General features: G+C 36.5%; 2 protein-coding genes across 2 annotated transcripts; one reads left to right on the forward strand and one right to left on the reverse strand.

The window, feature by feature from the left end:
• Window positions 1-4560: 4560 nt before the first annotated feature.
• LOC306874095 (protein Dok-7-like) lies at window positions 4561-26515 on the forward strand. The gene is made up of 11 exons (XM_079423852.1): window positions 4561-4640; window positions 4756-4801; window positions 6348-6578; window positions 8941-9141; window positions 12451-12570; window positions 15753-15860; window positions 18488-19305; window positions 21163-21220; window positions 24410-24478; window positions 24590-24736; window positions 25255-26515. Exons 1-11 carry the CDS (start codon window positions 4587-4589, stop codon window positions 25392-25394), a joined length of 1992 nt encoding a protein of 663 aa, XP_079279978.1. The 5' UTR covers window positions 4561-4586; the 3' UTR covers window positions 25395-26515.
• On the reverse strand, window positions 26371-30639 carry LOC306874098 (alpha-2-macroglobulin receptor-associated protein-like). Its single transcript, XM_079423858.1, has 8 exons — window positions 30343-30639; window positions 30083-30227; window positions 29740-29870; window positions 29298-29418; window positions 28492-28647; window positions 28326-28408; window positions 27965-28141; window positions 26371-27797 (listed from the first exon to the last, which is right to left on the reverse strand). The coding sequence occupies exons 1-8, from the start codon at window positions 30496-30498 to the stop codon at window positions 27729-27731; spliced, it is 1038 nt and encodes a 345-aa protein (XP_079279984.1). The 5' UTR covers window positions 30499-30639; the 3' UTR covers window positions 26371-27728.
• Between the last annotated feature and the right edge of the window lie 41450 nt (window positions 30640-72089).

Here is a 72089-nt window from a genome sequence, read left to right on the forward strand (position 1 = left end):
GAAACCCAAGTTGCCCGAGGGATGCTAACCATTGCACTTCTGTCATCAATTCCCACCCCGTCCTTCTAGGGCTTTTTTAGGAATTAGAATAACTTCTAAGTATTCGTTTCTCTTTTTGTGACATTGCTTTTATACAACAGTTCAATATAGAATAAGGTAATTGCAACATATTTTAATAGTAATTTGTAACTATTTTCATTTTGGCAAATTTGCGGCTAATTTGTATTAATTAGTACAATCTCATTTATACATTTTTGTTCAATCTGCTTGCACCCCACTGATGGTTAAGTTTCAGGGTGGACCTTCATGCTAACGCTTTCTTCTAAAAAAATAATTTCCGTATGAATCACATTGTACATATATGAAGTCACCACCTTGTTAAATAGTTACACTTTCTCATGAGTGTTGCTTGGTAATTGAGTAACCTATTGTATTAACCAATGATGTTTTTGTTTATTGAACTGTTGCTGCCTCTCTCAGAGCAATAGACGGTATAGTGACGGTATACTCTCATCCTGGCATATATATAGCTGGGGACTATTTTCAGGCGCTGAGTAATATCATTGCGCCTGCTGCACCCATGGTATGGCAGCAAAGTTCCTTGATTATTACGCCAGATTGAGAGTTTAGTTCCTAGCCATATCGGCATAGAAAATCGCAACTTTTCATTTTCCGTCAGTCTTAGTACACGATGTAACTTCAGAAGAGTCAAGCTTTAAATATGAAAATTATCTAAACTCTTTGGTCATTTTAGAGTGAGATGCTAATGGTCTAATCCGATTCAATGATCTATGCTAAACTAAGCTAAAAGTGCTACCGCCAGACCCAGAGATCGGCTGAATGGATTCAAAAACGGTAAAACTCAACTGTTTAACTCAAGGGGAGTTGTAAAATGAGCCTATTTTCAAAAAAGTGGAGTGTTCCTTTTAAGTATGTATCCAACAAGTATAGAAAGTATTCAGAAAACAGTAGGTGAAGATTACCAGGATGATCTGCTACTTTCTGAAAATTTGCAATCCCATGAGGCCATTGGAGAGAAGTTGTATGGAATGCATTCAAAATGCTTCAGCTTGACTTGTCTTTAACCTCTGGAATTCTCTCAAGTTACGCCTCTGTTGCCTGCCAATACGACGCCATTTCTGACTTTTATACTACTGCCAATGGCCTGACGCCCACTACCTTCAATCCTTCATCTAAACTTCACCTCAGCCTAGCCATTACTGTCAGGCAGTTGTGCTCGCTTAGCTCCCTCATCTCTCCATATGAAAGGTTACTGCTTGTCTAGGTGCAGACATTTCTCCATTTGTTGATCTCTCCATTGGTGGAACTACAACAAGCTGTCAAAACAGCTAATTTTTCAATACAAGGCCACAAAGGAACATAGCTTTTAGAGTTATCTTCTCCATCCACATTCACCTTTCATAAATCCAAAAACATTTAAATATAGTGAGGTTTGAAACTTGCAACCCCCTGGAAATGCTTCTAATTTTGTATTTTTCTAAACTTTTGTGATCAAGTTCAAAGGCATAAAACCTCATGATCCACGTTATCCAGCATTACGAAAATGCTCCAAAGAGTATCTTGTGCTTCAAAGGAAGCAGAAACATTGGACATTTTGTAAAAATATGCACTAATAGTCGTTGTCACAAATTTGCTTATTTGATTAAGATAAATAATCACTGACTGTTTCGGTAATTTATATGATACAAGCACTTTGTGATCATGAAAGAAAGCTCTTATGGACATACATAATCTCATCTCATGAACACTCAACAATAAATGTGGAACACACAATTATAATACACTATCCATTCACCACACTCACTAATTTTATCTTTATTTTCTAATTTGCACATACTTGACCTGTACATATATAGTTGTCTATATTATATATTGTGTTTGTTTTTGCTGCTTTGTACATTGCCTTTTGGTTAATTGTTGTTATTCTTTTATTATCTGTGTCCTGTCCTGTTACTGTCTTTCTGTTGCACTGTGGAGCTTCTGTCACTACAACAAATTCCTTGTATGTGTAAACATACTTGGCCAATAAAGCTCATTCTGATAATATAAATGTAATTTCATGAATATTGTGTTTTGCTATCAGGTTATTTCAAGTAAATGCATTTTAAATGACAGACATAAGGAAAGCCTCTACACCAGGGGTCACCAAACTTGTTCCTCGAGGGGCAGTGTTCTGCAGAGTTTAGCTTCAACCCTAATCAAACACACCTGAAGCAGCTAATCAAGGTCTTGCTTGATATAGCATACCTGAAACTTCAAGGCAGGTGTGTTGAGGCAAGTTGGAGCTAAACTCTGCAGGACACCGGCCCTCCAGGACCGAGTGTGGTGACCCCTGCTCTACACTCTTAGAAGAAAAGGTTCTATATGGAATCTTAAAAAGGTTCTATCAGGCGCTACATATTTGAAACCCCTAAAAGGTTCTATATAGAACACTTTAGGCGTTCCCATCATGGGATCATTCTTTGGATTACATTTTTGTTTTGTTTTAATTAAATGTTAAGGCTTAAGGAGCTCATATAACTAATCTATCACTAGAAAAACTGAAATATCCATAAGCATAACACATCAAGGTTTTGTGTGATCATTTAAGACATTTTTATTAGCATTTACTGTGACAAGCAACATATAACACAGCAATTCATAGTGCAACAGTTACAGAGATTAACATAAATCCATGCTTCTTTATTTATTCATACTTTTTAAAATAATTTTTACCTGTCTAAATAGCACTCTCCGTTTTAGAAATATTGTTTTTTCAACCCCCTCCACCTTGCTCACCCATCCAACATGTCAATCACAAATATATGTTGATCGCTAAGAGACCACAAAAAAACAACAACAACTGAATGGAATGTTAACTTGCACAAATAAATAAACTTAAAGTTAACTTACAAAAAAATTATTATTATTATTTTTAAATACATACACTTAAAAAAAAGTATAGTTAGAATGTGAAAAGTTTTTCATCAAATAGTACCAGTCTATTAATGACACTCTTATTTTGCATCTCACCACCAGGTCATTACCCTTTACCTTTTTTAAATTTTTAAATAAATTTCAAGTATTTACTCCACATTCTCCTATAAACCAAGCAGTCTGACTTTTTTTCTCTTTTTTTTGTATGCTGCAACTTTCCCCAATTCTGTAACCCATGAAAGATGCATGTTTCTGAAAAGGGAGCTAAAAAACTAACTATAGTATTGTTTTTATATTTATAAGCATTACATATTAATTTTACATTCCGATAAGCATTTAGACAATAAGAACAAAGGACCCATGACAATTTCAGCACTGGGAAGGGCTAAATAGTTCTGATTGAAATGAACTGAGTGATGGCTTTTGGATGCTCCATACTGAACAAAAAGTAGACAGCAAACAGATACTTCTGGCATCTCTGTGTTATTGGTCAGTGACGCATCCATACACTGCTAGAGCACATGTATTTGTACCAGATCAGTTTGTTGGAATAATAGGTTGATTCAGTGCAGATGTAAATTTTAAGTTTATTTTCTTTGGAATAAAGTAAAGGTGTGTCACAGTAAAATTGAAATAAAAGCACAAATATAATGTAATATAATAATTTTAAATAGCCTAATGTGTAAATATACATAAAGCATAGTTTAGCCCAAAGAACCCTTTTGTGTCAAAAAAGGGTTTTCTCCTTATATAGAAACTTTTTTGGCAGAAAGGGTTCTTTGGAGTTGTGTATAGAACCCTAGGGTTCTATATAGAACCCCAAAGAACCTTTTTTTTCTAAGAGTGACAGTCACGTCATTTGCAGAAATATTATATTGCTGTAGACAAAAGTGCTCTTTGCGGGAACTCGAATGGAATCAGACATCAGGGACATGAACTGATTCCTCCAGTAAGGAAAACTGGTGTTGTGCCTTCAGGCTAGACACTTCACAATTGAGATTCAAAATGCTTCACGGTGCTGTCCCATTTCACTTGTGTTAAGGGTTAACTGTAGTTACTCCCCCACTGTGAAACCAGTTGACATACAATATGAGGCCCTTTCGAGTGCTACATCCTGTAGAAGGGTTCCCATCCAACGGCCATTTGTAAATTCTATGAGTCTGGCTTCCGGTCTCACCTGCGTCCAGCTATTTTTAGCTGTACAAAACTATTAGTTTTACTGCTTGATGTTGAAAATGGGTGTGTCTTAGCCTACCATATTATTTTATGTAGTATATTAATTAACACATTGGTTTGCAGTGCAAACAGTATTACCATTTACTGCACATTGTAATTCTTCTCATCATAGCGCTTCTCATCATAGTCTTGCCCATATGCTTAGGCTACCTTGACCCTATGAACCTTGCATCACTTGTCCAGGTTTTGTAAATTAAATTGGCACCATTTAACTTGCCACCTTGACCCACTGAACAACTGTAGAAACCTTTGCATTGTAGTGTAGGTCTGTGTCAGAAGGATGTGTGAGTTATGGGGGTGAGAGAGAGTTTGTGCGTGTTGCAGCAGTGCAGACAGTTCTGGAGGTTATTTTGAAAGTGAACCCCTCACTGCCGCCGCGGACCGCTCACAGCTGTCGGAAACCATGACACAAGATGACGGATACGGTTGTCGTAGAGGGACAAGTCAGACTTCGAGAGGGGAAAAAGGTGGTTAAAAGCAACGCAAACTACGTTTACTGTATCTTTCCATATTATTCAAAAACTTATATTTTTGTTTGTTTGCATATACGAACGGTATTTTTGTTTGTTGTTTTGTTTCCAGTGGAAAAACAGATGGGTGATTCTTCGGAAACCTTCGCCAGTTGCAGGTAAATACGCGGAAAACGTTTTTTACACTGCTGTTTAACAATGTTGAGATGAATAAATTAATCTAAATAGGCTAGCTGTTTTGTTCCACAAACGTACTTTCAGCTTAGCAAAGACCTGACATAGCGCTGTCACGGTTGTTTTTCCCCGTGACGGTATGTGAGGTATTGGCATGACACTCTCGATGCACGTGTCACGATGTCGCAATTCACTCTGGCTCGAGCGGTTTTTACGACTAACAGGTAGGCTACAATGTAAACTTCAAAAGTATAGTACAAAAAGTTTTGTAAGTATATATCCGAGACCGTGGCTAGTCACAAGAGCTATCACTGACGTTTTCCAGTTCAAGACAAATCTGTTGTGTATGCTGGTTTCAAACTTTTAGTGAATTCTGTCCTTTAAGTTAAAATCCAACAAACCAATTCCATTATATTTTTGGTGCCATCATATCGTATGTTGAACCATGCATTTTAACATTTATTAATGCCATTTGTATAGGGAAAGCAATAATTCTATTTAAGCTCCCCAATAAAAAAACAACTTACTGTTTTGTTCTTTCATTCATTATTTAGTTTTTATAATTGTTTTGATTTTTATACTTGCGTTCAATTTAGTGTATTGTAGTGACAGGTTTTGATGTTAGAATGGAACCAACATGTTGGCCAGTTACATTTTTCCAGAATAATAGTAGAAATGTTCAAAAGCATTTTGGTAAATAGAACATTAAAGGTATGCATCTATACATTTTAAAAATAAACTTCCCTTGAGAAATATTCACAGTCTGGAGTTAAACATAACAACTATATTTGGCCTCCTCTTTGATGTTCATTAGCTTTCACGGTGCAAGTCATACACTTACATAACTTCTTTAGGTGAACTTGGCTAGCGGATAGGTCATTTTTGGATCCCTGTCGCCTGAAGCTGTCATTGTTTAACAGATTAGTCTCCAGTTGCTTTCATGGATCACTGTCTTTTGATGTGTGTTATGACAGCTGCTTGACTCCTCGCATACAGTTTTAGAAGTCTGGTGATGTAGAGGTTTGTTCTCTTGTATAGAAGTGTAAAAACAAAACATCACCACATTTTCAAAACAACCAAAAAGTGGAGACGTTTTAGAGACTATAGCTTGATGCTGTCACACATGCAACACTAGTTTATGGAAAGAGACAGTTTATATTTCATGGCTTGGTAATTGCGTCCCATGCATCTGTTATTTTGTCAATTGTAATTCCTGATGATTATGCAAATGATCACAATTGTAGTGCAACATAGTAGTGAAACTTTTTATTGCCTTAAAGAAATGGCATCTGAATGATTTTATTTGAATTGTACCATGGTACATTAATGGTATTAGATGGTACTTACACCATGGCAGTGAATAATGTACAGTAATATTTTTATGGAACTCTAAAGTGCTTTGATGATGCTGTCACAGTAAACATCGTAAAACCATGTTATTGGTATTACTACTGTAATTCTTGGCAGTTTTTGTTACTCTGAGATGCATTTCTGATGCTTTATGAATCTGTAATCTTGACTTTGTCTCAGACTGCCTGACCTTGCTGGTGTATAAGGAGCGTGGAGAGAAGAGTAAAGGACAGCGGGAGAGGAATCAGGCCACGCTGAGGGATATCTGTGGACTGGAGGCTCTTCAGGGGTTTGATGGAGTGAATTACTCTCTCTGTCTGCTCTGCCTGAGCCAGTCTGTCATGCTGGGCTTCGACAACAAAGTGTCTCTTCTGGCCTGGGATGCTCGTATCCGCTACAGCCTTGGAGAGGGTGAGAGAAGAGCGTGTGCGTGTGTTTGTGAACACTGATCAGATGAAAATGGCCATTAGTTAAAATTCTGTCATTATTTATTCATCCTTATGACGTTCCAAACCTGCATGCTGTTACTTTTATGTGGATTACAAAATTAGATTTTTTTGGGGGGAAAAATCACATCATAGCCATCCAATGACAATTCAAAGTGACTGAGGGCTGTCCCAAGAGGACAAAAATAGCACCAAAACACACACACACACACACTTATTTATTTATTTATTAGACAATTTCTACAGCACTTTTTTGAAGGAATTCCCCCTCAGTCTCACATTGTGATTTAGCTAGAAACTTGATCCCTCTTCAATAATTCTCAACCTACTTAACACTTTTCACCAGTTCAGGTGAAATTAATAATATGAAAATGTTAAAAATAATAAATAAAAAAAATTATATGAATTTGTATTTATCATCATTTTTATTATACGAGTTTTATAATTTAAATCCTCTCTTTAATCTTTACTCTTTAGTTTGTAATTTTGGTTTATTGTGTTTTCTAGCAAACATATCTAATCAGTGCATAAATAATTGTGGGTAGGTGGTGGACCATGGGAGCTAGCGTTTGATCTTGGCTAGGGCACTATGAGTCAAGATCGCTGTTGGCTCTGTTAATCCCAGACACCCTTGAAAAACACGTACAGACATACTCCTACAGCCAGACGGCTGTCTCTTTTGCTCTCACAAGTACACAAACACTCTCAAGTCGTGCCCTTTGAGAAAGCAGCTAAGTTATAATTGGGACTCTGTGATGTGTGATACTCTACAAGATCGCTTGGGTTTTTCTTGAACATGCGCTTGATAGAACACATACTAAAACAACATAAAATATGGTTTTCTAAACTCGTTTCAGATGACTTTAGGTAATTTCATATGAAAGTTTTAATTTCCATTTACGCGTCTAAAATGTTGAATGACAATGAAATAGTCTTGTTTATGACTGACGTTTCTCTCCTGTTTTCAGCTCTTGTTTAGCAGCTGTTATGCTGACAATTCTGAATGCATGTTGTGTTCGCTCTGATGCCTCCTTGATTTTCAGGTCCCATGTTTGTTTATTTGTTTTGCTTTAAGGCAATCAGAACAATGATAGATGGCGCTGATGTTTCATTCTGCTCTGTTGCTCTTATTAGTTTCCTTCTAAACTACTTGAACATACTGTTCTGTAGCAAGTTGCTCATGACTGATGCATCAGTGCCTAGCTTTGGTTGACTGTCAATAAAAATGTGAGAGCGTTTGCTGAGTTGATAAATCCTATAATTTAGGCCTAAAATATATCATATGATGATTGTGTGTATAAGGTACGCAATGGAATAGGATTTATGAGGTAAAAATTACATTAATCCCATTGCTGATGCAAGACACGCACATATGCATAATTATGCTTGCTAGGATTTTATTGATTGCTTGTCTCTATTATGATAAATTGTGGTATTTTTCCTAATGATTTTGGAGTCTGTATTCACACCTCTGTTGGTTAATCAGGCCCATAAATTATGTATTGAACTTGAAGTAAATTTACCAATAAAGTTGTGGGTGCCAAAAAAGACAAATAAATATCCAGCCTATAATAATGCACTGATGATCTATTTAGGACTTCCACAGACTGTCTGGAAATATCAGCGAAATTGTGTTTTTGATTGATTCAAATTCATCTCACGGTCTTTCAAATGTATTATCAACAAGATAATAAAGTAAAAAAAAAACGTTTTACTTTTACAAAAAGTAAAACTTGCTCGCAATTCATAATGTAGTTCGATTTGATTATGACTTGACCTCTTGAGTCAGTTATTTAAAATAATTTTATTTTAATGATTCATTGGCAGATTAAACCTGAATCAAACTTATTTTAATAACATTTTCTACTAGTGTTCATAAAAAAAAATAGAAAAGCATTAACTGGTCGAATGATCTGGGAACCTGTTCATTACTCATGCTGTAGTTTAAATGTATTTTTAATATTTTCCAATTTGATATGATGCTGTTACATCTTGGTATAAAGAAAATGTGATGAGAAGAATATCGGATTATAATTACCACATTGTAAAATATGCTTGTTTAAAAAATTCATTCATCAACTACATTTATTTAAATCATGAATTAAGAAATTTACTAAAACTGTAGAAATATATAGATTAAAAAAAACAACAACTTATGTACAATAAGTTTTTGGATTTTTAAATACAATGAACTGTGTCCTTATAGCTGACGAGATAAAATGAGGCCTTTCCAGAATGTCTCGAGAACAACTGCTTTGCTTTAATTGCAGTCAACATTCTCTAATTTTAAAGATAATAAGCTCCTCTTAAACTTGTCTCTCTTTCAGTCCACAGGTTCAACGTCAACTTCCAGCCTGGCACCAAACTAGAAAGTGGCCCTGCCTCACTGCATTTGTGCAACAACTTGCTTGTCATCGCCAGAGACCTCCCTCCAACTGTTATTGGCCAATGGAAACTGTCAGACTTAAGACGTTATGGTGCCGTTCCTAATGGATTTGTCTTTGAGGGAGGGACACGATGTGGCTATTGTAAGTTCATGTTATTGTTCCTTTGTTCATTCAGTGCTGTTCTTTTTTGTTCTTTGTTGAATTTATCATTTGTCACTTGATCTTTCTGTGATGCGAAGAGATTCTTGGACATCTCTCTTATTTTTTTTTTGGCAGAGTACTGCTTTTTATTCATTGAGAAGAATCCCTTGATGATTGAGTTGAATGTGTAGCTTGTTCTTGTACAAAGTTGTCTCTGCCTCTTTTTCACTTAGTCTTAGTGATATTCCCTGTGGTGGAAGTAGCACAGAGGTGTTTGCCAGTAGTAAATGTGAAAATCAGATAACCTCACACTCAGTCCCCTCCCCTCTCTCATTTTCTCGCTCCCCCATACTTACAGAATCAGTACACATTACTTTTGTGCACCCACACACAGATTGTGGTAATGTGTGATCTGCTTCAGTATAAGATGTTGCGTTAGCACCAGTGAAACCCACCAGCTGCCTCTCTGGCAAATCCATCTGCAGCTGTTCTGTAGCTTCAGCAGCTTTAATGCTCCATCTTATATGAAACTTCCTTACAATGACAGCCATGTCACAACAGAAAAAAGTGTGTTTTATCGCTGTTATAATCAGGGTAATTAATCTGCCACTTCTAATGGTATTCAGGGTGTTTGTTAGATGCTGTTTGAATGTGCTATGCAGGGAACTCTGGGCAGTTTTATGTGTTTAGATGGTAAGGCGGAATGTGAAAGGTCTCCTGCCAAGTGGAGGAACTTGAGGGGGCAGGGGTGCTCAAATCGGACACCAGACTCCAAACGTATTTCTCATTTCTGTAGTAGTACATTAGTGCAACATAAGTGACATCTAGTTCTGCACAAAAACTACACCTGCAGAACTTCACAAAAAGCTGTAAATTACAAAAATAATTACATGCATGTTCTTACTAATATTTCTATTATTTAAATATTAATATTGAAATTAAATAAAAAAATATTTAATTGTTTGTATATTATGCCTGAATATTTTGATTTATATATATATATATATATATGTGTGTATATATATGTGTATATGTGTATATGTATATATATATATGTGTGTATATATAATTTATATATATAAAATTTGTTTTTACTTTTTCAAATAATGTTACATATAGATAATCTAACAATATTTAAATATATTAAGAATAAACATGTAAATAAAAAAACAATAAATATTTATTTAATATTAATAATTAATTCCCATAAATCAAGATGTAAATTTTTTTTTTTTTATGTTTTAAATTAATGATGTTTGCAGATACCATACCAATTAGCCTCTGTGTAATTTACAATTTAAAAATGTTCCTTCAAAATGAGTGCAGAAAATACAAAGCAAAAGATCTGCAGATTAAAACCACTACTAACACCTTATACATTCTGAAAATGTATGGAAATCCATAAAAACAGATATGGAAAAGCATACTAAGACAGCCAAGTTCGCATTTAGATACACACAGTGAAATAATTACGTTGTCTGGAGCATGTATCTGTTAGCCAGTGCTTCACCTCATTACAGTTTGACAACCACACATAGCCACACAGAGGTCATGTCCCTCCCACTGCCATTAGTGTAATTCAGCAGTTGGTTGTTCTGGGACAGAGTGAATTAAATTGAAAATATGGCCTTGTTGCTGTTTCTAGCGTGATTCAATGTCACAGGCCACATGCGGTGACAAAACACATACTGGCAGTGCAATTAATGAGCGTGTCAGCTGTCTCGTTTGATTTCAGTGAGTGAACGTGTGTGAGTATGTTCACTGGCTTAGTTTGTCAGCAGACTCGGACAGATTGTAGATCACTGTTTTCCCTGCTGTCAGGTAGGGCATTCGTGTAATGATTTGGCTGGCATCAACAATGAAAAAAACATGTCAGTTACAGATCTAGATCTCATGACAATGCAATTCTAATTACAAGATTCTGAAAGTGTTTGAACTTAACCTGATTAGAGTTGTTGTACGTGAGCCATACATTTTGTTACACAACTTTATATATTGCATTAAAAATTCTTAAAGTGTATTAGAAAATACATGTTTAGACTATAATACTGGCTGCTTTTATGGAATACTGTGTAATATATGGCATACTATTAAAAAAATTATTTGTGAAACAATGCATTATGCAATGATAAATGTTTCAAACAGAAGTTGCATAATGTCTGTGTAAAACATTAAAACATTAAAACATTAAAAAGTCAAGAAAAGATAAAAAAAAAAAAAAAAAAAGCTGATACTTAGAATTAATTTGTAATGATGGAAATGAAAGGTTTGCATTGCGGGACAGGATTTTGCAAGATCTTTTTCCAATTTTTCATGAATGGTGTTGGTGAAAAACACTGTAGCTTAAAGCAGATTTAGGCCTTTTTATTCTCTTAAAATTTGGGTATGGAAAATAGCCACAGACATGGCCACATGCCTCACGTTTTAATAGCCTGCCAGTGTTTATGAATTATGAAACCAAGAGCTAAGGGTGTTATGGTTATTTTTATAAAGGCCTGTCACTCCTATACTGCCCACCGTCTCCACAGTGACGCTGAGGGATTTGACAGGACTATATTTACCTCCATGAAAGACTGCCTAAGTCTCTTTCCTCATCATGTCCTACAAAGAAAAACAGTCATAATCTGACTGTGGATGAATCATTAATGCATCTTGCAGCAAGTAAGGCCTTTGTTACCCCACATTGTACTTGAAGCTTCAAGGCTTTTTAATAGCTTATGTTTTTCAGAAGCATTCAGCCATGCTTTTGCCAGCACTTATTTTAGTTTGAAAGGTGTTGCAGGCTTTGTAGATGCTATTGACGCTTGAATGGAGGAGGTGTTGGCACAAAAGCAGATTTTCTTGGTACACAATCCTCCTCTTATTTCATAAATAATAAATTATGCTCAGTTAAAAGTGCAAAAATAGTTTAATTTCCTAACTTGTACTTCCATTAGTTCCACAGCACATATAAACAAAAATGATCAGTCTTCTTTAGTGATAAAACATCGCTTTAATTACCCTTTACAATAAACTTTGAATGTCTGATTTATGATGCATGAACTCAGAGTTTTTCTTGGTTCCATTGTCTTGAATTAGTCTATATAATTCATTTATTCGGAATCAGTGAAATGTGAATGTTCTCATCTGCTCAGAGGAATAGCTTGATGTTCCCCATTTGTTATAATCTTGTGGTCATTACTGAATGAACTAATCTTCGATTCAGTGCTATGGACAATTAATATCAATCTGAATTCGGTGCATTATGTCTTTTGAATAAAACAGGCTCAAGACATTAAGGAGCTATTTCTCTTCTCTCTGTCTCTATAGGGGCTGGTGTTTTCTTCCTTGCATGTGCAGAAGGAGAACAGATCAGTTTTTTGTTCGATTGCATCGTTCGTGGGATATCTCCAAGCAGGGGGCCGTTTGGACTGCGTCCAGTCCTGCCAGGTGAGTTCATATTTGTGGAGGTGTGTGATGTAAGATTTCAAAGTTGCCATGTCCTCACTGCTGGCCTCATTAGCTTGATGTGCGTGAGGTTTCAGCTGTGTGCGCATATCTGTGTCTAAGCTCTATGTATGATTGATATGTGGTGTCAAGTTTCTCTCTCTCACGTTATCTCTCCCAGAACACTCATGTTCTGCTCAGATTGACTGGACTGGTTTTATGCTCAGATTGACTACTTGCTCAGTGTTTGGAGTCCCAGAGACTCCAATTATGTATATGCAATAAAAATAATAATTTTTAAATTACCCTTTTACTAGCCAGTATATTATATATTGTATTATTGAATATCTGCCAAGCAGTAGGCATGCACTTCTCAGAAATGTGAAATTAAAATGAACTGAAGTATACTGATTCAAAACTTTATTATGTAAAAAGCATTGCATTATTTTTAAATTGGATTCCCTGACATCTCCAACACACTGTAAGTAATGTAACATTTTTAATGTGACAAGGCATTTGAAACATGTTATCAAATTGAAATTTTATTCCTAGTCAGTTCTCATATTTAAAAGTTAATTTTATGTTAAATATGTTTTTGAGTTGTTAAAATATTCCTGAGTCTCTGAGACCCCAAACAGAACCTAAGAGGTAATAAATTATTCCGAAACTGTATAATGAATTTGTGTCCCTAGTTTCAGATTTCATAATGAATTATGAAGTGTAGTACACTTACTCACTCAAATTAGTAAAATGTACTTGTATATCACTTTAAACAAACTTACATAGCAATTGCACATTTGTCCTATTATTTTATTAGGCAAATTCTGTGACTGTGTCACAGTTATCAGTAGTTATAAAGTAATATTTTTATTACTGAAAAGACAATGGAAGATTTTTACATGTAGCTGTAGCAGGATGTCATAGTAAATCATGTTCATCAAGTTTAATGAACTTCAATGAGTCTTACTTTGTAATACCAGTCGCTTTTTGAATCTAGGCACTCAATGGCTCCATCTTGACGGAGGATAATAATATCTATGTGGTGCATATCGTTTTAATGGAACCTAACATGACTTCCCGAATACGGAATTATTGTCCTGAAAATCAATGTAAGATTTACATTTAGTTTATTGATCGATTCTAGATAGATTTACCATGTAAGCATAATAGTATATTAAACCTTAATGAGTTTGACATATCATTTTATAGATCAACCCGCCACACTGGAACACAGAGAATCATTTAATTGTGCTGCTGAGCCAGTGATATTGAGCTAAAATGATACAGTCTAGCAGAAAGGTTGTGTGCTGCCATGATGTGTGTGAACAGAAACCTGTGGAGAGCTGGCACACGGTCAGCATCCTGGCCAGGATTTCTATATTGCTTTGATTCAGATTACCTCGAGAGCATTTTGAAAACATAAGGAACCGATGTCATACACCGATCGGTCTGCACATGCAAACAAAGCCAAATCCTAGATATTTTAGGCAATATAGAAATCCTGGCCAGGATACGTCCGGGAAACATGGCACGTATGGTCACCCTACTTAAAGCTTTTCTGTGGTTCATAGCTAAAATTAGCACAGCCGTAGTTAAAATGTCTTTCTGCATAGTCAGAGAGCATGTAGGATAGTTCAAACCCTACAAAGATTGATCCACGAAGCTCCAATATTATGCCCAGGGTGCTCCAGGGCTGTTCCTTGTAAAAAATGTACTGTTGCTCTGGAAAAAAGTGTGTGCTAAATGACTCCTCATTTACATAGACCCATTTACAGAGGTGATCTATGCTGTGTGGACTTATGTTTTGACAGGTGTTATTTTTTCTCCCTTCATTACATTGATGTTGTGTACCACTACCTTAAAAATATGATTATTCAAAATTGGTAGACAACACAATCATTTTCAGCACAGTTTTGATGATGATGATGAAAATAGCTTGCTTTGTAATCATGTTGAAATTTTTCCAGTATTTCTTTTCCTCAATGATTGCTGTAGGAAAGTATGTATATATAAATCAAAAGCCTTAAAGTTTGTTTACTTCGATGTTTATGACAACACATTCTTTGAATTCTCAGATTAATGTAATGCCACATTACATTAAGTTCTCATCTGTCATCCATCATACTGAGATGCCAGAGCAGTTGTTCTTGCTGTCATTAAGTGTCATTAATTAAGTGCACTTGATGGATTTTAACCTTTGACATTCAATGAAGGTTATGCAAGAGTTTGCCAATGATAAATAAGGTGTACTGGTTATTGATCGCCAAGTCACTTTTCTGTTTCAGCTTCTCACTTTATTCTGTATTCTGCAGAGGAATTTCACAGAGCAGATAAATTGTACAATGACAACCCTCTTTAAAAATGCAAAAAGAAAATGCTCTTTTAGCTTTTTATCTTCACATTCTCAGTACTGTTTTTCAGCTGCACATGCACAAAAATGAGCAGCTTATTCAAACTGTATAAGTATTTTAACACAAATATATTCTGCAGTTGCTGCTGTATAAAAGCAACTTGCAATTTTGTTTTTGCTTGTGAAATATAGATTTTTCAGTCTATTTGTTGACCATAGCATTGCTTGAATGCTTGTTGCACTGTTAGACCTTGAAATTGACTTTTCATGCTAATATGATTTCCAAAAATATCTACCACTAAACTGTGCAAAGTCTTTATGCCTCCATATCACCTTTTCTATGCTATATTCAGCAGTTCCTTTCCTCTTGTTCTGTTCCAGTTGTGTCTTTTTCGAAACCCTTTATTTATTTGTTCTCCCCTGACTGATTTATTGTCTCATTTGAGCACTTTGTGTTCAGTGTCCTGATTTATTTTATTGTGAGGGAGAATGATTACCAACCTTCTGCCATATTCAAAAGGAGGTCTCAACGCATCCCGTGTGTGAGTGTGGATACACGTGTGAGTGCTTGTGCGAGAGATTATTGCTGTGAGGCTTTGTCTGTGATGTACCAGTAGAAATTGATAAATGCGGCCAGTGGCTCCAGTAATTCTGCCAGCAGAGACAGTGATACAACAGTGATGGATTATATATGACTTAATGCTCTGAGACAAATCAGTACTGTCTGGTGCATGTTTGTGTGATCATAAGGATATATGTTGGTGCATGTGCGTATGAATGATGAATGTTCACTGTATTAGTTTAATTAAAATTTAATGAGATTCTGTTTCCATAGACCCCAGTGCTAACCCATCATCTATAGAAGACAGGATTAGCCAGGAGGCCAGTGAGCTAGAGAAACGACTCAGTATGCTGTCCATTTGTAGTCACCACAGCAGTGCAGGTAATACAAAAAAGCCATACATGAAATATACAGACATAGGAGGCTGTATTATTTTTTTTAATTTTTGAAGAATCTTTACATATTCCATACAGCAACAGTACATAATGTCGGTCAAGCTCCAAAGGGTCATAAATAGCCTTCACATAAAAGCCACTCATATGCTTTGTGTGGAAAAAAGACAGAAATTGAAGTCGTTATTCACTTCATCCTGAAGAGATTTATTTGATGATCGACTGACTTTATACTACAGTTTATTTTGAATCTGTTTAGAAATATTATTTTTGGTCACACTTTATTTTAAGGTCCAATTCTCGCATTAATTTGCTGCTTATTAATAGTTGGTAAGATAGTTGTTAAGTGTAGGTATTGGGCAGGATTAGTAAGTAAGTAAAATTTAATTTATATAGCACTTTTCAAGCTTCAAAGCACAAAGTGCTTTACACAATATAAAAACACAATCATAAAAGAAACATTTATGAAGAGCTATAAACAATGTGATAAATATATTAAGAGAGAGAAAAAAAAAAGTCACAAAATGTTATAGGCACATCTATACAAATATGTTTTCAATCGACCTTTAAAAACAGACAGACAATCAGATGATCTAATATCTGCTGGCAAACTATTCCATAGTTTTGGAGCCCTCACTGCAAATGCCCAATCTCCTTTAGTTTTCAATTTAGTTTTAAATTAAAGTTCTTGGAACTGCCAGCAATTCATTAAAAGAGGATCTAAGACATCTCCCTGTTACGTACGGTTTCAGAAGCTCAGTTAAATACAAAGGTGCCAAGCCGTTTAAGGCTTTATATGTCAATAAAATAATCTTGAAATCAATCCTAAAATAAACAGGTAAGCAATGTAAAGAAGCTAAAACAGGTGTAATATGATGATATAACTTTGTTCGTGTCAGTAGTCTAGCTGCAGCATTCTGCACTAATTGTAACCGCGATAAATTAGAATGGTTCAAAGAAGAAAACAAGGCATTGCAATAGTCAAGACGGGAAGAAATAAAAGCATGAATAAGCTTCTCTGTATCAATAAAATTTAAAAACTGTCTCACCTTAGATATATTTCTTAACTGATAAAAACAAGATTGAATCAACTTCTTGACATGAAATTCAAAGTTTAAATTAGTATCAAAATAAATACCCAAATTTCTTACCACCTGCTTATTATTAGGAAAAACCCTATTTATAGCAAGCTCAATCAGATTTTTAAATGAGCTCTGACCAATTATCACAACTTCGGTCTTTTCACTATTTAACTGCAGAAAGTTTAAAGCCATCCAATTTTTTTTTTTATCTATTAAACATGCTTGTGGAACATCAAGACCATTTAGATCCATAGAACTCAATGATAAGTATAACTGTAAATCATCTGCATAACATTAGTAATATTAATATTATGTCGTCGAATTACCGCACCTAACGGAAGCATATAAATTGAAAACAAAATTGGTCCTAACAGGGATCCCTGCGGAACTCCACATACAACTTCAGGACGTTGGGATACTTCACCCTCAACTAACACTTAAAATGTCCTATTTGACAAATAAGACACAAACCAATCCAACGCCGTCCCTGAAACCCCAGCCCATGTTTTCAACGTTTTAATTAAAATAGAATGGTCAACTGTATCAAAAGCTGCAGTCAAATCTAATAAAACTAAAACTGAACATTCCCCAGCATCCTCTGCCATCAATAAATCATTGGTCAATCGTAAAAGGGCAGTTTCAGTGCTATGGTCAGCTCTAAAACCAGACTGATATTTCTCAAAAATATTATTCTCATCAACGACCTTCAACAATTGCTTGGCCTACTGCCTTTTCTATAATTTTTTAAATAAAAGGTAGTTTAGAGATGGGTCTGTAATTATTTACAACTGCAGGATCTAGTGAGGGCTTCTTCAGGAGCGGTTGGACCGTAGCAATCTTTAACTCCTCCTGAACACATCCATAAATAAGAGAACTGTTCACTATAGACTGTAAAATAGGAACTATAGTTCCAGCCACTTCTTTAAACAGTCTTACAGGAACCACGTCATTAAAACAACTATTTTAGGGATTAAGATTATCCCTAGATTAGGGACGTAGAATATGGTCATGCATGCAGAAGATAATCATGCTATATAAGTACTAATGAACAGCTAATATGTTAATAATAGGCATGCTAATAAGCAACTAGTTAATACTGAGAATTGGTCCCTAAAGTGTTACCTTATTTTATTATATAAAAAAGATAGCGAGCACAAAGTGATACAAAAGACATGAAACTAGCCATGTTGGAACAATATGTTGGTCCAACATATTGTTCATTCAAAAATACTTGACCACAGAATGCAGCGATTGGCCAACCAGAATAAAGTTTTCCAGAAAAGTTTAGTCTGTCTCGCAGATCAAATGGCTTTAAAAGACTTTACAGACATTCTAAAATGCAGTGCAAAGATTCTTCAAAAAATTCTCCTTTGTGTTCCACCAAAAGTCACCAAACAAACATCATTGTATAAATCAAATCGTAATTGTTTGTTTTTGTCAACACCTTATTGAAATTAATGTACAATGCTAACAAGAAGCCAGTTTCCAGACAATCATTTGTTGATCCCATTCTCTCTTTGTCATAATTGGTCAGCCTCCACCTTCAGTTATGGCGCCTCCTTGGCAGGAGATGATCGGAGCATCTCCAGCTCCTCCTCTGAGGCCAGCCATTCTGATAACAGCCTGGGCAGTCGCCTGGCGATATGGCCTGAGCCGGCCAGACACCCCACCCCCATCGAACCATCGTCATCATCATCATCATCCCTTTTAGGGGTTGCGGGATCTAAGAGTACAGCCTGTTCTGTCAGCACGTCCAGTGACGAGCGTCTGTATGGAGCAATGATGGGAGGGCTCCGTCCCCCATCCAAGCCTCCTCACCCCAGAGGCCTTCAAGAAGCGGGACGCCAGAGCTCAACAGACAGCGGTATTGCCACCGGAAGCCACTCTTCATATTCTGGAAGCTTCTCCTCCTACACTGGCAGTATGGATATTGGGCATGGAGAGACTGATGAGTTTGGATCCTTAACAAGCCTCCCTCAAAACCCCAATTCAAACTCTATCTCCCTTATCAACACTCCAGTACGGACGATTCCACTAATTCCTGAGCACAAACCGTGTGTGTGTCCACTCAGAGAGGCTGCACAAATGTATCAGGTTCCCACTCCACCTCTGCAGCATTACGACATCCCCCGCAGGCTCCTACAACAACAGGAGCAGTTTTTGACTGCTGCAAGCCAGGGACAGAGGCCTGAATGTGGAGCTCTGGGACCTAAGGGTGTCCCTGCAGATGCCACCCCCAAACAAACTGTCCCACAGAGATCCAACTGGGGTGGTGAAGGAGCAGCGCCCCCTGAAGATTCCATTACACTGCAATTACAGCCTGCCATCTGTCCTGACTGTGGGGGAGGAAAGGTAACAAGATTTGTTTTCTTGTTGATTTTCTGTTTTTTTGTGAGCGGTTCCACATTTTTCAGCTGATTTCAGTGGAACACCATACTAAAATTTTCTTTTAAGAGCATCTGTATTACTTAAGGAAACCCCCACAGAATCAACTGCATGAAACAGAACAGCGTAGTCCGATTTCAGAAAGAATCACTCAAATGAACCGATTCTTTTTACTGAATCAGAAAACATACAGCGCAACCAGTGTAGGTTGATCCCAGAATGAATGACTCTAAAAAGTCAGCTTTTTTTTAGTTAAACAAGTTTAAATCAGTGTAGTTACTGACTGGTTCTTAATATGAGCACAGACACATTGTCAGGTTTTTTTTTTAAATGTTTTTGAAAGATATGCCCACCAATGCTGCAGTGCTTATTTAATCATAAGTATAATACCCGTTGTATTATAAATAACATACCATATGATATAATAACATTGTGATTTTTTTTGCAATTTAAAATAATTGTTTTCTATTTTAAAATATTTTAAAATGTCATTTATTTCTGTGTTGGAAAAGCTGACTTTTCAGCAATCATTAGTCTTTAGTGTCACATGATCCTTAAAAAATTATTACAATATGCTAATTTAGTGCTCAAGACACATTTCTTATTATCAACGTTAAAAACAGTTGTGCTGATTATTTAAGATTTTTGAGGATACCGTGATACATTTGATTTTTTCAGGATTCTTTGATGATTTGAAAGTTCAGAAGAAAAGCATTTATTTGAAATAGAAATCTTTTGTAATATTTATAAATGCAACTTTTTATCAATATAATGCCTCCTTGCTGAATAAAAATTTCTGGCATGAGACATTTGAACAACAGTATGTTACCACATTTTGTTTAATTTCATATATAAAGACAGTTATAGGATTGCATTAATGTCACTTCTTAAATGATCTTTATAAATAACCTGTTAGCCTCCATATGCCTATGGAAACCTAGTGAACGTGGAAGAGATTACACAGCAAACATTGCAAATCAGTGAAGCTTATAACTCCCAAACAAATGTGCTTTGATTAAACTGGATAACTGCTCAGCTATTTCTGAGTCTAAATGCATCTTTTGTCAAAGTTTGCGGACAAACTGTTCTCTAGATTTTAACTAAAAACTTTACCAACAAAATCAGGCTTCTGCAACAGATCAGGGCAGTGTTGATCGAGCATCAGTTTTTCTTTATGCACTCCCTAATCACAGAATTCAGCGTTCCAGCACAAATCCAAAGACTGTTCCAGCCGTCTGTGTCTCTGGATCATGATCAGCCATCATGTTGATGCATCAGTGGGGAGGCACAACCAGTTTGCAGAATTAATTTAAATGTGTTTGTCCTCTCGCCACACGTTCCAAGTTGATCTGAGAATGCAATAAAAAACCTATTAAAACAACCTGCTTTGACCAAACATCCTACAGTTTTTCTATTCAGGGCAATCAATATTTCACACTGAAAAACATTTCACTCTCAGCACTGTAGCTTAAAGCATTCAATACTTTTTTTGTACGATAGTCGTCAATTTTCAGTTGCTCATTGTGGCCAGAAGCACATCTTCACCAACACCCAGTACAAGCCTGTAGTCAGTCAATGCTAGTTGTAAAATTATATTTATAGAAGTAACAACAGCAACAGCTAAAGCGGTAAGAAATATGGTCCGATAATATATTTCCACAATTGTTTAGTTGACAATTGACAGTGATTTTTGAAATATTTTGGTGATGTACAACAGCAGAAGAAGCAGAAATAGCTGGTTTAGTCAATTAAAAAAAAAAAAACATCATTAAACAAGTCTGCTGCTGCTTTGGGATTTCTGAATCACTCCTGCGTTTCTTGTAGGTGGAGGAGAGGAGCAGGTGTGAGATGAGAAGCAGTTCTGAGGAGCAAAAGTCTGACGGTGAGCATCATACAGTTTTAAAGGGCCTCATTTATAAAGTGTGCTTACGCTCAAATTTGATCTTAGAGTGTGTGTGTGCGCTTAAATCCACGCCAATGCTCATATCCTCCTAACTACCAGCTATGGAGTTTTGTCCTCTGTAGAGACCTTACATGTCACAATTTTGTCTAGATGTCCTGTACAGAGCACATTCAGGGCTTTTCAGAGATACCAAATGATTGGATGTTTCACCATGACCACTCCCTCTCCTTGGTCTTCAAAAAAGGGGCGACATTAATTTAGTGATCAAATTTAACACTCTTATGGAAATATGATAATATTTTGTATTGATCATTTAAATCTGATTAATTTTCTATTTGTTTGTCATAAATAAACATCTCCGGAAAATGTTATGGGGTTTAAAATCAAAATATGACTTTCTGTTATGAAATAGGACATTGATTTCATACATGTCCGGACACCAAGACTGGTATGAAATCAATGTCCTGTTTCATAACAGAAAGTCATATTTTGATATATCTTTCACCAGGACTTAAAGCATGTTTATTACACATTTTGGGAAGAAATTATATAACAATATTCCTATGAAATATTAGACATTATTAGGAAAATCTTGCCAATTATTACTTCCATTATTGCACTTATTTTTTCAGTCTACATTGCCCCAAAAACACATCAATATGCAAATTAGATACATTGTGTATAATGGGAAAACCCATTTATTGGGTTTTACACACATTTTGCATAAAGAAAAATGGTTTTTAAAAATATCTTTCATAACATAGTTGAGAATCATCTTTATATAAAGTTTGGTATAAAAATAAAAATTGATTTGTGATTAAACAAAAATACCACTGTTTTTGACTTTTCATGTCCATTCATGTCTTTTTATTTTTTTAAAGCAATACTTTTTAAAGTCCTGATGTCCTCTACAGAGGACATAGCATAACATATGGATAAAATATCATTTTCGAAAACTATATTTAAATTTTGTTTTCTTATGCTCCAAACAATGTAATGACATGGAAAAAAATACTAAATTACTAAAATACTAAAACACAAATTTTTTTCCTGGTAGCCAGGAGGATATTTGTAAAAACTGCCTTTGACGTGGAAAAGTGCTTAGCATCACGTCAGGTCTGAGCAGACGTACACACTTTTTCTTGTCGGAGTACTGCAGGTTTTTGGAAATGTAAGCTGTTCTTGCTGCTCGCCGTTCTAAATGAAAGGATTTGCATGATGACTGGTGATCTTTTATATGTTAATGGAATTAATTAAGTCACATTTTTGCCAAAGTATGTTATAGACTTTTCATTAAGACCCTAAAGAATCATATCAACTTGTGGAAAATGGGCATCCGATGACCCCTTTAAAAGGGTATTCTATAGTCTTTGGTTGTGCTGCGTGCAAGTTGAAGATCATTTGCGATTCATATATGTCACATCTGAAAGAGAGGCGTATGTGTGTTTTCTGTGCGTAAATTCATTCTATGAATCACACATACGCATATTTGAGAGATGATCGAAAGATCAAATTTAGGATGGTTTCTGCGCAACGTTTTACAAATGAAGCCCCTGGTTTTGAAATGATAATGATGGTAAAGGCCTCTGAGGACACTGTCCTTCAGTCAGGTAATGATACTTGTATGTTATTTCAGAATCAGAATCAAAATTAGCTTTATTAGCCAAGTATGTTTACACATACGAGGAATTTATTATAGTGACAGAAGCTCCACAATGCAGCAGAAAGACAGCAACAGGACAGGACACAGATAATAAAATAATAATATACAATTATACAAATAGGCAATGTACAAAATAGCAAAAACACAATATATAATATGGACAATTATGTGTGTACAGGTCTGATATGTGCAAATTTGAAATGGAAAAAAAAATAAGTATGTGGTGAATTAGTAATGTATATTAGAGTTGTGTGTTCCACGTTTAGTGTGAAGTGTTCATGAGATGGATTGCCTGAGGGAAGAAACTGTTCCTATGTCTGGCCGTTCTGGTGTACAGAGCTCTGTAGCGTCGACCAGACGGTAACATTTCAAAGAGGGAGTGTGCTGGATGCGAGGGGTCCAGAGTGATTTTGCCAGCCCTTTTGCTCACTCTGGATAAGTACAGTTCTTGGAGAGTGGGGAGGGTTGTACCAATGATTCGCTCAGCAGTCCAGACTACCCTCTGTAGTCTTCTGAGGTCAGATTTGGTAGCTGAGCTGAACCAGACAGTTATTGAAGAGCAGAGGACGGATTCAATGATGACGGAGTAGAACTGTTTCAGCAGCTCCTGTGGCAGGTTGAACTTCCTCTGCTGGGCCTTTTTCACAATGGACTCAACGTGATTGTCCCACTTCAGGTCCTGAAAGATGGTGCTGCCCAGGAATCTGAACGACTCCACTGTTGTTACAGTGCTGTTCGTGATGGTGAGTGGGGGGAGAGCAGGGGGGTTTCTCCTTAAGTCCACAATCATCTCCACAGTTTTGAGCGTGTTAAGCTCCAGGTTGTTGAGACCGCACCAGACGGCCAGCTCTTTAACTTCCTGTTTGTAAGCAGACTCGTCACCGTCCTGGATGAGGCCGATCAGTGTGGTGTCTGCAAACTTCAGGAGCTTGACAGAGGGGTCTTTAGATGTGCAGTCGTTGGTGTAGAGGGAGAAGAGCAGTGGGGAGAGTACGCAGCCCTGAGGAGCTCCAGTGCTGATGGTGCGGGTGTTGAATGAGAATTTTCCCAGCCTCACTAGCTGCTGCCTATCTGTCAGGAAGCTGGTGATCCACTGACAGACGGCGGTGGGGACGGAGAGCTGAGTCAGTTTATTCTGAAGGGTGTCCGGGATGATGGTGTTAAAAGCGGAGCTGAAGTCTATTTCAACAGGAAGTGCATCATGCCTTTCTCATCCCTAAGTACATAAAGCTTTCAACCAGACCTCCACGTCTGTATTGACTGTTAAAGTGATTATAGTCTCGACTATAGTATCGACATGTTATAGCTAAACATAGTAACCAAGAGGAGAAATTGTGATGCTTTGTTATCACTGGATATCTTATGTTTGTGTGTGCAATATGCCAAGTCAGATCGGTTTCTGCTGATTAACAATTTAATGATTTCTGAAGCCCAGTGTGTTTTGATTCTAAATGAATGGCTTGTGATTCATTCTTGTTTTTTGTCCTTCTCAACTGATACAAAAGGCAATTATCAGCAGATGGCATTTATGACTGATGCATCCAGGTGGCCACAGTTTAGAGCTGGAGAATATGGTAATTGAGATGCCCCTCTTATACAGTATATCGCCATCTGATCACTGCATTTCTTTCGCTTTGTTTCATTGGTAACGCTGCATGAATTGGGTTTGTGCTCTGGTCTTGCAGGAGAGGCAGGTCTGACAGTTATTGACAAACTTCAAGGTGATTCTGTTAACTATGTGAATATCCCCATCAGTCCCACATCTAAACGCCAGCTGCACTATATGGAGTTAGATCTGCAGGACCGTCCAGAGTCAAGCCACACTGTCAGAGGTACGCTGTATTTCTCTCATATACACTACACATATTTGATCATGGCTCCAACCTTAAAAAACCGCTATACGTGTGCACCAAAACGGCCTTTATTTGATCAAAAATGCAGTAAAAACAGTGATATTGTGAAATATTACAATTAGAAGTAATTATCAAAGTTAAAAACAGTTAAAAACAATATTATTTTTTCTTTGAAAACTGATTCCTTTTTCCCCCAAAGCTTTTTAATGCATAAAAACAGCAATTATTTGAAATAGATATATTTTTTGCAACAATGTATTGCCTAAATTTTAACTAATGTATGCATCCTTGTGAATACAATAAAATGACATAAAATGAATTTCTCTCAGTTTAAAAATGAACAGTAATTTAAACTATTAGTATCTATAGTTTTGTCTACTATTGGCTTGAAAACAAATTACTATCCAGCTGAGATTATTCTAAAATATTTAAAGGGTATTGCACATAAATAAACAAAGTTTTTAATTACATGGGTTTGTGTGTGTGTTTATGAACAGCGGCCGGCTCCAGCACTAAATACGCCCACATTGACATCACTGCGACTGAGACAGCACAGAGGGTGGGAGCCCAGCATGCACAGGGCCGAGAGGAGAGACTACAGGAACTAGAACAGAAGAGGAGAGGAACACTCACCTGAAAATATAATGAAGTGGAGTCAAAACGTCTGAGACCACATTAAAAATATCGATTTTTTTTTTCCCCTTTTAAACCAGGTTTGTGCATTTTAAAAAATGTTAGATTAAAATGTTTATATATTTAATATAACATTTTAAGATAGTGTCATGTCACTTAGGTCACTTTTGTGAATTGTGAGCACATTTTTGAAAACAACTTTTAATAATTTTCTTGCATCAAACATTTGATGATGCATGTTTTGTGCTTCAGTTGGAGTTCATGCAACTCAAATGCCATTTGTCATTTTAAAGCAACAAAGAGATAGCAAATGTTAATAGATTCTTATATACCTTTTTTTTTCTTTTCAATTCAACTTTTAACTCCAATTGTTATGCTGAAAAAATGTTTGTTAGAGAAATGTATATTAGAATAATCTTAGGTAGTGGTCTTTCAGACGTTGAGACTCCACTGTATATCAGTGGTTCTCAACATAGGGTCCAAGGTCCACTATGGGGGCCTCAGTGTGACTTTTAGTTAATATAATAGAAAGATCTAACTCTAAATTAAAATAGGAAAATAATACATACAACCAAGATATAAACTGAAAAATATTGGAGGGCCTTTGAAAATTGGGTTGGACTTTGTTGGGCTTTCAGTTGAGAACTGCTGCTGCACAGTGTATGTTAAAAAGATAGTTCACACAAAAAAGCCATCAAGCCATCCTAGGTTCTTCTTTTAGATGAATACAATCAGAGTTAAATTGAATGTCTTGGCTCTTCCAAGCTTTATAATGGCAGTGAATGGGGCTTCCAGATTTTAAAGCCCAAAAAACGGCTTGAGGGTGAGTAAATCATAAGGAAATTTTTGGGTGAACTATCCCTTTGTGTATTGCTGCAATATATATATTATGTACTACTTTGTGTACGAATGTACTATTTTCCATGGTTAAAATTCATGTGGAATTAAAAGGTTGTAATTGCAACAATGCAACAACTGTTGACTGTAAATATAAACTTTAATCGGTGACCAATTTTGTTCTGTACATTTACACATTGAAATCTTTCATAAATGTTTTTTTTCTTCAAATATTTTCTGAAATTTCTATGTTGACTATAGCAGTAGTAATAAAAATGATACATCAGTGACTAGCGTTGCTCGTCTTTAAATGCTTGATGAAATTGTCTACAGCTCAGCATAGCGACCATTTGACATCATAGAAAACACAAGGCTTTGGAAATTTGTTTTATTATGAAAAGTGTAACATGAAATGAGCAGAATGTGGACTTGTGCAAAAGCGATCCTATTATTTGTGGAGATTACATTCGTGATAATTCATTTCAATGCTGGATTACAGTATTTTTTACAAATGAGGATTTTAAATCACAAACTAGTTAGTAATAACAGTAGAATTAAAAGATAATTAGTGCAGTTTATATTAGAATTTTTATGGCAAATCTCAAACGTCTAACTGATGTAACCGTTTAAACAGGATGTTGATTCAAGTCTACCTTGGGACAACACTGTCAATCATGGTGATGGGTTTTGTATCCAATGATATTTAGAGATTCAGTCAATATCATAGTTGACTCAAGGTCTGCCTTGCCAAATCCGGCTATTTAAGTGCCTGAGCTTGGCTTTATTTTTTTGGCTTTCTCCATTACACTCCAGCTTTTTTAGCCTTTTTCACTGAAGCACACCATTTTCCTGAATCTGTCAGTTTGTGCTATTATCCTAATATAAATCACGCCTGTACAGGGTACAGTTGTTCATGAATGGGTATTATTCAGTTTAAATCTTAGGATGTTCAGGACTGGGGTTTAAGGAAGAACCAGGAGAATTACTGAAATGGAAGCTTTAACGGTTTATACTGAGAACCCTAGTGCGCTTCTTTTTTAATGTGTAAAGTTATTTTCTGTGCTCATGTTGTGGAGGAATATTGAATTCTTTTGCACCCACATTTGTGGGATGCTACACATATTTGATTGTGAATGTTGATTAGCAGCTTTTATTAAACAATTGAACCACAAAAAAAAAAATTGTCAAAATTTAGTTTTTGCATGTGTGCTATGTGAACAACATGCATCAGTGTTTTGGCAAAATCAGCTTTTAGCCATTTGCTGCACAAACATAAAACAGGAAATAACCAACAAAAAGAGAACTCATCACTGCACAGTACCGTTTAAAAAAATGATCATGTAGTCTAGCTTCCCAATGGAAATGTTAAATTCATGTACAATATGCCCTACCTTTATAACCCTGGCCCATCTGTGTTGGATAACATTTCGGAATACAGCATGTGAGACCTCTGAACAATTATAGCGAACAGTAGTGCTGTCATAGTGACAAAAAATGGTATTCAGAGTTCATTGTGTTGCAATCCATTTCGGGAAATCTTATTAGTCAAGTCCTGCAAGTGTTTCTTCATCTAAAGAAAAAAAGAAAACAAAAAGTGACCGTGTTATTACAGATTCTAAAATTCGCTCCATGACACATCTTTTCTTAATGACTATGTTAAAAGAGATTATATTTGCATGATATGCCTGAAAAAAATCCACAAAGTACAAAAACCAAAAAAAAAGTTTGCAGTTCTACCTTGTATCCCATTTCTCGTGCTTTCTCAGCAAGTGTGTTGTATTTCTCTTTGTTTCTCATTATGTGATCTTTGTCTCCTAGGGCCTCCACATGCTTCAGTTTCTGATGAGACAGTTCCAGCTGCTCCTGATAGTGCTGGTGCTTCTCCACCTTTGTTTCAAAGTGTCCAAGTTCCTCCTAAATGAGAGCAGAAAAAAATAAATAAAAAAATATGAGACTTCAGAAGTTTTGAAAATAATCCCTATACCAATGTAAAGCCTATGCATATTAAAATGAAACTGAAATGCAGTATTTAGCAGTAACCTTAGCTGTGCAGTAATAATCTGAATGGTTTTCATGTTACGACATAAGCGAAGCTTACTTTAAGAGAGTCAAGTTCATCTTCACTGAGATTAGATCTTTTTGCCATCTCCCAAAGTTCTATGACTCGTGGCTCCTTAAATTCTGCCACAGACAACGAGAGCATAAGAAAGTCATGAGGCAATTAATTTATGAAACATGAATTCAACCTTAGCAAAGGTCCCCACCACTGTCAGCACTGTAACCCTCATGGGTGATCTTGCGAAGTCGTTCAAAGCCTTGGTTCAGGTCCCTCATCCTCTGCTTCAGATCTGAGTGTTTCTGATGAAGAACATGTTCCTTTGTGTCACCCTCCAGAGGACTGATTACGTTCTTATGTATCTCTGATGGAAAGAACAGTGCAAGAGACATTTATTCAGCAGGTTCTGAAATTTTAAGAAAAATATGGTGAGAATCTGCTCAGGAGATTATAATTTAAACAGCCCCATTATTAAACTTCCCAAAAGCATCGATAGCCAAGTATGGTCTAAGGTTCCATTATTACCAACATAGGTGTAAGAAGGAACCCACAATGAATTAAACTTTGAAGCAAAATGACAGGGAAGAAAAAAACACTGAATTAGTCCTTCGATGTCATGCTCGTTACAGCAACATCTCAGAAACAACAATAACTTGATATTAATTACGTTCTCAGATCAATTAATTTGCAGTTATTCCTTCACCACTTGCATTTTGACATCATTAATGTGAGTCCTTTATTGTTAAACCAATGTTATTTAAACAACAAAGGTGTGACCATGCTACTATGGGAAACAGATGTGATTAGTTAGCTCCAATAAAACATCATACTACAGTATATAATTAACCTGAAAACCTTGGAAGTTCTCATTGTGTTCATCAACACTGGCAAAAAAAACTTATTAGAAATAGTCTTGCCTCATATAGCCTTTCAGGGATCTTGTATATTCTTAGAACGTCATACTATTACAGATCGTACATGACATCTTGGCACTAAACACGATCGAACTCTAACCTTCTGTCCGGCTGACAGTGTCCATGACAATGTTGTACTCATTGATTCGGTCTTTGTGGTGCTGGAATTCTCTCTGCAAGGTCTGGAGCTCCTCGTCAGAGAACTTTCCCGAAGTCTTGGCCTGAGGATCAAAGGTCGAAGAGAACATTTAAGCAAAGTTGGTAAATGAGTGAACAAGTCTGTAAACCTGCAAATGAGTTACACATTCACACTCTAGTACAGGGGTGCCCAACCCTGTTCCTGGCGATCGACTGTCCTGCAAAGTTTAGCTCCAACTCTAATCAAACACACCTGCCTTTAATTTTCACGCGATCCTGAAGACCTTAATTAGTTGCTTCAGGTTTGTTTGATTAGAATTGGAGCTGAACTTTGCAGGACAGTCGATCGCCAGGAACAGGGTTGGGTACCCCTGCTATAGTAGTTGTTTCGTCCCATCATTTACCTTGTTCCACAGCTTGTCCAGCCTTGGGTCATCAAATGTGTCTCCCTCTTTAACATCATGATCTTTCAGTCTGTTGCTGTCCAGTGTCCGGGTGTCTTTTTTCCCATCCATTCCATACTTTGCTAAAATAACTTTACAAACAAACAAAAAGTTATTATATGAAAGATGCAATCATTTTAGTTACCAGTTTGCTTCATATAATAAATAAATAGCATTTTCTCTTTAATATGTCCTATCCCAACCAGTAGCAATAGGAAATGTCAACAAATGAAAGAAAACAGTTTGTCAAGCTTTTTCACGAGTTCTTTGAATATCATATCCTACAAAAACAGTCAAATCCTACTATTAAAATTGCGTCTGAGCTTGGCTTCTCTCTCTCCATCCTCATCCATCCCTTCTGCTTTCAGTTTTTTCCACTGAAGCTCATCTTTCTCTTGGATCTTCAAGTCACTGTGCAGTTCTGAGAGTCGCACCGGTGCAAGCTGCATCTGAAGCAGAGATTCACACAATGATAAAAGGACAAGCAGAATATCCCATAACACTGGCTATAATTATTGTATATTTATAATATATTGTATACATTTAATCTTTCACATGACTTACTCTTATCGCCTTTTCCCAAACCTGATTTAGTTTGGCAATCCTGAATTCCACCTGATTGTTGTTTTTATCAGATGCCTTTTCTTCATTGATTTCTTTTGAGTACTTCCCCGCCATTGCTCCGACAAAAAACAAAGAAACCAAAATTAGAATCTGCATTTTCCTTTTGACACACAAGAAGCGAATTAGTTGCAAAAGGTATGAAAGTGTGTAATGTTTTCTTGAGCATCAGCAGTGCTATTCAGGAAGCGCTACGAGAATCATATGGCGTTCACATGCCTGAACGTCCAGCTGTGCATTGCATCATGGGTCTTGTAGTTTTACATTTCTTAGACACTCGCGCTTTGGAGCGAGTGACTGGACGTATAAAGACTTCAAATCCCACACAGCGCTGCTTGCTCGTTAGCTAGTAACAACGCGTAAAGGGGCTTCGAGCAAATGAGATCAATCCACGCACTAGGAATGAAGGGAAGTTCACTTGCAGCCATCTGCTTATTGAAACTGCCCGCAAGATTAGATTTTAAATCTCATTAGATCATAAACACAGACATCCCAAAAGTCTAATATTCATTTTTAATTCCTGAGTGTTAGCCCATCTGTTGGATTTCAAATAAAATCAATAAATTCCAATGCCTGGGAAGCAAAATTCACCCATTATTATCAGCTCTAACTGATTATCAGAGGTGTGAACACTTTTACAAACTGTCTTGGTTAAGCCTGCTACATATAGGCTATTGTAATTTATATCTGCCAGTTTTCCCAATTAGAATGCTAGTACTACTAACTGCTTCCAATACTGGAGATAATACAATGATTGATATAGCAAACAAGATGAGACCAATTGAGATTCCTCATAAAGGCTACATCCGATAAAATGACTGAATTATCAGGACACTACATGTTTGTATGTTTGTATCAAATTGTGCCACTAACATTATAGCTATTGAAGGATTAAATACACCTCAAAAATAAATCCCAATATAGGCTACAGGATATTTAATGACACATCTTTTATCTTAATACGAAAGAACACCACATGACCCTCATATGGCTTGGTTAATCCATTTACTTTGATCATAAAATAACTGGATAAATTTATGAAACACAAATTGTTATATGTATTGAACAGCAACTTCAAGTGTTATTGAAAGAGAGAGTTTGGGAGTTTAATTTGTCAAAATGTTGTACTTCTACAACATAGGCCTACTTGTATCAGAGCTAGTTGATCGTTCTTGTTATCTCATCACATTAGAAAATAGAATCTAACCAAATTGACATGAAATCCATAATGTCTGTAATATCTATCCAAGGTGTCATCACCTTTATAACACCAGCTCTCTGAGGGACCTTTTGTACACAAATTCATATTGATCGACTCCTCTCTCTTTTACAGTCTAACCTGCTCTATGCTGACATATTACATAAGCTTGCTTGCACACACACACACACACACACATTTTTAGATTTTCAAAAAACTTCATTCTGTATGATTTATAAGCTTATTTACTCATGGGGATCTCAATAGGCGTAATGGTTTTTATAATGTACAAACTGTATTTTCTCTCACCCTAAACCTAAACCTAACCCTCACAGCAAACTTTCTGCATTTTCAGATTTTCAAAAAACACCATTTAGTATGTTTTTAATCCTTTTGAATTACGGGGACATAGGCAGCATCCTCATAAACTACTTTCACATTGTAATACCTCTGTCATACCCATGTCATACAAATTTGTGTCCTCGTTAAACCACCCAAACCAGTGCACGTGCACACAGAACATAAATGATACAGAAAACAACTGAGGTAATTATGAGATAAATACAGTACTGGAAATGTATTATATTTGACAAATTTAGACATAATAATCAAACCACATGAAAACCACTTACTAACAATTGCTAAGTGATTAAAAATGTAGCGTACTTCAAGGTATGTTAAGGACATTTACATGTTTATAAAATTGCTAAAAATATATGAAGTGGATTTTGTCATGCTTTTCAAGGTACTGTATGAAAAGGCAGTTAAGTGATCAAGGTTGCTCACTGTCACGAGTTTAGTCATTGACCTTTGATTCTACTTAAAGGACCTTTTAGAGAAGCAAAGTACTACAAAAATGTCCCTATAAAAAGTACACAAGCTGTGCCAGTGAAAGCACTTTATATGTTAACACAGTACATCTGCTTGTTGTCCATCCACTTAAAAATAACACATAAATTGCTATTGTGATTGTCCATTTAATTGTCCTCTTGATAATATGACTTTGGTTCTATTTTTGAATAAATAATAAAACAAACAATTCCAGCATGATACAGCAAGAAATCAAGATACTAACCTTTTGGTTGTATTTGGTTTCATCATGTCTTGTTGACATAAAGTCATTTATAAAGTATATTTTCCATGTTCGCCGAAGACATCCTTGGACTTTGTATTACAACAGCAAATTTCAGCTGCAGCATTGAAAAATCCTTAAACACTGGCCTTTGTTGAGAAAACCTTTATTTGACAAGCCAATTTATCCAAAACCAAAACTCTGACTTATCATGATTGTTATAATATACTGTGATGTGAAGGTAAACACTATCATCATCATCATCAGAGTTCCATTGCTGAAAACATAAAAGCATAATAAATAGAGATATATCAATATTTCTTGATATGTCTGTATTTATTATCCCTTTATGTTCATAGCCATGGAACTCTGTTTCGACATTCAGACAGTTGCGGTGGTGCTGTGGTTTGCATTTTACCATTTAGTTAATTTGTATATACAGAGTATTTTGCTGCTCAGTAATGCTGGGGAAATATAGCTGATTATGTAAGCTCATTTGGTTGAATGAAAAATAAAAATAAATCAAAGTAATCAATGGCTCGCAATTGTGCGGTTGCTCCAATAATTCTTCCTTATCTTTCATGTTGCTCTAAATTGAACACTTCTCTCCCCTAATGTTGTATTTTTTCATGTATTATTAATGAATACAAGCACAGGGTACTGAGCAAGGAAACCAGAGCTTAAAGCGATTCCATTACATAAAGTTTGATGCTGTTCTCGGTTTCTTGACCTTTAATGTAGTTCAGATTCCATTAACGTGCAACAGAGATGGTCAAAGGCCTTTGTGTTTCGCAGCCAGAAACGTCTGTGGGCACATCAAGCCTAATGAATACACTCAATCACAGACAATGGGAACAAACACCGTCATTAACCGAGCAAACATCACATTTGAGAACGTTCTGCTCCATCCATTCGTCCTCATTTAAGCAGGTCAGGGAGGATTCTTTGGACAAGTCGTCCACTTCTTTTTTGAACATTATGACATTATACAGCTGTAAGAGGTGATGGGGGATCAGCCGTTCACTCGTTCACATAGCTATCAGAATACAGCACACACTAATGACCACTGCTTTTTAACAGCTTCTCAGTTTTATTCTCCTTATTTTTTAGGCATAATATTCACACAGGGTTTCTAAGACATCAAGCCATAAATCTTCCAGTGCAACCCTGAGGATCCAAACCACAAGGCAGAGACGAGATCTTTAATGTTTTCTTCTGGAGATTTAATGAAACACTATACAATATACACTATATATATATATATATATATATATATATATATATATATATATATATATATATATATACACTATACTATACAGTGTTTTCAAAACTGGCGTCCTTACCAGGCTACCTTAACCAGCTTTATCAGAAAGTCTAGACATGTTTATGCTGTGCCACCAACTATACCAACACCAAACTGGAACAAACCAGCTTACATGCACTCTTAAAAATAAAGGTTCTTTATTGACATTGATGGTTGCATGAAGAAATTTTAACATCGATGGAAACTTTCCATTGCACAACACTCATGAAAATAAAGAATCCAAAAGTGTTCCCCCAACCCCCGCCCCCCGTAGTGATGTCATAGGAGCAGGGTTGTCAGGTCTGCGAAACAAAACCAGCCCAAATGCTAAAACTTGGCAACACTGCATAGAGGAACCATTCTGGGTTCCCCAAATTATCTTTCAGTGAACAGTTCTTATAGGGATAGTTCACACAAAAATGAAAATTCTGCCATTATTTACTCACCCTCATGTCGTTCCAAACCTGTTAGACCTTTGTTCATCTTCAGAACACAAATTAACATATTTGTGATGAAATCCGAGAGCTTTCTGACCATCTATAGACAGCAATGCAACTGACACGTTCAAGGCCCAGAAAGGTAGTAAGAACATCGTTAAAATAGTCCATGTGACATCAGTGATTCAGCCGTAATGTTATAACCGTAATGCGATCGTAATGTTACATAACGTGTTGCATTGCTTTATATGCATGGTCAGAAAGCTCTCAGATTTCATCAAAAATATCTTAATTTGTGTTCCGAAGATGAAAGAAGGTCTTTGGAACGACACGAGGGTGACTAATTAATGACAGAATTTTCATTTAGGGTGCACTATCCCTTTAAGAGAACAATTTTCTTTCCTAGTGTGAAAAGCATTGTAATAATCTAAAGAACTAAACTAAACTAAGCTAAAAGTGCTGCCGCCAGACCCGGAGATCGGCTGAATGGATTAAAAAACGGTAAAACTCAACTGTTTAACTCAAGGGCAGTTGTAAAATGAGCCTATTTAAAAAAAAAAAGTGGAGTGTTCCTTTAAGACCGTTTATTTTTAAAAGTGAACCGGTGTTGTGCCGAAATCTGCACGAGGGGATGCATAATCTGGCTGGGTGCAGAATTAGTCACGACACCGGAGAAGGTTCTTCAGATTATTAAAGTGTTCTTCACACTAAGAAAAAAAAAAAAAAAAAAAAAGAAGTGAAGTGATCATTGAAAGCTTCTTTGGAGAACCCAATATGGTTTTTCTATGGAACTGCTGTGAAACCCCCCACCTTTATTATTGGAACCTTTATTTTTAAGAGCATAACATGAAATTTATGCTGGTCTAAATTGGTAATCTCAGCAGGGTAGAACCTCCTATTACTAAAGAAAGACTGCCATGCTGTCTGATAACCCTGCCTACATGAGTTTGGAAAGATTTTATGTAGCCCTACCATTTGTGTCCTTGGTTTATAGCGAAATGAAGAGCTGTCACTGTTCTTAACATCTCTGAACTTGGTCTATTATTCATCACCTGTAGATGGTGCTGAAGTTTTCTTTCAATCAAGAGAGAGAGAGAGCGAGAAAGAAGAGGAGAGAAAGTGAAAGACAAAGCACATAAGTCATCTACAAGAAGACTCAGCACGCTTTTGTCTAGGAGTGTTAATGTTGTTTACAAGTGTTTGGGCTTGACAGTCAGATGCACGCACACCTATAGCCTAATCAGTATTTCACATCAGAGACTCCAATAAACTGCAGCTCAGAAAGTTCTACAGTAGTTCCATCAATACGAATCCTTCCAGTTTACAGTACTTGATTCCACTTACACATTATATTGGATTGCAAACTGCATATTTACACATGGATACAAATCTTTTTAAGTAAAGAAGCAAGACAAAATGCTGTCAGCATCCTAAAGGGTGTTTTAAATGTCTGTCCTTTATTCAGTAATCATTTGACAGTCTCCTTCTCCAGTGACCTTTATGCTGCACTCCTGTCCTCACCATGATATGCTGTTTGATTCAATGATAGCAGGTAATTTTCACCAAACAATGTTTTGCTCGTATGCCTCAGGCACAGTCTTGTTCAACCTTTATTGCTCTTTTCTTTCCTGTGGTGGCAGTATGTGGCGAAGGGGAACAATATATCTCCATTTGTAATAATATACCTACTTAATATACCTACAAAATATAGCCTTGTTTTGAAGAAATTAACACTGATTCATAGAACAAAATATGACCCACAAGTAGCTCTTCAATAGTTTTTAAAATAGCAACTTTTCCACTTGGAAAAAATAATTAATTAATAATAATTTATCCATTTATTCGCAGATATGTATCATACAAATAGTGAGATCATAGATTGTATATATATATATATATATATATATATATATATATATACACACTCAAACACTATTACTAGTATACCTTTAATAAGGTTACACTGTCAGCAGATAGACACAGGGCTAAGTGCAATACAATCAACTGGTTTATTGAGTAGTAGCAGAGAGGAAGGAGATGAGCAGCATGTCCAGGTAAGCAGGCGGGGAATGGGAATGTCTCTAGGGGCTTATCTGAGTGTGAATGTCCTTATTCCTTTTCCAGGGGATCCGGCGGTAACAGTGGAGCGTGGAGACGGTGGAGAACAGGGATAGGAACACTGGAGCAACTGGTGAGTAGATAAAAGATAAGAGGGTCAGATTAGTCAACATTGAATGTTTGAGACCAGGCGGTGAGTGAACGCGAGGAGTGCAGGGATATAGTGCTGCTAATTAGTGCTGACAGGTGGCGGTGATCAGAAATAAGGGGATTGGGATCTGGTGAGTGTCGTTGGTGGAGACTGCGGTGACTGTGGTGACTCTGACATACACAAATCTCGCTACGTTTTGTCAACACTGTCAGGTATTTGTGTAATATGCACAAGTACTATATGATATATTATTTGCAATATTGTTTATTTTGTCAAAACTGGAGGCTGTTAGCTTAGTACAATTTTCTGTCTTGTGGGTGGTGAAAATTCAATAGATGGAACTGAAACCTTTATCCTGTCTCAAAGTATTGAAGTGACTGCTCAATGTTCTGTGAAGTGACAAAAAAGGGAAATTGACGCAAAAGAGTAAATATAACAGAATGAGAAAGAAAGAGGGTTTAAGTACAGCAGGGAGCTGGAAGACTAAATATTCACAGGCAATAAATGTAATTTCTCCAAGCCGGCAGTAATTGAAAGACACAACTATACAATGTATTATACCTGTATTAACCATCAAACCAACACACGTTTCCTTCATGAGAGCTTGTTGCATGATCTAACAAGTAGAAAACCATTCAAAAAATGTGTATCTTATATATATATTTATTTTGCCCAGTAGAAACTAAATTATGGAATTGTCCTTGTAAGAGTATTTTTCACCATAAGAAACATTTCAAGGTGATATGTTAGAAGATTTCCACTGACAAAAACATTTAACACACCAACTGTCATGCATTCAAGGCCCTGTGTTGAATAGATAAGTACACCTGATCTCACGGTCTATACAAAGTTTTCTTTGTTTATTGAGATAAGGGAGGCAAGCAGAGGCACATTGCTGCTGCTTGCCCTGCATATTGATAGTATTGATTGGTTCACGGTGGTGGTGTTCACGGTGAATGACGAAAACAGGAGGTCTGTGGAGTTGCGCCTTGCAGAAATAAAGCATGGAATATGAACACTTGTTCAAGTAAATTCAAATCCAACACCCAGGTTGTTTGTTGGTGCTTTTAAAATGTTTTTGAAAATAAAGTACAGGCCCATGATCCTGATTCATCCTTTCTATTCAGTCTTCTTACCAAAGTACTACTTCTCAATGAACTGCATTTGTTACAGTTTTTCTCGATTGCTTAAACACATTTCTTGAAATTATGCCTCTTTTTTGCGAGACTCTAAACACAAATCCATAACTTCTAATTCAATTCCCGAAACTTCCTATATTCAGGTCAAAATGAAGCTCTCCACTCATCTTCACAACTCAATCTTACTGAAAAATCTAACTTTGCTCTCAGACATGACACACAAACAGTCAAAAGCACACACACTACAACACAGTTTTACACACTGATGAGGTAAATTCAAAACAATACTACAAAAACCAGTAATAAGTGTGGTACTCCCCAAATGTTTTATTCCTCTATTTAATGTACTGTAGAGTACAGTACAAAACAGCAACAAAAATAATTATTCTGCCCCAGTATCCCGTCTTTGGTCTGGGGCAGGCATCAGCATCACAGGCTATATTGACCCTGGCCAGGCAGCGGGGGTAAAATCCTCTCGCATGCCTGATGTCCTTGTGTCATTGTTCACAATCAAGATACTTGGTAATGTTGTCAATATAACACTGCTCTCTGTTAGTATTACCTGATGTAAACTATGGCAACAGTTTGGATGACAGTTAGTGTATTGAAATGCAGAAGGCTGCACTTCTTATGTATGCCATACAGTGGTGTGAAAAAGTGTTGGCCCCTTCCTGATTTTTTATTTTATTGCATGTTTGTCACACTTTAATGTTTCAGATCATCAAACAATTTTAAATATTTGTGATAAATGGAACCATGAATTCAGCTGTCTACCAAAAAATCCTGAAGGACAATGTCCGGCCATCTGTTCGTGACCTCAAGCTGAAGCGAACTTGGGTTCTGCAGCAGGACAATGATCCAAAACACACCAGCAAATCCACCTCTGAATGGCTGAAGAAAAACAAAATGAAGACTTTGGAGTGGCCTAGTCAAAGTCCTGACCTGAATCCTATTGAGATGCTGTGGCATGACCTTAAAAAGGCGGTTCATGCTTGAAAACCCTCCAATGTGGCTGAATTACAACAATTCTGCCAAGATGAGTGGGCCAAATCCCTCCACAGCGCTGTAACAGACTCATTGCAAGTTATCGCAAACGCTTGAGTGCAGTTGTTGCTGCTAAGGGTGGCCCAACCAGTTATTAGGTTTAGGGGCAAGCACTTTTTCACACAGGGCCATGTGGGTTTGGATTTTGTTTTGTTTTGTGAAACAGAAAATAAAAATAAATGTGCACAAAGGCGAAAATAAAAATTAGAAAGGTAAAAACTACAAGGTAAAAATTAAAATTAATAGAAAATTTATAAAAATCTAATAGAAATGTGCAGAAAATATGCTTGAAAGTTTATGACAACTAGATCAACCATTTTGCATTTACTGTACGATGAACTAATGACTTGAGGTTTTGAAGGGTAAGACTATTGCACAGAGAACTATATAATAAATCTTGAGCAACATGACAATAGTTACTGATAATGTAGGAAACCACAGACAAATGTACAAAATCAATGAATGTACCAAAACAATCGCAACTTGTTCAAAAGAATGAGAAACTTTTTATGATGTGCACAAGTGACTAGATGATGTGGAGGTGATAAATTTTGACCCCTAGTGTTTCCACTTGGGTAATTGTGTGCTAATTGAGCTCAAACTGTGCAGACTTGAGTGAATAATATTGAATGCTAGTGCTTTCTAAATGACCACATGGTGTAAGCACTGAGAAATGTAGGGATTTGTGTGTAGAGTTTTGCAGTAACAGTTCACCAAATCTGACTCGTGTTAAAGCAGGGGAATAGTGTTTATAGTTCAGCAAAATGGGTGTGCTTTTTGAAAAATGGCGTTATGGTTTTGAAATTTTAGTTCAAAAGCCTGGTTATAGTGTTTTAACAATCGAGAAAAACTGTAATGCAAAGAGCCTGTTACATCTTAGTGGGCAGTGAGTGGCTTGCAGAATCAGCTTATATAGCCTTGATAAAAGTTATTCAGTCTATTATTTAGTTTTCACTGAAGAGGAATTGGTACCCATGGTCCAAGCAAACCAAGGTAATCTTTGACCCTTGACTTACTGCCATCTTGCTTAATTCACAATTCACTATAAGCTACTTCAAAATTTTTAAAGAACAATATGTACATGAACTGGTAATAATCATGTCTATGACCAATACTAGCAGAATTAATGAACTGTAGTCCAACTTGAATGAGTGAATGCATTTCTAATGACAGAATTGTCTCAAACGGTAACTCCAAAGGCAAAAGTCATGGTATTCAATGATTAGAAAGATTTCTGCATAATTGCATATAAATCTATTGGCAATCTATTTTAATGAGCAATAATTGCAAAGACAATATGAAATCTTTCTTTCTTTCTTTCATTTATGCTGCATCCTCCTGAACTTCTTAACTACATATGTACATTATTTTATCTAATCTATTCAAGGAAAAGGAAAAATGCTACTTATGATATTTTCACCAATTAGGCTATTACAGTAAAACTGTGTAAAGCCACACAGATCACTTCAACTGTATGGATGGATTGGCAGTCTGATGGCTGTAATTATGCAAACTACCCTCTCTGAGAACAGGCAATAACACCTTAAGCAAAGAGACAGAGAAAGAGAGAAACAGTTCATCTTTTATTCATTGCATCATGCCGGCTAACAGAATGTCTCAGTCTCACACAGACGATGAGTTTAAATAAAAAAAAGACATCACACTCGGCTTAAAACAGAAATATCAGCAACAGTGCACTTCAGCACACAGACAGTGATCCCATACTTCATTCAGCACCATTTCATAATTTAAACCTATTTACTTGGAAAAGGCAGCTATGTGTTTAACAGCAGCATTATATAGAAAATTAGATAATTTCTAAACAACAACAACAAAGCCTCCATGCATACATGTAGAAAATTGAGCACGAGTCCAGAGTTAAATTTTTTAGCATAAAGCCGCTTTCTGGTCTCTATCATCTTCCTCTTCCTTTCTCTCATCCATTGTTTATGTGGAACCTGAAGCCAGTTCACCAAAGCTGAATCTCCAGGGCGCTCTCTCATAGTCCTCATTGATCTACGCAAATGAAAGGACACTTGACTACAGCTCGCTGAGCACTAAAATTCACATTGCCAACTTTTTAACAAGACAACCCTCATCCCAGAAGGTCCCCGACAATGACAGGAGAATTTTCCAGGTGTTGCAATAATCTTCATCATCATGTCCTCTTCCTTAATCACTACCGCCAGGCTTGATACTTTCTGCTTCACTAGGTGCTGATTACAAGTGCAGAGTAAAACAGGGAAGATGTATAATTGCTCAATTTCAGCCCATCGGGAACAGGAGTGTTATCGAAAGAATCAATAGCAACAGGCTAAGGGCTCTGGCCCTGGAGACGGTTTAAGTACCTCAGAAGTGAGAGAATAAAAGAGGAAAGAAAGTACAGGAGAGACGTTTAAGAACAGAACAGAGAGTTCTTAAAGAAAAGTAACCCAATAACATCTATTGACATCTATTCTTACATATATGTTGTATATACTGTATGTGTGAATACAAAAAAGTGAAAAACATCTGCCCATCTCATTCATCCTGATATTTACATATAAATGTAATCCAATAATTTTCATAGTGGAGTTTTTAGGTCTTATATGTGGATATAAATAAAGCCCATAAGATTCTTCCCAGAGCACATCATTCATCTTTACATATAAAAGATATTAGATCATACTGCCTGTCTGTAAATAGCCCGTAGGCATGATTTATGAGCTTGAACATCACACTTTCTTGAAATCCTAAGAGGTTTTATTTTTAACCAATGAATATTTAAATGACTATACATATTCAAAGGTTATTTTAAATTACTGCATTATTTTTTATGTATCAGTAAACAAGAAAAAGACTATGTACTGTATGTATGAGTTGAGTCAAAAGAGGCAGAGGATCTATTTAAATGTCTGACTGTAGTGGCCTTGATACTCAATATTGCATGTGATCTCTCTTTATTCATCACACACACACACACGCACGCACACACACGCACACACACACACCCCACCCACCCACCCACCTACCTCACCAGCCTCATCTGTAATCCACTGTCACCAAGGTGTAGGAGAGAGTGAAGTGGAGAATTGAGAAAAAACAAGAGTGAGAAAGACCGAGAGAAGGTGAAATGTTGTTTGAGCATGAATAGTTCAGTTGCTCAAAAGCAGTAGTCTATTCAAAATCTCAAGCCAAATGAATTGTTGTTTATTGCTCAAGCTCACTACAAACCAACAATCAACCCAATCAAACAGATAAAATAAAATCTGAAAAAAAGAGAACATTTTTGTGTGGCTTTCCTATTTACAAGAATAGTTCATCCAAAAATTGTAAACCGTATTTACTCATGTTTTTCAAATCCTTTATCACTGTAAAACACAAATTCTGAATCATTCTGCAACTTGTTTCCACAACATAACAACAATGACTGCTAAAACTACCATAAACGTACTTACCAAAAGTACCAAAAAAATGAAAATTCTGTCATTTATTACTCACCCTTCATGTCGTTCCTAACCCGTAAGACCATTTTTGCTAAATCGTACATATTTTACAAGTTGCACGATTCGTATGAATTTGTACATATGACCTACACTTAACCCCTCCCCTAAACCTACCTGTCACTGGGGTGCAGACAAATCATACAAAATCATACGAGTGAGGTCGTACGAATTAGCCACCTCGTAAAATATGTACGAATTGGTCATGAGATAGCATTGGACCTTCCCATAGACAGCATGGGTCCTAAAACAATTAAGGTCCAGAAACGTTGCAAAGACATCATTAAAATAGTCCATGTGACATAATCTTGTTGAGATATATAGTTGAGTATCATCAGCATAACAATGAAAACTAATCCTGTATTTTCTAATAATATTACCAAGGGGCAACATGTATACTGAAAATAGCAGAGGACCTAGGACAGATCCTTCTGGTACTCCATACTTTACTAGCGATAATTGAGATGACTCCCCATTTAAATGAACAAAGTGGTAGCGATCAGACAGGTAAAAAGCCTGCCCTTGAATACCCGTATAGTTTTGTAATCGATCTATGAGTATGTCATGGTCTATAGTGTCGAACGCAGCACAAAGATCAAGCAATACTAGCAATGAGATGCAGCCTTGGTCTGAAGCAAGAAGCAAGTCATTTGTAATTTTAACAAGTGTAGTTTCTGTACTATGGTGAGGCCTGAAACCTGACTGAAATTCTTCATAGAGATCATTTTTTGCAAGAAGGAGCACAATTGAGCAGACACAACTTTTTCTAAAATTTTAGACATAAACGGAAGATTTGAAATGGGTCTGTAATTTGCCAGTTCATTAGAATCTAGTTGTGTTTTTTTAATAAGGTTTTTTAATTAACTCATCGTTATCTTTAGGTCATGTCCCAAAACCATTCAAGCTGAATGGTTTTGGGACATGACCTAAAGATAACGATGAGTTAATAATATTGAGAAGCGGTTCTTCTGCTGCAGGTAACAACTCTTTCAGTAGTTTAGTGGGTACAGGATATAATAAACATGTTGTTGGTTTAGATTCACTGATAAGTTTATTTAACTCTTCCTGTCCTATAGTTGTAAAGCACTGCAGTTTTTCTTTGGGTGCGATGAATGAAGCTGAAATACTAGACGCAGTAGAATATACATTTGTTATTGTATTTTTGATGTTATCTATTTTATCAGTAAAGAAATTCATAAAGTCATTACTATTAAACTGTGAGGGAATATTTAGATCGGGTGGCGTGTGTTTATTTGTTAATCTAGCCACTGTGCTAAATAAGAACCTTGGATTGTTTTGGTTATTATCTATGAGTTTGCGGATATAATCTGCCCTGGCAGCTTTTAGAGCCTGTCTATAGCTGGACATACTGTTTTTCCACACAACTTCCAAGTTAGTTTTTCTCCATTTGCGCTCAAGATTACGAGTTTCTTTCTTGAGAGAATGGGTATAACTGTTGTACCATGGAGCAGTACGTTTTTCTCTAACCTTTTTCAATTTGAGGGGGGCAACAGCTTCTAATGTATTAGAGAAGATAGTGCCCATGTTGCTAGTCATTTCGTCTAGTTCATGTGTATTTATGGGTACACAGAGCAGTTGAGATAAATCAGGCAGGTTATTTGTGAATCTGTCTTTAGTGGCTGGAACAATAGTTCTGCCCGGATGATAACGTGGAGCCATATAATTAATATCAGTAATACGCAGCATGCACAATATAAGGAAATGATCAGTAACATCATCACTTTGAGGTACGATATCTATATCGGTAAGATCAATTCCATGTGATATAATTAAATCTAGCGTATGATTAAAACGATGAGTGGGCCCGGTGACGTTTTGCTCGACTCCAAAAGAGTTTATTAGGTCAGTAAACGCAAGTCCTAACGCATCATTTGTATTATCAATGTGAATGTTAAAATCTCCGACAATTAGCACTTTATCAACATTACCAATAGATCTGAGAGGAAATCTGCAAATTCTTTTATGAAATCTGTATATGGCCCTGGCGGTCTATACACAGTAGCCAGAGCAAGAGATAGGAGAGATTTCTTTTTCATATCTAACAGTGTAACAGTAAGCAGAAGTATTTTGAATGAGTTAAACCTCCTGTATCCTGTTTTCTGAGTAACATTGAGAATATCACTATATATTGTTGCCACACCGCCGCCACGACCAGTCTGACGGGGCTCATGTTTATAACAGTAGCTTGGTGGAGTAGACTCATTTAGACCAAGATATGCATTTGGTTTAAGCCAGGTTTCAGTCAGGCAGAGTACATCAAAATTATTATCTGTGATCATTTAATTTACAATAACTGCTTTTGGTGCGAGTGATCTAATATTTAGGAGCCCAAGCTTTTAAAATGTTTTTTTTCTGGTTTAATCACGATCAGATTTTTTGTAGATCCTACATTCAATTTATATTGTGACCTCGCTATTCGGGGAACAGACACAGTCTGTATAGATTGGACAATGCAAGTACTTCTATCTTTTAAGTGGGTTGAACAAAAGTCATCATAGCAGTTATTTGAGAGTTGGATTACTAGTCAGATGGAGCGTAGCGTCCTGGAGATGTTGTCCGACAGGAGTTCCGCTGTATCATTGGTCACAAACAAGATACTTGGTAATGTTATCAATATAACACTGCTCTCTGTTAGTATTACCTGATGTAAACTATGGCAACAGTTTGGATGACAGTTACTGTATTGAAATGCTGAAGGCTGCACTTCTATGTATGCCATAGAGCCATTTCAAAAGTACAAACATTACTGTATGTGGGGATATTGATTGAAAGAGACTGGATATGATTCACAGTTACACATTTACTAGTGGTGTGAACAACAACAACAACAAAAAACGCACATTACAACAGCATTGTGAAATAGAAAAGAAAAAGAAATATGGGCACAAAGGCGAAAATAAAAATTAGAAAGTCCACTGTCAGAATGTTTGACTCTTGTGTAGTCCTCTTTCTATATATGCTTTCCAATTGAAGGTTCATTAGATGTACTTTTGAGCTATTTCAGAGAACTGGTTTATCATTGGTTGATCTATATTCTCTTCATTAGTGAAAGTCAAGATTCACTTGAACAATTCATGGCAAATTTATAAAAAGTCTAATAGAAATGTGTAGAAAATATGCTTGAAAGTTTATGACAACTAGATCAACCATTTTGCATTTACCGTAAGGACTTATACGATGAACTAATGACTTATTGTTTTTAGGGGCAAGACTATAGCACAGAGAACTATATAATACATTTTGAGCAACATGACACTAACTAATAATGTAGGAAACCACAGACAAATGTACATAATCAGTTGCATGAATGTACCAAAGCAATCGCAACTTGTTCAAAAGAATGAGAAACTTTTTATGATGTGCACAAGTGACTAGATGATGTGGAGGTTGAACAAGTAGTTTCATTTATGATTTGAGAAATGCACCAAAGCCACTGAGAAAAACTGTAAGCTGACTTTAGCTCTTTATCCATCGAAGGTTCTGATTGGTGTGTGATAAATTTTGACCCCTAGTGTTTCCACTTGGGTAATTGTGTGCTAATTGAGCTCAAACTGTGCAGACTTGAGTGAATAATATTGAATGCCAGTGCTTTCTAAATGACCACATGGTGTAAGCACTGAGAAATGTAGAGATTTGTGTGTAGAGTTTTGCAGTAACAGTTCACCAAATCTGACTCGTGTTAAAGCAGGGGAATAGTGTTTATAGTTCAGCAAAATGGGTGTGCTTTTTGAAAAATGGCGTTATGGTTTTGCAATTTTAGTTCAAAAGCCTGGTTATAATGTTTTAGCAATCGAGAAAAACTGTAAAAGTAAGATACACCATGGCAGAAAGCTTTCTGTTATTCACAATATGAATAGAACATTCATCCTTTCAGCATGTGCATTTGTGCACAAACTATAGAGCTGACTTTAAATTTTTGATGATGAAATACAACTCGCTTTTCATTCTTCTGTAGGCTATATCAAATGTAATAAAGCATTTTTTTAATTTATTTTTTTGTCACAAAATTATGCATTTTGTGTCACGTAATTTAATCAGTCCACAAAAAGAGTCAGGTGCCCCATATTCCTGCAATTGGAAATCTCACTGAGAATAGTAAAGGCAAGCAATGGAAAATATGGTGTTTGCTGATTTCCTCACCTGCTCATCAGCTAACCAACAAAACCAAACCTCCCACAATTTAAAATAAATATAGAATATCACGTCAGTATATCTACTTAAAGTGATTTGGTTGAACACACCTGATTGGTTTATCAGCTGTGACAGATAGTTTTCTATGACTTTTGCAGTTGGCAGTAGAGATAAGCCTTATCATGTTCTGCAACATGCTAATCCTTCTCCACGCTGATGATCTGTCTGTTTTTCTTTGTCCTCACAGACAGCCTCACTGAAAACAGAACTTCAGGCCGCTTTCAGGTATATTGTGAAATAATATTTGTTGTGATGTCCTGACATTTACTAACAAGATAGGAGAATAAATGACAATGTTGTCTGAGTTTTGCACGAATAGCCTCAAAATTGTAATCTGATTTTATCCCCAAAGACTTATTTAAGGAAAGACAGAGAATGATGTGAATAGTACTAATTGAACACCATTTTTTGCATCCAATCCTTTGTAGTTGATAAGACATGTGTGGTTTTAGTGCTATGGGAACCGTTTAATCATTACCATTTTAATTTAACATTTTATTTTCTGCAGGAGCACAAATTGTGGCAGAGCATCATAACATATCCCACAATATCAGTGCATACTGTTTATAGTCAACTCACAATACCAACAGAATTTCAATCCACTGGCTTGTGCAAGCAATTATAGCAGATGGAAAGAAATAAGATGCCAAAATAACAAGAAGGCAGTTATTGACTAGAAGTGGGAGTCCTTACAATGGGAATCCTCATACAATCCAACACGTTGTCAACGACAACATGTAATTTAAATGGAAAACAAAGCCATGATTATGATACATACTGCAGGTAAATAAAAAATTGAAATTCATGGCAACATTATTTGATTACACTGGTAATTGTGGCCCATTCTGAAACACTGTCCTCTCTTTCAAAATCTATATGGATTTCTCTGTTGTCTCATGAGAATTGTAATAACTAAACAAAGTAAGATGATTGCTTTGGAATAATATGTGTTGTGCAAAGTGATATTCAAATGAAAATAAGGTTCCCTAAACAATGTTAGACATTCTGGAACCCATGAATGATGGTTCAAATTTGTTGTTATCCTCTCGAAGGCAACACTGAGGAAAGATACATGTACGACTATGCATTTTGTGCTCCTGACTGAAGAACCGAGCATCATTTGGACAGAATGACTTCCTGAGTTTCAGTTCTGTTGGCCTGAGGCGTAGCAGTGTCAGCTATATAGAGAGAAAAAGTCTGTGTGTGTGCTTGGCAGTTTGTCAAGGTACTCACTCTGCTGGCTCTAAGGTACATCAGTGTCACATAGAGTGAGCGGGTCAGCATAACACGGTGAAAAATGCTGCGTGAGCTCACCCTGAGAAACTACGTATCACCATGACAACTACTGGATTCCTTCGAGATAATAAAAAAGAATATATTCCAATGTGGCAGCTGCCACGTCGTTTACTACAATAAATGTCAATCTACAGCTTTAAATCCATGCCGTGGTTAAGGTTTGGTGAGCTCAGTGGCGAGGCAGTAAAACAAGACGGTACCTATGAGTCTACAGTCTGGCAGTGAACTTATAAAACCTGTCATATCTTCATAGCTCACATTGACACCTCACTCGGCTATCGTTGCTACCTGCTGTGATGCGCTGACATGACTACGGCACGAACAGACGGCACAGATGGGAACTTTGTTTGTGTGTGTGTGTTAGTATGTGTGCTTTTTTGTGACTGCGCTCATGTGAGAGTGAAAGAAAGTCCTACAGTATGTGTGCTTGTGTGTGTTTTGTATAGAGTGTTACCGCGTCAAGTTTTGAGCATTGACACTGCAGTTTTGCTAGTAAGGATTCTGAGAAAAAAAAGAAGCGTTTATGCCCTTGAACGACTCTTTGAAATGTGTGGGGTGTATTTGCTTGCGCACATGAGCTATTTATTCAGACACACAGCACACACACAAATGTACATAGAGATTCAAATACACATATCTTGATATACTATATATATATATTGACAGGCAGTGATTAGTAAGCATTTTTGTGTATAAAAAAAGATCAGCTTTGATATCATATTCCATCTATCCATCCATTCATTCTCCAAACTGCTTGTCCTCTAGGTCATGGGTGGTATCATGTACCATAAGAAAAAAATAAATAAAAATTAACATGTTTCAAATGCCATAAGGATGGCTGTAATAAAGTGAGTGAACTCAGGACTTTGTGATTTTTGATGGAATATGCTATGTGCTTTTTTACACATAAAAATGATTACTGATCAATACCTGTCAAGATCAGTTGCCCCTTTATATACAAAATATTAGCATTTTTATGCATTTAAAATCTACTTCAAAAACCTGAGGGGCGCTGATACATTGATCTGAGAGGACAGCAGGAAGTCCAATGCTTTAACTACTTCCATCTTAGTATTCCACATGCATCACTGCTCCATGAGACTACAGCCCTGGGGAAACTGAGCAAACTAAAGCTATGGTAAATGGGACTTAAGCTGGTGCTTTAGTCTTGAGTTGATTTTTTATTTTTTTTTCAGTGGGAAAGATTTATGTGACAGCTCACTGAACTATAGGATGAGTTTTTAATTAGTTTAGTTGTCCAGTCTGTGATTTAAAGAGCTGTGCTCTGGTGCCCCGTTAATTGTGGAACAGTGCTTTAAAACACATTTTAGTCCCATTGCTTAATTGATTAAAGATTGATTTCTTCTTTCCTACCCTATCAAACTGAACATCAGTAGACCAGATACCAGCTAGGGAACATATAAAATGAAATCTATTCAAAGTATCACTATTTTAAAAATCACCTCCAGCTTTTATTAAGATCACATGATCATAACTGGCAAATTTGCTTTCTCAAAGTACCTTCATGTCCTCTTCGCTACCAGCCTTGCACAATTCACGAAGGAACTTGCTTGCTTTCACTGGAACGCAAAAACATTGTATTGAGCTCATGAGTGAGCATGCAGACAGACAGGTGTCTCCAAATTGTATTGTGCCCTGGTGTGTCTGTGATTTAAGAAATATGGCTGACAAAATTGATTGACAAAAAAGAAACAAGATGAAACATGATTCTTTTTATCGTTAAAGCTCATTTGTTCATTTTGATGGATGATTAGAGAGACAAAATGCTTAAAGATGTCTTAAAGTACTGTCAGCCTCTGATTTTGCTGATCAGAGAGAATATGAGAGAAAAGAAGAGGCTGTGATGAATTTATGAGAGAGACTCTCTAAGCTGATAGAGACTGAGTTGCATGTAGATACCTCTGAGATTTTGGTTCCCTCTCAAAATGTTATTTGGAAAGTTCAAATGCACCAATAACCTCAACAGACACACATACAGAAATGCACAGCTATACACTGACACACACACACACACGCACGCACGCATGCATGCATGCACATTTTCATTAGCTGGACTCTTTTCTCTAAATACAGCAAAAGAATCTTCCTCGCTGCTGGCATTGAATATTTCAGAGTATGAGATGCTTTAGTGTCATAATGTCTCTTGGATGGAGCATTGCACATTCAGTAATGGGGTGTCTGCTCTGTCTAAAGTTCACTCAGGCACATAAGGTGCTCTGAAGATTCGAGTGAACTTCGTAAAGTTGGCAGATGGTGAACAGGCTACTCAGAACTTTGTCAATAGAAACTGCCATTAAAGCTAGAGAAAGACAGAGAAGGAAAAAACTGTAATCAGTTATGACTTAAATATTGATTCTAAGCTGTTTTTGTCTCCAATAATAATAAAATAATATAATTTTCTTTTCTTTTTTTGCATTTTGCTTATGACAACAGTTATGTTCTCAGAATATGGGTGATTCTGCACATCTTTTTGAACATATTCATTTGTCATTGCTTGGAAGAGTTTTTATTGTTGTGATCTTGAAATGTAATTATGACCTTTATAATAATGATATACAGTATTTGATTTAGTTTCTGAGACGTCTGTGCAATAAAAGATAGTAGAAAACCCCTAGAGGTACTTGGTGTGGTTGGAATTTATGCTGTCATAAATAAAATTCACTATGACAAATAAAGAGGACAGTCATAAAGAATTATGGCAAATTGTCAAGGGTAATCACCAATCACCATGGTGGCTGGATGTATCATCACACCCTTAATGGATAAAATTACATTTACAGATTTGTCCACTGTAGTGGATGCCAATCATCAGAGGTCCCATTAGACCTTACAAATTCCATACTCCAACAACCAGAGGCTTAAATCCAAACACTTGTTCTGTCTCTTTTCCCCCGATGTGAACTCTTGAACTTTCCTCTAGGCTTGATACAGACACGCTCTCCTTTTTCAGACCAGATGCTGTCCAACTTCAATTATTATTCCACCTCATACATTTAGGCTGTTGTTTCATCAACAAATTGTTTGTTTTTCTGCTTCTTTCTCTCTCCCCTATGTTTGACCTCATGGCCCTAAGTAGTCATCAGTCAAATAGAAACAATAAATGGCTTTTGTAGCCTACAGGACTCAGTGCTTAGGCAAACTTCTGCAACATTTCAAAAGCACAAATGCCATGTAACAAATGCAAATGACAACAAAGACAGTGATACATGAATGTATTAATGTAGCATAGCCACACTGTCCTTCAAAGAAGAACTATGAGTTTGTGCTTTAAGGGGTTGTTAAACACTAAATGATGAAAAAAAGCTTCCTGGCCTTGTTAAAATTCACAGGGGACTTTGTGATTAATGTGTGGGGTTGGGAAGTGAGAGAGTGCAATTGCACAGTGCTGATATGCTGCTTTAGCAGACATGACTCCATGGTCCATAACATCTTTTATTTCAAGCATGCTGGTACCCAAAAACCCAAAGCCGTGCAGCTGCCCCATGCCAGATTTTACGTAGTTGCTGAAATAAAAGCATTACAGATTGAGCCTATATAGGAAAGTCCTTACTTGGCAGGAATTTGTTATTTTGTCTGAATCTGGTCTGATAAAAATCGTTCAGTGTCAATATGAAAGTGACCCTAAACAGGACATTCACTGAATCTGAAATGAGGAAATAGATTAGATATTGATGTCCATGCATACCTTACTTCTGAGACTATTTTAACTACACAATGAAATGATGATAGAATCAGCAAAGCACCCATTTTAAAATGTCATTACTTGAACATGGTTCACTCTGAAAGAAGAGCTATTTTGTATGGTAGCCTGTTTCTGCCACTGAATAAAAAAATAAAAAAAAGGTTATTGCAAGTTTACATCTCACAATTCTGACTTATAAATTGAGATATAAACTTGCAATTGCGAGAAATAAACTTAGACTTGCGAGATAAAAACTGACGTTTTAGACTTTTTTTCCTTGCAATTCTGACTTTTTTCTTGCAATTGCAAGTTTATATCACACAATAACCTACTGACTATAACGTAACTGAGAAAAAAGTCAGAACTGCTCGTTTATATTTTTTCCTCGCAATTGCAAGGAACCTACATTTACAGATTAAGAAAACCCATTAGAAATTAATTGATTATATGAATTAAGTTTGAGGGAAACGAAGAGAGAAGGAGTTCTAGGCTGATGTCCAATACCAGATTCATATCTCTCCCACAGTCTTTGATTAGACAAGCCATCACCCGGAAGATTTAAGGAGCACCAGATCACCATAATGCATTTTTCTCTGCAAAGAAAACCAAAAAAATCAAAATGGACTAAATCTCAGAAGAGGTATGTCAGACTGTGTCTCGTGCTTCCCCTCCGCTCGTGCCCATATTTGGTCTTCCTGTTCCTGTCCTCGTTCCTGTAGTTATTAGTTCATTAGTCCCCAGCCCTGTGTTTAATTACTCCTCACCTGTTTCTGTTCTTCCTCATTGATTTCCCAGTGTTCTTAAGCCCTGTGTCTCCCCGTCTCCAATGTCCTGTATTGTTTGTCTACACCTGTCCGTGAATGTCCTCCGTGTTTGGACTCCCTGCGAATATTCTGATTAAAGGATATTGTTATTTGAAGACTTCCTTGTCTCCTCATTCCCTTGCTCCAGAGAAACGTCACAGGGTATAGATGGGAAAGAAGATTTACTAGCACAGGATATTGATGGATTGTAATGGCATTCAGTATTGATTTTCATCACATAGTAATTTCTGCTTGTTCGATCTTTGGGATTTACAGTATGGCCTGTTCATAGCTGGTGAATTCCGTTCACTCAAATTTGGTAAATCTGAATATTTCTTTATTCGTAGCTACAACTGAACAATTCCTCTGTTACAATGTGACTTTACGCTGAACTGCTGCTTTCTTGTAAAATGTCAGTGCCAAATTTAATTGATTATTCTTTTAGCGTAACCCTCAATTGAACTTCATTTGTCACCAGACTGAATCTGGGGCTAAATGTATGTGTTCAATTTATGGGTTTTGGAATGGAGTGTGAAATGGTGGATTATATCAGTTGGTTGCTACAAATCTTTATCAGGATAAAACAGTCAGCCAAGCATGAACTGGCAAGTCAATTGGTCACACAATCCATTACAATTCACAGTTTTCAGACATTTCAGTGCTAAATAATGAGCAATGCTGATTTATCAGAGCATTTGGCCAAATTTACATAACAATGCAAAGTAAACATGGAAATGTCAAAAGCTCTTATGTAGATAATCATGCAGAAGAATTCTAAGAACTTTAATTCTACTTAAATGGCAAAGCGAAAACATGTTAAAACTGGAACCAAAAAGAATAGCTTAACATATGAGTAATGCGAAAACCTGTGCCGATTTTACACCCACTGAGGTACTCGAAACACTAAAAATAAAAACTCAGTAGAAAACAAAACAAACCTCATTAACTGTTATCCACTAAACCCTCCAGGATGTTTTGCAGCTCATATGGGTTATAACATCCCTCTCATGATCCAGAGACAGTTATTACTGTAATAACAGGTGTAATCAGGGCCTGTTTGTCCCAACTGTCCTACTGCCCTTTCTTTCACTCGCCTTTTCTCATCTCTCAGAGTAGCTGTGATTCAAAGGCAAAGCACACTGCCTATACTTCTGAGTTTACTCTAGTGGAATCTGAAAATATATAACATTACAAAACGAGTAAGGAAAGTAAGAAATGAGGTAGTGCTATAGTACTGCACACTAAACATGATGTAAACCAAAAGAAACAATTCATCCGAAAAATAATAATGACATTTCAAAGCAATTCAACAAGTGACAACAAGACTTTCATGTTCAAAATTCAATATATATTTGTGATACTCCTTGCAATAGCTTTAAATGACACATTGACCTTCAGTGTAAAATTGTAAAAGACCTGCAGAGCAAAACAGCTAAACAAACGCTATAAATTATAGTAAGAAATAAGGTATGAGAGGCTGTGCTATATTATGAATACAGTAGTGAATTCATGATGTGAAGTAGTAGACTATAAAACACAGCTATTGACCGATCAATCAGCATCAAGGACCGATATTACCGGTTTTAAAATACTAAGTAAAGTTTCATGAACTGTTTATATGTGGTTAATTTTTTTGAGTAAGCAACTGCCATTAACAAGAAAGAAAGAAAGAAAGAAAGAAAACAGAAGCTAGAATGATGTGTAATGTCCTGTACATCTGTTATCAATTTGAATAACTGAATTACAATTAAATAACTCTTGGGTTTATGAATCTTATGAGTCAGACATCAGGACGAAACCGCACATGGTCCCGCATGTGCCTCATTTTGCAGCACAGACAAACCTACTTTGCAACAATACACTGCTGCTGGAAAGTTATGTGGAATATGCATACCATCATTTGAACTTGTTTTTTTTTTTTTTTAAATCAGCATTTCAAAAGCTGAAAACTTTCACAGAGTACTGTATGGATCTATCTGAGCAGCAGGCTGTTGGTACTGGCTGATTATCACATTTGTGTGCTTTATGTGGATGTGTCAGCTGGCTCTGGCTAGAGGCTTTCAGCAATGTCTTGCATCTTTCGGCAGGTTGCTTTTCTGTTTTTATGCCATGTGATAGTGAGACATAAAGGGAGTTTTTACTTAAATTGTTGTTTAGTAGATTAGTTTCACAATGAGGTGATAAGGGTAAGCCAATCTTTGTCAACAACAAATGCATAATTATGTTGACAATATTTGCAAGAGTCATTAAACCAATGCAAGATTCCTGGCTGTGTGTGGCCAGAAGAATAATGCCTATGATAATAACTCACAAATATGGCTAAAGATCCAGGTAAGCAAAACTGTTTAAAGGGAAATTCCACTTTTGTTAGAAAAATATATTATTATTATTATTATTGTGTAGTTATTAGTGCAACATCACTAATAGTTACACAATAACAGCTTACAAAGTGGTCTTTGGATGTTTCATTATTATACATGGTTCAGAAGTTAATTTTGCACCAGGTGCATGGTTTTTGCTACATTTTTGCCTTTTCACAGTTAAACTGTAGACTTTTTCGGTAAATTGATGTTGGGCAGGAAGAGGCTTGTCAGTGCTGGTATGCTTTATAAAGAATTCAGCATTCCATTAGCTTTGCATTACTTTTAGAGGGCATTGCATTCACTGTCTGCATCCATTTATGGAACAAATAAGTCTCACAGAAATTCAGCAAGCCTTAAAGGAACTGTAACATGTTTTTTGACCATACAATGAAAATCAGTTGAGTCAAATGTTGTTTTGGAGCCCACTGACTTTCATTGTGTTTGCTGAAGAAATTAAATCATACAGGCTTGGGACAGCATTCGGCTGAGTAAATGATGACAAGAGTCTCACAGAGGTTCAGCTCTCCAAGGCCATATAAACTATTTTCAAAGTTACACAAAATTATAGTCAAAATTAAATTAATTAATACAATACAAATGTATGTTTTTAAAAGGTTGAATTTGCCACATAAATGCCATGTTCTGCCATGAAACTCTAGAAGGTGCAGGCTGATGGTTCCATAATGCAATATTCACAGCGTTGAACTACTTGGCACAAGCTGATTGGTTTATATTGCATACACAACCAGTGAGCTTGCTGCTTTACATTGAATGGCTGGTTAGCATTCACTAGAGAAACTGAAACCCTCCACCTTTCCTCTGAAACCCTCCACCTTTCCCAGATCCACCTGTAAAGATCTGCTACAGGTTATTATATATGCTATTTGTGCAGCAGCAGTATGTCTTAAATACTCACAGCACCGTATCAGCGTATATGTATTGACAGTAACAAGTTAAGCAAAAACCAACAGCAGCAGCGTAGCAGATCTATTCTGCCAAGACCAAATACATTAACATTTTCATATCCGTTACCATGCTTTGACATGTTGTCATGGTAGAAATGTACATAATACAAAAATATACCAATAATAACCTTGCAAATAAACACAGTCTGTCCTGGGAATCTGTGTTAGAAGATTAGTATACATTCTGCTCGTCTCTTGTCAATTTAGTGGCTTCATTAATGGACATGTTATGATAACCTGGCTGAATTAAAACCTTCACAGAGATAAACAGTCATTAAATGTAACATTCAGGACTTTAGTAGGATTTGACATTAAAATCACAGATTAAAAGTGATCTTATTTGCCTATTCCATGTCTTGTGCTGTGACAGCCCCTTTAAAATCCATTTCTATATTGAAAATCAGTTGGTCTGAATTTGCTTACATGGAGAAAATAATACTGTTAAAATAATAAAGTCAAGCCTAATACTATTATGTATAAGCACAAGAAAAGCACGTAGGGCCCTTGAGAAAGGTTTGAGAAGGGGCAGTTGAGACTGACCCCAGAGACAACCAACCGAGTTAATTCCCCTTGTAGAATTCAAGCCGACAATCCACCCCCAAGTGGCGTGACACAGGTCTCCACATGACAGATGAGCGCTTAAATCATTCATAATTTTTCCTGTGCAGAAGAAAAAGGGAGCGAGAGTGGGATAAGTCTTGGTACATTTCTGAAGCAAAATAATTAGTACCAGTTGGCCCTTTTGATCTCCCACAAGTGCTTAGTTACCAAACCTAACTGACTCAGAAAAGGTGGGAAACTGACAAAAAAACACTAACAAAAAAACAGGCATATGCAGAATTAATGAAGTCTCTGTACAGAGCCAAGTAGAAGACTGGCATCATAATAAATTAGAACAAAGCTTGTCACAGTCATGAAAAGGTGAGACACTCGTTTTCAGTTTTATCAGTAAATTAAAATGTAAGCCTCTAGTGCGTGTTAGCTGCCATTCTGTGGGTCAGCCATATCTAGTAGTTTATTTCCTCTAGGAGTTAAACACCCACATCTGATCATTGCATTGCCCTCAAAATCGCTATTTCCAGTTATATGTGTTTGTGTGTGTGCGTCTCCACACTAACTGAGTGAGGACCAGCACTGACTTTATTCTATGCATGAATAAGGTAGATTCAGGCAAATTGGGCCATTTTTGTCAAAGCAGCTCAATTTACCCTTTTCTCCCCATTTAAGATAAAATAAGTCCCGTCCCCTTTTGATGTCTGCGGATATAGTGACTTACTATTGTGAGTGTCATTGTGGGTGACATTTTCAAATGTCACAATCATTTTAGAGTCTGTCAGCATGCTAAAGGATGTACTTCTGTGTTATATATAAATGCAGGTATATGTATTCATAAATACACTACCAGTCAAAAGTTTTTGAAATAAGATTGTGTTTTTTTTTTGTTGTTTTTTTTTTTTAAAGAAGTCTCTTCTGCTCACTAAGCCTGCATTTATTTGATTCAATGTACAGCAAAAACAGTACAATTTTGAAATATTCTTACTATTTAAAATAACTATTTTCTATTGGAATATTTTTCAGATGTAATGTATTCCTGGTAGCAGAGGTGGGGACAAGTCACACATGGTCAAGTCCAAGCAAGTCTCAAGTCTTAACCATCAAGTCTCGAGTCAAGTCTCAAGTCACAGTTCAGACAAATCAAGCAAGTCAAGTCAAGTCAAGGGTTCACCCTAAGCAAGTCAAGTCGAGTCGTGATAAGTTTCAAGTCAAGTCAAGTCACAGTACTAAAATAAATAGAGGTAAATTTTTTCGTTACATATTTATTTTTGCACAGAAAAGATTAACTTGTATACATATATTATGTATCTTATTCATTATACATTTGCTATATATGAATTATTGGCATATGTGTGCTACATTAATATCTGAAAATAAAATTGTGTTGCTTACAGAAAACTTTTAAAATCCAGTCTAAAATGTATAATCCAATCTGTCTTCAGTTTAATTGAAACTGTCTAAAATACATTTACATTTATTCATTTAGCTGACGCTTTTATCCAAAGCGACTTACAATCGCTATATATGTCAGAGGTCGCACGCCTCTGGAGCAACTAGGGGGTTAAGTGTCTTGCTCAGGGACACATTGGTGTCTCACAGTGGATTCGAACCCGGGTCTCTCACACCAAAGGCATGTGTCTTATCCACTGCGCCATCACCACCCCTAAATGTGTTGCATTTACAGAAAATAAGGTTTGCCAAGGTGTTAGCACTAAGCTATATATATATATATATATATATATTTTTTTTTTTTATATGAAGGCCGTAAAACATGCGCTGTCCATTATAGGGCATCGTATAGGTAATTTATCCACTCTTTTACATCTAGTGATGGGAATCTCAGATAATTTTACTGACTCGCATCTTTGAATCTCGTTAATCAAAATGAACGGATCATTTTTCGAGTCATTTAGTTCATTTCAGCAGAATATGTAGCCTTATGTTAATAGCCCATTCACGAAGAAGTTATGACGCTTAATCGTCATCTCTGCGATGGACATGTAATATACACGTTTCATACTGATTATATAATCTGAGAATATTTGTTTTCTATTTGAACTGGTTCATTATAAAAACATTTCACGTTCTATATATTTATCCTGTTTGGTTTATTTTCATTATTTTACAGTGCACAACATTTTGTTGTTATTGTGAGTGTACACACACACACACACACACACACACAAAGTAGACACTTAATAGATTCGAACGATATAATTATTTTTGTCTGTATGTCCAAAAAAAAAAACTTTTTAAGTGCAAGTGATCACACCAGCGCCTCCATGTTAGCCTGTCATGCAGAATAAGTGCACTGCTATTCAGCTTCCACACGCAGTCCACACAAACACTTGAAAATGCGCACATTTAATATTGAATTATAGCCTACGTTACATGCCCGCTCATTTTAAGATGTTTTTTTCAGCTTTTATTAATAGACATGGTCAAAAACACAGGCAGGGTCGAACAAATGGCAAACAGGTATATTGAGGGCAAGACAGATGAGTACTCAAATAAACGGGCATGGTCATCGATCGGCGAACAATATCCAAAGGGCTTGACAAGAGAGGTAATCCAGGTACACGAGCAATGGTCCAGGCAGGGGCAAACAGAGTCCAAATGGAAGGCAAAGGGTTAATCCAAGATACAAGGCAGAAGATCAGACAACAAGGCAACATGAAAAGACTAGACTTAAACTAAAATAAGAAACGGAAACTAGGAATGGCTCCGTAAAGCAGCTAACACTAGGAGAGTGCTAAACGCTAGACAATACTCGGCGATCTGTGAAAGGAAGTCCATGGTTTAAGGAGGGTGTGTGATTGTGTGATAATTCTCAGGTGTGAGCGTGTGATAGTGAAATGGCTGTGTGATCAGTGCATTCAGCTGTGTCTGTGCAATCAGGGCAATCAGCTGTGTGTGTGTCATCAGTGCAATGGATGATGGGAAATGCAGTCCAGTGTGATGTGTGGTGTGAGAGTCAATATGATGGAGAGGCGACCTCTTGTGACAGTCGGACTGAAGGCCACAAACCAGATTCGTGACAGTATGTGTGGTGGACTGAAATGAAGTGGAAAATTCTCCTCTCTAAATTTGGGTCTTTTAAATTAAATTTTTATAAGGGGTCCTACTATGCAAATAACCAAAGTAGTATTATGTAATATCTATAATATGATTTGGTTACAGTCTATTTCAATACTTTATTTTTTGTGTTTATTTTTTTACAGTTTATTTGTCTACTTTAGACATTCTACTAACTATAAGTAACTTTCCAGTTACTTGGACTGTTAGGATAGAGTTAGGGTTAGTAGAATCATTCGCCATGAGTTAGTAGAATGTCTAAAGTTGACTATCAAAATGAAGTGTTGCCTATGATTTATTTTAACATACAGTTTATTAAAACAAAGAAAACAAATCTCTGACATCTTGAACAAAATGGCTCTTATATGCACAGGTATTTTTGCATGTGTGCAGGACATGTCACATGCATGCTAGTATCTTTTCATTGTTCTATGATAATCAAGTAATAATTAGTGAACTTCCTGGCAGTACATCCCTATACTGTTTTCACACACTATGATTCACAATGTGAAGACAAATGCCATGAATATAACCTCACAGTCAGGACAATGAGTCAGTCACGATTCTTGTGTGAAATATTCATTGAAACAATGTTTGACAAACATGTCAGATGTCCTTTGAATGACAGAAAATGTAAGACTGGTTCATGGGTGTTCAGTCTCATGTTGATCTGCATAGCATGTTAAATTATTTAAGCCCATCAAACAAATAACAGGTAAGTGGTACATGCTCAAATTTAAAAACATCACATTTTCAGAAGTCTTTCATTATATATTAATTGTAATAGGTACAAACAAATTAGCATAAAAGCAAGTACACAAGCTATATAAAATATCCTAGAATGAGACAACCATCATTTTAATCAGTACACATGGGAATTTATCTTCCTTTGCATATCTTATCTATAAGATAAGATATGCAAATGTAAATGCAACCTTTTGACCTTATATATTCACAGGCAGCGAAAATAAAATATGAGTCTCTATTTTTAGACTAAGCAGAAAGACAAGTCTCTGAAGAGACATATTCTTGAGTGATTAACATATGCTAAATGTCACACAAATATTTAGTTTGATTGAGACTTTAAGCCAGACAATGTTAGCTAAAATTAAACTAGAAGGACAAAATGCAGAGAAAGAAAGGGAGAGAAAGAAAGAGTTATAAGCTTTATGTAATCACATCTGTCTCCGATGTATAATTTACAGTGTCCTGATTACAGCACTGTGTTCTTATTGGGGTCAAGAAGAGAGGCCTTTACACTTCTGTTAACACTCTTAATCTCTCAGACATATTTCAAATCCAGGAGACAACATGCATCTTATGTAATTATAGTTGGTCTTTACTGTTCACTCATGTTAACACAATGCCAACAACAACAACAAAAACAGATATTTTGTTTGCAGAAGATTTTAATGGGCAAAATGGTAGTTAATCCAACTAAATGGCAATGACACATAAAAAAAATAAAATAATGATTCAGCACATCTTACAATAAAAAAGGAAACTTTTTTTTTTTTTTTTTTTTTGTGAGACACTTCTTCTCTTTGTATTGTGCAGCAGGGAGCACTTCATAAAAACACATGGTAAAATTGAATATTACAGGTCAATAGGTGCCCGAGAAAAAAAAAGAAAAAAAAAAAGCTGGCTGCACCGTGTCAATAACTGAGTGTGATTTAATTATTCATCCGTATATGATTTGAGCATTTAGAGTGTAGAATGGGGAGGAGTACAGGATTGGTGCGAAAGTGAAATGAGAGGCAGAAGTGTAGACATAATGAGATGGACATTTTGCATAGTTTATTTATTATGACAGGTATAGGGCAGATACTGTATGAAGTGATGTATAGTATATATGATAAGATATATTGGGTAGGCATGAAGTGATGTGTAGTTTATATATAATGAGATGTATCAGGTATATTATAGATATGTGTCACATGTGCGTTCCTGTTGAGTTTCCTTTTTTCCTTATTTGGTCAGTTTCCTGTGTTCCTTCATTAGTTAATTATTTTTAATTTTTTGTATTCACCTGTGTTTATTAATCATCTCGTTTGCTCCTTTGGTAAGCCATCTGTTTCTAGAGTTTCTTTGTCTTGGATTAATGTTGTTTCAATGGTTTACATGTGTTGATGCTGATTAAAGAATCTTTATGTTTACCCCCGTCTTCGTGCGTTATTATCTACAACCACGACCCAGGACAGAATCCGAGATGTAATAAGATGACTAAACCGAGCAACGGTAACTGGGCTGAGGATTTTCTCCTGGATCTCCAGCAGCGTGGACAGCCATTGGAACAGTATGTGGAGGAGTTTCTGAGCGTGATGCATCTGGTGAGTTGGAGCGATTCCATGATTAATGCGTGCTTCCGGATGGGACTAAAAGATGATGATTTGTTTAGATTCTTGTCTCCTGACGATTGCCGCAGACCCGTAGCGGATTTGATAAATTACTAGAGATCAATGGTTCCAAGTTCTTTGTAGATGTGGAAGATCCTCATCCTCCTCCCATCCGGAAGCACGTGGACGCTCCAGCTCACCCCAAGCCAGCACCCTCATACCACTCCAATGAGCCATTCCCTCCGTTTTCCTAAGCTCCACCATCGTCCTCAGTCCAGAAATGCTGTCCGTGGCTCACGTGCTCCTAGGAATACTGATGGTATATGAGGATATGTCTTGGACACCAGAGCTCGCTCCAGTGTTGGCTCCAATCCTTGAATCCAGCCCGGAGAGGACTAAAGTTTCCCTGTTTAGTTTCCCTGTTTCACAGATCCAAACTCCAATCCTCCTTCGTCTCCGCTGGTTCCGTCCAGCCCTCCATCGTTTCCTGAGTCTCCTTCGTCTCCCTCGTCTCCACTGGTCCCGTCCAGCTCTTCATCGTCTCCCCAGTCACCTGTGTCTCTGCTGGTCCCAGCCTGCCCCGCTCCTCTAGAGTGCCCTCCAGTGCCCACTCCTCCAGAGCGCCCCCCAGAATTCCTAATTCACCCCAAGAAAATGTTGGCCGTTCTTCGTTCATTGTATTCACCTGTGTTTATTAATCATCTCGTTTGCTCCTTTGGTTTGCCTGTTCTTTCTGTTTCTAGAGTTTCTTTGCCTCGGATTAATGTTGTTTCAATGGTTTACGTATGTTGATGCTGATTAAAGAGTCTTTGTGTTCACCCCCATCTTCGTACGCTATTATCTACAACTACGACCCGTAACAATATGATGTGATATGATGAAATGTATTGGGTTACAAATAACATGTCTACTGTAGACACGGTGCGATTAATACTGTATATGAGATGAATAGAGTAGATATCATATACTGTAGAAATAATGTATCGCGTATATATATATATATATATATATATATATATGATGACAAGTAGAGTAGATATGATGAGATATATAGGAAATTATAATGTATATAGATGAGGTATATTGGATAGGCTTAATGAGATGTAGTTGTGATAGTGAGATGTCCAGTACAGCATAAATACTGTATGATGTGATCTATAGGGTAGATGTGATGTATGGTTTTTATCTAATTAGATATGTAAGGGTTTGTATTCATGGCTGTGACTGTGCATTGTGCCAAATAGCTGAAGACCAAATTTGCCAAAAAAGTGAATTTTTCAAGTGAAGTGAAGTGACATTCAGCCAAGTATGGTGACCCATACTCGGAATTCGTGCTCTGCATTTAACCCATCCAACATGCACATACACAGCAGTGAACACACCCGGAGCAGTGGGCAGCCTTTGGATTACAAGTCCGACTCTCTAACCATTAGGCCACAACTTCCCCTGTCGTGTATCAAGTAAGATAATCATAGATAATCATAGATTATCATAGATAATCAAGTAAGGCTTGATTATCTATTATCCATTTTATGATCATGTAATTATGAAACTATAATTATTTTTAATAAAGGATTTCCGTGATTCTTTCTGTGAAGTCAAGAGAAGTGGTTGCAAATGGTCTGTGCAGAATTCATCACCGTACCAATACTTATCAATTTCTCTGAAAAATAAACCAGAAAGTATGCTCTTTACTGTGCTGCTGCAAAATAAATTCTTTGTGGCTTTAATGAATCTTTCATAAGCACACTCATAAAATGAAAGATATATAAAAGACACAGAGTATCATATGTGGCATTGCAGGCATATACACATATCTAAAGAGAGAAAGTAGAGAGAGTGTGTGGAAGCAAGCAATAGATCAATTACACAGTTGATAAATTCTGCTCTATGCGATTTCCCCCCTGAGTCAGTCAAAGAAACTCTTATCTCTGTCTTTTGCGGCCAGTGTGTGTGTGTGTGTGTGTGTGTGTTTGTGTTTCAGCATATGTCTGTCATAATGAAGTATGTGTGTGTGTGTGTGTGTGTGTATATGTGTGTGTTAGATGCTCAGAGGGACCCTATTATGTTGTGGTATGGCTGCATATTAAACCAATCTGAATTTCCTGCAGTGCAATTTGTCAGTCCCTCCCAAACTTTCACTAGCCTGTCCTTTCATACTCGGCATCCTGCACTGAGAATTTTTCAGGAAAAATTTAATTAAATGCAGTGCATCTGCAGGTGTCTATGAGTAGAATTAATCATTAATGATTGTCAAGTGAAAGCCATGTAGAACCCATGCAGAGAGAATTATAAATGTAGACAACACATGCGACCAGCAATATATGAGATGTAAATGCAGACACAATCCCATTATGCTGGAGCATAAGCTGCAAAGGAATGACAATTAGGCTGCCTTCCATGAGAAATGTTGGAATGACCACAATTCTGCTCATAAGCTTACATAGAAGCATTCTGTTATTATAGAATCTATGCTCTTTAAATTAAATAAATATAAATAAACTAGTTAAATAAATAACAGATACATTTTTTATTTGTCTGCTGAATTATGTAAACATCAGTTGCACCAAATAAGCTTTATCAGGGCAGTACTACATAAATATAAATATAAAAATAAAAATAAAAAAGTTAAAAAATTTGAATATCTTGCATATTCAGTAAGGGTTATGAACAGAATTGCACAGAGCTACAGTATAATAAAAATTGCATGAGCGTATTTAACCACACACATACAGTTCCTGTACACACAGCTCTTGAGTGTAAATACTATCTCTCTTACAGTAGTAACTAAACATTTTATTTAAACCCCATATATTGTGTATGGGGCATATTTATATTGCACACAGACAGTCACATTTAAATAATTCATATGCAGCTAAATTTTGAGCTCAACTCTCCCTTTTGCAATGAATTATTTTCCATTTTGTCAACTGAATATTATCAGTTCTTCTGCCTTCATGATCTTCTCCCTATTATTTTGCTTTCTGTTGCCCTTTTCCTTTCTCTCTCAAATTCATCTCACAGTTTTCATCATTGCACCTCATTTTTCTCTGTATCTCTATAACTTCACTTCCCATAGTAGGGATGTCCAAACTCAGTCCTGGAGGGCCAATGTCCTGCAGAGTTTAACTCCAGCTTGCCTCAACACACCTTCCTGAAGTTTCCAGTTTGCCTAGTAAGACCTTGATTTGCTGGTTCAGGTGTGCTTAATTGGGGCTTGATCTAAACTCTGCAGGACAGCAGCCCTCCAGGAACAGGATTGGACACCCCTGTCCTATAGGGTGCACTGAGTAATGTTTTGCTGGCTGATATGACATATATATTTGGCCCCTGATATGACTCTTCTTCTCAGATAAGTGTATGCAATTTAACTGACTGCTTAAAAGAACTATTAATTTCTTTGGGGGTTTAATATTTTTAACAAATGTGCACCTTTAACTCTCTATCATTCACAGAAAGGACACACTATTTTCTTTTCACAGCATCATATCACTCCATCAACACTGTCATCTATTCAAAAAACGGTATGAGAGAAGAATTAAAGCCCATTAAATCAGTGGGAGATGGAGAAAAGTACCATCTTCCATCTTCACCGTTACTGTCAGAAACAGAAAAATGTCCCTTTTGCGTCAGTCCTTCTCTGTTCTTTTATTCTCTTTCGCCTACAACGTATCTGACTGCATTATGCTTTGTATTACACATAATTAATCATAATTAACTGCTCAAATTTTTCTGACCGCCACATGGCAAAGAGCTATAACTGACTTCTTAATTAACTTCACTATGCTCTCAAAACTAAAGAGAGAGACAGGAAGTGGGAGAGGAAACAATTAAAAAAGAAAAGAAAAGGAAAGGTGGAGTGGTACGGACAAAGAATGATGAGGAAAGGGGAAATGTAGGAGGAAAATAAGTGGAGGAGGCGGAAAAACAGAGCAATAGATGAATACCAGATGAATATTAGAATATGCATGAGAAAGAGAGAGAGGAGAGAGAAACATGAATATATACTGTATTGGACTGTATAGTTACTGGGGTATTTAACTTATTGAGTTATCTAACTTTGCAGATTGTTTGGTTTCTTTTACTTGCTATTGTTCTGTACAAGAATGCTGATAGCTTATGCACCCTCTGAGGACAAGTGATCATCCATCCATTAATCTTCCGCTGAGCAGCTTAAATCACACAAGAATTAATTAACAACTGCACCGATATAACTTCCTCTCTGCTGCTGTGTAGCAACAAAATAGAACCATTGTAAAAACTGTGCATCAGACTAAAGGCCAATTCACAACAGAATGGAATGGAATCTCAAAAGACCAAACTATTCAAACTGCCGCCCACCATAAAACTACAGGGATGAATAAGAAAGTCAAACACTGTAACCCAAAACAAAAAGCATAAGAAGGATAAGTCAGAAAGCAAAGACAGCAGCAGCTCCATTTCCATGCTGATTCCCGACTCTTTTAGTCAATAGGTGGATCTAGTCACATTATACATCTGAGCACACATATATCTACACTCACATTCACATGTATGTTCATATCTAAATGTGCCCATATATACATGCACCCATTACATATGTTGTGTATTTAAAGATATCTTGTAAGGCAGTATGTATTACTCTCCAATAGCCCTTAATAATAGAGAAATCCCAGAAAACATGGTAATGGTTTGCATTCTCTCAAACATACCACAAAATTACTACCATGGTGTGATTTCTGAGAAGGTGTAATAAAAGCTTTTCCAACCAAACTCCCTCCATTTCTATGCCTTAGAACATTTCCATAGATACCTCCATATTATTATCCATTCCTCCTCTGTTATAACTATCCCTTCTTCCTTCTCCCATTTTGTTTTAATATAAGAAGTTGAGTTTTGGAAAATATGTTTAACATGGTCTGTATTCACATGAGAAGAATAATCCAGTCATATAAGTAACTGATGTATGGTCTTTTTTACATGGAGTTTAACTTAATTTATTAGGCTATTATTGTTATTTTTACAGCTTGATGAATGTTAATCACAGCACCATGATATGTGTTTTCTTATGTCATTCGTGCCCACACATTCTTTCTGGGGTACATTTACAGACTCACATTAATAAAATAAATAATAAAATAAACAAGACCATGAATCAGGTTTTCAGCTAATGAGTTGAGTGAATTATTCAATGACTCATTTAGTACACAAAGACTTCTAAATGACCTTCTGGCATAATAATGTAACCTGAAAAAGGGCCAAAAACAGTGAATGTATCTTTTGGGTAAACAGCTCAAAAGGTTTTAAATAATTAAACTGAATCAAAACCCACATCACTAATTGGAAACTGAAAGCTTTTACATGATATTTCATCCATGCCTCTTTGTGTCTGCATAAATCTAAGATGCCTGCCTCATTGCTGCAACATAAATAATTTCTGATTTAGCTTTTTATGTAAATGGAACAATAGTTTTCAATAGAGAGTTAGACTCGTAATCCAAAGGTTGCGGGTTCGAGTCTCGGGCCGGCAGGGATTGTAGGTGGGGGGAGTGAATGTCCAGCGCTCTCTTCACCCTCAATACCATGACTGAGGTGCTCTTGAGCAAGGCACCGAACCCCCAACTGCTCCCCGGGCGCTGCAGCATAAATGGCTGCCCACTGCTCCGGGTGTGTGTTCACGGTGTGTGTGTGTTCACTGCTGTGTGTGTGCACGTTGGATGGGTTAAATGCAGAGCACGAATTCTGATAATACCATACCAATACCATACTTGGCAGTATGTCACTTCACTCACTTCACTTAAAGACACATGACTTGAAAGATTACAGCTGTGTTTCAAATAGGATAAATCCAATTCTATCTCATGACCAATTCGTACATATTTTACGATGGGGCAAATTCGTACGAATTCGTAGGACACCTCCATAATTGGCTCTTCCAGATGATGCTGAAATGCATTCCAAAGAACAGTTCTTTGGTCCCCTCATCCCTTCGTAGCTCTCACTCAGAGTGCTAGGTATTAGAACAGAAAGATGAGCCCCTTCCGAATGGAACAGTGTACATCTGCTTACTAAGTTTTTGTCAGTAAATAAATCAACCTACACATTGTTCTGTGGTTTGACGTTTCATGAAATGAGGTGCAATGATGCATTTATGTAAAGACTTATTTGTCGTGAATATTTACTCTTGTATAAACAAACTTTAACAAGGTGTCCACACTGCAAGGACAAAACTTGAACATCCTTATTATAATCAACAAAGCTGTCTACACTGAAAACTCGACATATACTCAACAATCTATTAATTTGAACAAAAATGTTTTAGTTTTAGTCACTCATTCGCTCTGTTTATACATGTCAGATATGTAGGAGAAACCAAGTGAAATCCCAACAGGCATGTTTGTGGTATATAGGGTTCTGCTTTATTGAAGTTTAGAAATAATATAGTATATTGAACACAATATACTAGGTATTTACAATGCCAGTAAAAGCACAGCGGAGTGAAAAGCCCCTTTGGATCTTTTTCCTCTCATTCCTATTTGCTCAGCTCTTCTGAGATTTGATTTGGGGACCTTTTCATAGTGTTCAATAGCAATGACATTATCCAAAGGTCAATACGATTAACACAAGCCTGGCTGGCGATTTGATTGCCAAAAAACAAGCATGAATTTGATCAAGGCTTATTGGGGAACTTGCAGGGAAGGGGCCAGGTCTCAATCTCTCTACAAGTTTATGAAGGAGACACTTATCTGTTATTACCCCAGGGAAGTACAAACAGCTCCCGGCGAGCAAGAGAAAGACAGCAGAGATTTTCTAACCTGATATAACACCTATCAAAGCGACTGCAGCACACACATACTCAATTGCCTCTAAGTTTGGCGTTTAAAGCAGTGAGAACGCACTAGGTAAGGAATAGTTGAAGGCGATATCTCATTGATAAAGTACTGTAGCAGATAATTGGTTGATGTGACACTGAAATTAAAACTGTTCTGGAAACAAACTACTAAATAAAACATTACACCATTATTTTCTCCAAAAAGTGCATATGTTTCATATTGTGTAACAATATGAAAAATAGCAAGACATGATTTAAGAGGTTGAGAGGTGCTGTGCCATGAATGGTTAACTGTTCACTCAGTCTGCTGCAATTTTATTTGGACAGCAGCATCAATGCGCTGGCATATTCCTAATAAAAGCCCATGATTGAGCCCCTTGACATTTTGGGGATCATTTTAATTGTGACATTTTTAAACAGAAAAGTGTCTGCAACAGCCAATAATTAACTCCAAATATAAACAAACAAACAATAAACATTTAATGAAATCCAGCTTACAAATAGCATGTAGTCACTGAATGGACAGGGAATCCTTCATGCATCAGGAAACAAATACAATTAAAAAACAACAGCTGCTCTCAGCAAACGGAAGTATAGTTTTTATTTCCACAGTGACAAGTGGCCACAGACAGACTGAATGACTCAAAGGGTCTCCACTTTCCAACTGAGTTGCAGTTTTATCAGCATATTCTTAAAACACACACATACACACAGGATTGTGATAGTCTTCTTTTGAGGACAAGGAACTGAATGATAAACAGCATAGAAAATAGTCTATTGTACTTTTCTCTCACACACACACACAATTAGGCACAAATATCTGCATACATAAGTGTGTATGCATATGCAGACATCCCAAAGACGAATAATATATGCATCCACTTAAATAGGCAGTGTTAAATAACTACATTGGAGGACAAATAATGGTAGAGGACATACACAAAAAAAGGTGCCTGCCTCCCCTGGGACCAATTACTTCCAAGCTCAGACACCACTTTAGATTCTCCACACATACACTGTCCTTTAGCTCTAAACACACACATCCACATGCACCCACAACAATCATAAATTACATAAATTATCCTTGGAAGAAGGGGATGTGAAAAAGTGCACTGTACTATATCTGTACTATATAGTGTATTACTGTATTAGGTAACACTTTATAATAACGTCCAGTTATAAGTCATTTATAAGTGATTAGTTAATGATTAACTAATCATTTACAAAACATTCATAAGCGATTAATAAGTGATATGCTAACAATTTGTGTATGTTTTGTTAATTCATTTAAAAGTCATTTACAAGTAATTAGCTAATGATGAACTAATCATTTACAAAACATAACCATACATTCAAAAATGATTAAGTAATATGCTAACGATTTATAAATCTGTCATAAGTTATCTTTATAAATAGCATCATGAAATAATTAAACATCCTTAATGGTTAATAGTTACTAGTTAATATATTATTAATCACTTATAAATCATTGAAATGCCAACATTGTACTATTATCTCAATAAACATTATAAATCATTTACAGAGCTTTCTGCATCCCCTAATCTAAAGTGTAAACTACTCATCAGTTGTAAATGTTTTACAAACCTTCCAGGTTACAGGTTGTTTGTGAATATATATATATATATATTTACGCACACACGACTGGAAACCATAAAGTTTGTAAAATATAGTTACTTTTTCATATCTGAGTTACTTTTTCAAAAAAGTAACGCCAGTTACTTTGTTTTCCCATTCATTGACTGACAAGTCTCCTGTCCACATGTTGGGAGAAATCGGAAGTACAGAGGCGTTGTGTGCGCTATGTGAACATGATGTTACTGTAGTTCTAGACTAAATGTGAATGTGCATTAATTCATCTCACTCACAAAAAACAGATTCAGTATTCATCAAAATGAATTAAAACAGTGAAATGCAAACTCAGAATATGACGCAAACATGCAATAATTAAATAATACAGTATGTTAAATAACACAAAGGTGTCTAATCCCATTTTATTAACCAATGTCTTTGCTGCTGCCCTTTGATGATGCAGTTCAACCATTTCTAATAAGCAAAAATGCAAGTAGGGCTCGCTGCAGTCCACAAGATCCAGGGGGCGGAGTTGGATCCACATCTAAGGGGTGGAGATGGGTGGGTTTAGGGATCAGGGCGTGGAGATGGGTGGGTTTAGGGATCAGGGCGTGGAGATGGGTGGGTTTAGGGATCAGGGCGTGGAGATGGGTGGGTTTAGGTATATGTAAGGTGAGAAGAGTTGGATCTAGATCCAACCATGCCCCCTGGATCTTGTGGGCTGCAGCGAGAAGCTCCTCCAAAAATGACTTTAAGATAAACTAACAATTGTGCTTCATTGTTTTTTTTTTATTGCTGAAGAGTGTTGAACCTTCTTCTCTTGCGTTCTACTGTACAGACATGAATCTACTTACCCTTCAGCCTGAGGTTTATTCTTTACACATTTTGGTGTGTAAGAGCTTTTATATTTGCTATAAATAGAACGTCTTATATTAAAAACAAACAATCAAGCCCTGCTCATATTTAAAAATGAACGCAAAAGTAACGCAAATGTAACATAACTCATTACTTTCCATAAAAAGTAACTAAGTAACGTAATTACTGTAGTTCAGGGGCGTAGATTACGCGGGGGATGCCCCCCCCCCCCCCACTTTTAATATCACGTAAATTTGTCCCCGGCACTTTTTCGGGCAAGTGTGTTGGCATAAAGGTTTTCAAGAGCCGGTGTGAATAAATCTAGATTTAAATTCAAAGAGACAGGATAGTCTGTTGCATGACCTGATGTTTTATTCGGACCCAGAATAAGGCGAGATGAACATCACGGAGCGCTAAACGCTCATTACATGGAGCGTGGGTTTCATTCATACTTTAAGCCGGAGGGCGTTTTCTCGCAGAAAGTTGCACCATGAAATTCCTAATATATGAAATGGATGAAAACGACGAGTTTGGATTTGCGATTGCGACGATATATGGTTTATTTGTGTTTTTCAAGTCATCTCCAGGTAATAAATAAAGTATATGAATAATGCAGTGCTAATTGACATAGCATTCATTACAGTACTATAAACTATTCTGCCTCATGGGACAAAAAAAGTGTTTGTAGTATATAAACAAATCATTATTATTGGTTATTGTCCAGCAGTGTATCTGATTTCTAAGCCAATTAAAAGCTAGAAATAAGAGAAAAAATTAAAGTTGCCCAGTCAAAAGTTTTTGAACATTAAGATTTTTTATGTTTTTTAAAGAAGTCTCTTCTGCTCAGAAAGCCTGGATTTATTTGATCCAAAGTAGGCCTACAGCAAAACAAAAAATATTTTCACTATTTAAAATAACTGTTTTCTATTTGAATATATTTTAAAATGTAAATTACTCCAGTCACACGATCTTTCAGAAATCATTCTAATATTCTGATTTGTTTCTTTGATGAATAGAAAGAAGAAAAGAAGAATAACATTTATCTGAAATAAAACTTTTGTAACATTATAAATGTCTTTATCATCACTTTTGATCAATTTAAACCATCCTTGCTAAATAAAACTATTAATTTTTATCATTTCTTTTCCAAAGTAAATAAAATAATAATACTACTGACTCCACACTTTTGAATTGTATAATGTATAATGTTGCAAAAGCTTTTTATTTCAGATAAATGCT

Source organism: Barbus barbus (assembly GCF_936440315.1).
Source record: "Barbus barbus genome assembly, chromosome: 8".
NCBI classification, from domain to species: Eukaryota; Metazoa; Chordata; class Actinopteri; order Cypriniformes; family Cyprinidae; genus Barbus; species Barbus barbus.

Bases quoted from the DNA above. Each gene is read 5' to 3' on its own strand.
- LOC306874095 (XM_079423852.1), top strand. From the start codon at position 4,587: ATGACGGATACGGTTGTCGTAGAGGGACAAGTCAGACTTCGAGAGGGG. The intron at 4,641-4,755 runs GTGGTTAAAAGC...TTTTGTTTCCAG, and splicing joins GACTTCGAGAGGGGAAAAAG to TGGAAAAACAGATGGGTGAT. The intron at 12,571-15,752 runs GTGAGTTCATAT...CTGTTTCCATAG, and splicing joins ACTGCGTCCAGTCCTGCCAG to ACCCCAGTGCTAACCCATCA.
- LOC306874098 (XM_079423858.1), bottom strand. From the start codon at position 30,498: ATGCAGATTCTAATTTTGGTTTCTTTGTTTTTTGTCGGAGCAATGGCG. The intron at 28,409-28,491 runs GTGGGGACCTTT...TGTCTGTGGCAG, and splicing joins GGGTTACAGTGCTGACAGTG to AATTTAAGGAGCCACGAGTC. The intron at 27,798-27,964 runs GTAGAACTGCAA...TTTTTTCTTTAG, and splicing joins CACGAGAAATGGGATACAAG to ATGAAGAAACACTTGCAGGA.